Here is a 72,089-nt window from a genome sequence, read left to right as displayed (position 1 = left end):
ATGAATTTGCTCTATACCGAGGTTATATGTTAAACACATGTTTTTTTTTTTCCACAGACAAAAAAATATGGTGTCTGTAAAGTCTGTTTACGGACGATAGTTTAACGTGACGTCATAACAAAACATTGATGAAATGATTGCATTCTTTTAAGAATAAAATTGAATCATTTTTATTTTAATAATAAAAGAATAAATACTTGAAATTATACTAGTAATCAGATTTTTAAAATGCAAGAATAATTAACCTTTATTGCCGAAATTGTTGTTGTAATAAGAAATGAAAACCACATTAACTTTTCACTTCACTTTTTAAACAGTCGAAGAAACGCAGTTCACGTGTAGATGACTTGTAATTAATTTTAAAAACTGGCGTTTAGCTATAAAGTTTAAATATAATTATGAACAAGTTTTCATATAAATAACTGTAATCAAATATCTATCATCAATTATATGAAACACCATAATTTTTTAGTCAATTGTAACATAACCTATTATTACCTACTGCACTCGCCGACAGCGTAACGGAACAATGAGCGTAACGGGACACAGCGTAACGAAACAATGTGCGTAACGGGACATTTTTTCGTGCGTGCAGCCGGCGTTCATCGATTTATTAGACGTTGTCACGTCAAAAATTTCAAGCAGAATTTTTGTATTCCCAAACTGTAGCTGCGTGCAGTTCTTTCGGTGAAGTCGGATTAGCGAGAGAAGTTATTCATTCCAACGGAATGCAGAGCTGAACTGTTTTTTTTTCTACATATGCTGACTGGAAGGAGACATTCATTAATCTCTCTTTTTCAAAAAAGGAAAAAAAAAAAAAAGGAATCTCTTAAAGAAATGTACTGAACTTTTTACAGCACCTAGTACAGGCACAAACCAAGCCCATTATTTTTCACATCCTACATTCGCTTATCTGTTTCAAGCTTCTCGCCAAGTACGCAAATACCCCCCCCCCCCCCGGCTCTTCCGGTACGTTGAAGTGCCACTAGTGTCCCGTTATTAGCTTGCAGCTTGCACGTGCAGAACGGCAATAGCTTACTGTCGCAGCGGGCTGAGACAGTTTATATCTTAATGTATATTTCTACTTGCGTAACTGTGGAATGGAAACTATCCCGGCAATAAGTCCACATTGCATGTGAGCTTGCAGCAAACTTGTCTTGACTTCAGTTAGGCTGCGTTTATAAACTACACAAGGAACGCAACAGTCGTTCATAAAGCACGCGCGTCGCATGACGTCACAAACCATAAAACCTAAAATTGTCAACAGTAGAAAACATATTTTTACTCTGGGCTTTCTATGAAAAAAAAAATATATATCACTAAAAAATTGGTTTATTTTATTAAAGTTATTTTCTATCACTGTGAAAGTTTTACAAAAGTAAATATGGTATATATGATAAAAATGAAACCCATTGGGCTTATAGGCACATAACGTCTGCATATTTAAAAAAATTCCGTAACTCTTTTATTCAAAAATGGCCATCAAAAACGCAAGAAAGATGGAAGTTGATCAATGCTTGCGTTGTGCTATTGCGCCATACGTATTTTATGAACCGATACGCATGAATCGTTCTGTATCACAACTTTAGTCTAGGCCAGTGGTTCCCAAACTTTTTCAGCTGGCGACCCACCTTTCCTTATAGGAATACCCCCACGGTCTATCAGTCCATGGTGTAGTAAAAAACCTTATTTTTATCGTATCCCTTCGTGATGTATATATAATTTACCATCAAATATTGCAAATATATACATATATATAAACTTTTTTTAAGATATCGATTGATTATTGTTACACAATTTGTGTTTTGATTTGAAAATGGTTGACAAAATATAAGCACTTTGTAGCAAAGCATTTATTTAACAATAGATGTGTGTTTGCACACAATTCGATTTGTTTCGATCTTTTTTGATGGTTTATTCGATGGTTTCTGATAGTGTTAGGATCGGGTCGAGCGGCGGCGACGGCTCAGATCAGTTGCTAGTGCGGACAGCACAGTCAGCGGAACTGACACTCATCATTGCCGGTCCGCATGCCTGTCTGTGGCATCGATCCAGGGGGCTCGCAAAATAGTTCCAGGCCGCGTGTTGCCGCCCATTACCTCTTGTTTTGTGTCTGCGTGTACGCTTTTGTTGTGTTTGGGTGTGAATGATTCTGGAGTCTGTGGCAGGGGGTGGCTGTGGTGGAATGCCGGTGTGTGGTTGCGTGGATGAATGTGGTGGAGTGGGGGGTGATGCGCTCACGAGGTCGGCCAGGGCCCCCGCTGAGCGCTAGCCAGTCTGCGCCTGGGTGTTGTCTTGTAGTCATACTGGAGTGGTCTGTGTTAGCCGCCGGGGTCCACCTGGGGCCCTCTAGGCAGAGGAGTAGATTAGGAGGGGGTTAGGCCGTAGGCCGTCCCCGACTCGTGCCCAGACCCACCTGCAGGGCCGCAACTAGAATCTCTGGCACCCGGGGCATGAATGGATTCATGCGACCCCCCCCCCCCCTTTATTTTTTGCACATACCACACCAATAAAGCGGAGGGTCCGGGGCCCTCCAACGGAAAAATGGTGCTATTTAAGTATTTTCCATACCTACATGAAACAGTTTCTGTGCTACTGTAACTTCCATGCATGAACCCACTATGTCCATAAAGTAGTCCGTATAATCACTAGTCTTGTTCATTAAAATGTCGTCATAAATGTTTTTTAAAAATTCAAATTCAATTTGCGAGACCTTTTTGCAGCAAACATTTTGATGATATCATCATTCTTTTCATTGGAAATAATGCTCAAATTCGACAGTATGTCTTGCTTCATACTATTTCTTAAATAATTTTTTATAATATTTTCAATTTGCTGAAACTTCTTTCGCCTGAAGAAACTGTTACACGAAGAGTAAGAACAGTCTTAAGGGCTGTGGTCAGGTTTGGATATCCTTCTTCAAGTCTGTGTTCGTGAATGAGCTTCAAGAGGGTCGCTGCAAATGCTATTTTCATAGTGTCATCAACTGCCAAGGCGTGATGTTTAAAACTTCCCATTTTTTGAACTATTTCTTCTCCATTGATGTCATCTTTGTATGTTTCAGACAACCATTTGGCTGCAGTCTTCAAATCTTTAACTTCCATTTTGTAGATGTTATTCCCATTTTAAAAGCTAAACTTGTTATTAATTGCTTGAAGAGCCTGAAACCGGGATTTTAAGGCATTCACTATTCCATCAATGATCTCTTAACAAAGCTAACTTGAGTAACTTGAGTACCGCCTGCGGTGCGCCATTGCTTTCCTCACAGCCAGTGGTACCACCCTCTCTGACAACATTGTACTGTATTCATATAGAGGACGCATTAAAACTTTCTTATTTCTCCCTTTACAATTTTTTATGTTAATGATGAACTTAACATTTCTCTCAGAGTATTTTAAAATAAATATGTTGAGACGTTAAATTGTAAATCAGATTAGACATTCCTGGCATGCAAGTTAAAAAAACTTTTTACCAGTTACCAGTTGTAATAAGAATTACAATGCAAGCGATTTCGGGGCCCCCACAGCTTTGCGCCCGGGGCGTATGCCCCGCTTGCTCCCCCCTAGTTGCGGCCCTGCCCACCTGTAACCCTTCCGCGACCCACTAGTGGCTCGCGACCCACCGTTTGGGAACCGCTGGGCTAGGCTGATGCAAAACACTCGCACCACTTGCGTGGCTCGTTCCAGCTTTCAGGCGCGGCAGTCGATCTAATATTGAATGCCTGCAGTGCATGTACCTCTCTGCTTGAACCTAGACGTTTTATCGATGCCGCTTGAAACTTTAGCATGCGTTGTGTTGAGAAATGTTTTGTCCGTGGCAGTTGCAACAAGAGGGATGTTATTGAAGTGAGTAGGTAACTGGAGTTAATGTGTGTAACATATATAATGTATGAAACAAAAGGTGCTCGATGGCACTTGGTTTTAGCAAAAAATAATAAGTTTTGAATTAATACATCTTTTACAGATGGCAGCATCAGCGGATGATTTCACATTCTTTCCAATGTTTTTTTTGTAAACGTTTACATACTTTCTCATACTTTCGCAACTCGTATAATTCACCACTCTAACCCCCCCCCCCCTCTTCCCTCCCTGGATCTGTCCATTTTCATCACTATTAGTTTTTTTTTCTGTAAATTATTTCCGATAGCTCTCTTGCATTTATCATAGGGTCACAAATTTACTTGAAAGATATTTACTAAACATTACTTTCGAGTTGTAAAAGGTCGCACAAATCATCACAATAATGAGAATACTTTTGAGACTTTTTGCTGCTATAAGATAATATTTAGTTAGTATATAAGTATCTGTTAGGAAAATTTGAGATAAAACATAAAGTGCAAGAGCACTTATGAAAAAAATTTACTGGAAAGGCCCCTATATAACAGTACACCCACCCCTCAAAGTAACACTATTTTATTAGCGATTGATCCTATCTCATACCTGCCAACTTTATGAAACTCCCATCAGTAAAACTTTTAGAATTGATCAAATTTGGCGTAAATCATGTGCGGCAATTATTAAGTACTACTGGTAACCATTATCAATTTCTCGACTTTCCCATAAACTTATATTCGACCCAACAAAATCTTATGCATAACTACTCTAAAAATATAATTTCTAGTGCTGCTGTAATAATTTTTTTTAATTAGCACAACAATGTTAACAACTACACAAAAAAGTTACACTGAGAACAATAAACCAAACATGAAGGTGGTCTTATTATTAAAATAAATGTTGGACTGATGGATAGATGAATGATTCATGAATTTTATGTGAAAAAAAAATTAATCTGAAGTGATCTGCTTAGTTTGTAATAGTGATGAAGTGGCTTTCTTTGAAGCTTGCAGGAAAACACTGCTGAAGTTTTGTTGATAACATGGTCCAAACCTCTTACATTTGAGAACAGAGATTGACTGGAGGGTTTCTCTTGACATAGATAACCTGAATTCTGTTTTTTTTTTACCAAGCTAAAGATACATTTGCATTCGACATTACTTAAAATGGAAAGCATTACCCTTTATATTCTGTCACATTTTCAAACCCCTTCAACTCCTTGTGTATGTGATAACTCTGCCCATTTCACATCAATCGACACATCTTTGTCCACAACAGCCGAAATGTCATCAATCTGCACATTTGTAAATTGTTTATGAAGTTCATATATTGCCAAATCAATAGTTTCCTCTTTTTTCACAGGCAAGATAATGGGGAACAATTTCACAAAGTAATGCACAGAAGAAAATTGTGCAGTTTCAATTACCTTCAATCATGCCACTTCTGCATGTTTTAAAACTTAATTCTTAAAAGGAAACTTATTAATCATGTAATCACATGCAGTACTGAAATATTTCCTTACTGAGCTATATAACACATGTTTCTCTATGCTTTCGAGCACATATATTAAAATAATTGTTGTTCTTATATTTCTTGATGTGTCCTATACCATTTGTACTAAGTCTGTATAGTCAAATGGACAAAGATAAATAAAATAAATAGATGAAAAACGCAGCGTAACTAGTAAAATATTTTTAATTACTCGTCCATTTTCGTATTGGTGTTAGGTATATAGTAAATATAAAAGAACAGAACAATTAAAACATTTCGGAATACTTCTACACAATTATTTACCGCTTGCTACGTTCCACCATGTTTGGAAACTAAAGCTGAGTGGCGTTTGTTTTCCAAACGGACAAGTAAATATTTTTGATTCGTCGGAAAGAGCCAATGAGAACGACGATGTCAAGAACAAAGATGCTACTTTGTTTGGCATTCACGTCCATGTTTGTTGTTTCACTCATACAGACCTCGTCGTTACAAACTCAAAATTACCCGTTCTGCGAATTTCTAAATTTATTAAAAACTTTTTAAATCCGTAAAAAAATCCAGGCTCCGTAAAACCGTAAAGAAACGCCTCTATCCGTAAATTTTACGGACAATTCGTAAAAGTTGGCAGGTATGCTATCTAATATGACAGCCCAGAAAACTGTCATATGGCATTTTTCCCCCCAAATCCTTCAATAGACATTTGGCCTCGTTAAACGCTTTTGATTTCTGATTCTTTCTGAAAACTGCTGTAACCTTTTGACTAAGCCTTAGTCGCATCAAACCACATACACCATGGACACTCTTTCTAAAACCAATGACGAGTCTTGCTTATGTTCACCATCTTGTCCCTGTTCTTCAAGGTATTTAAGCATAATCCCCCAATGATGAGTTGAGGCCTAACAAAAGTTGTAGTGACTGTATGGATCCAAAAAAAGGAGATTTCTACAAAGACTGTGCTTTGTTGAAGTAATTGGACCTTACACTCAACCTCACTGTTCTCTGCATGGTCTGCACGCACTAACGTAACAGTCTCTTTGTGGACCTGGCTACGGCCAGACTGTTCCAAGGAATCCGTAGGAATCTCTTCCTTCTCTACCACCATGTTGCGCTGGCAGACGTACTCTTAAGTTAGAGTGGCACGAAGAGGTTCATTTCCCATCGATTCACGTGTAAACAAAACCAGAATTAAAAGTTTTGGTGTCTTTTTTAATTGTTCATTAAGTTTGCTTTTTTGTTCTTGCTTTTTTTTTCTCACAATTTTCTGATCCACTTTGATGTTTTTTTTTCTTTCTGGGTGCTGCCGACATTTTGCTCCTGAAATAAGAAGACTATAAAAGTTGTTGAACCATGATGCATAAAGTAAGTACACTCCCAAATATCCGGGTGTGGGTTATCCGGTCTGCGAGTTAACCGTGCTGTATTTTACTTCCATAAACCATAAACACAAAATTTTTTTGTATTATTTTTTATTTCCATGTGCGCACAATGGAGACGGTACTTGCATCGTATTAAATTCATCACAACGAATTAGTACTGCAACAAATTAATAATGTGATGAATCAACAAACAATATTCTGCTCTTTCCTTAACATCTCTATGCTTTCTCCATTGCATATTTATTTCCGAAGATACCCAACACTTGAATTTCGCCATCGCACAAGTCAGCAGCAGCTCTGAAGAGTAAAGCCAGAAGCTTTCAAAATGACTGAACAAAATTAAAAACACATTAGATTCAACGTATTCTAGCGAATCGCGGAATCCTACAGTATTCTGTTTCACGTGAAATTAACAGTAAATACTCCGTACTGCCAATCAGGACCAGGTTGTCGGTGCTGATAATTACCAACCTAATTAATGAAAGTGCGTGGAGATAATTTGGAATGTGTTGTGAAATTATATTTGAACAGTGCCTGGGTAGTGAAAGGATAGTTTTCTGTGTCTGTAAATGTCATTGTGTTTTATTTTATAGAAATTCAGTATCTACCGTTTAAGTTTATAGCAGTAATTTATGAAAAATTGTTTGTTCTCTTAAAAAAACTAAAAAATTTCCAAATGAAAAAGATGGCATAAAATTAAAACTGCTGACTAGTTTTTTCTCACATGCCACGGGGACCCCAGTTGGTGCGGGGCCCATAGGCACTTGCCTATATTGCCTATATTGCCTATATGGATAATCCGGTACTGACACGCTCTGATACAATTTTAATGTTGATGGTGAAATTTTAACCAGTTTGATTATTTTATTAATGATATAACAAGAAGGTAAAAAAATTATTTGTTTTAGAAGTGTATAAATCAATGTAGTTAACCACATACTTTTACTTGGATTGTAAATTTTACCTACATATGTAGTGTACCAACCTTGTTGTTTTATTACATTTGTATAGTCGTATCAAAGACAGTAAAATAATCATACGCAAAATTCAATGAGTATTGTATTAATGAGGTATCAGTGAAATTGGTAAGCACTGATTAAGAAAAATATTAAGAGAACAAGGTTGATTTTACAATGTTACTGATGGCATTATGATTTATTTACAAAGTTACAATTTCATGCCCAGCATATCATCATTTCAGTATACACACACAACGTTGCTACACATGCAACAAACCAGTAAGTACAATGCAACTTCATTTCTTATACAAAACAATCTTCAGGATTACATAAATATAGTTTCTCTTGGAATGGTCCATTGTACTCAAATTACAAAACATTTATACTAAAGAAAATTATTCAGTATGCTATAAAAATCAGTCAAGGAAAAACACAGCTTTCAAAAAGAGCATTAATAATCCTGGACATTGGTTTTACATACTGCCTAGATAATTTAAGGTGGAACATTATAATGGGTTGATTTTTTTCCCCTAATAAAAATCTATTTAAAAAGATAAGAACATTTGCAACAATTTCTGACCATCTAAATATTTAAAAACATAGCTTGGTTATTTAATACAACTTTCATATGTATTTATTTGCCAGTTTAACAACTTCAGTAGTACAGTAAAAACTAAACATAGTAAAGTTCTTCATAACAAAACCTTCCTAATAAATAATAATAAACTGTTAGTTATGTCCTGGTCAAAACTGCATCTTAAAACAAAATCGTCTCTATACAACATTATTTTTTTCTTTTGGATAAAAACTTTTTTTATAAAAAATATAAGTATCAATTCATACATACAGTTAAAATAAATAACTTTTTATTTAATTTCAAATACACTTTGAAATAATGAATATTGAATCTTATTTGAAATGTAATGAGTTTCTGCTTATCATCTGGTGTAAATAAAAACAATGAGGTTGAGTCATTGTTATACAGTAAAAATGTGCATTTACCCAGTTAAAATATATTAATGTGTTTGATATAATACTAACAAGTATACAACAAACACATAACAAAATTTTTACACTGAAACAGAAAGTCACAGGATCATTGTTTTCGCAACTATGTTCATTACCAGAAACCAAAACAAAAAAAGCAGTGTTTATAACCTCCACATTAAAATTATAAGTTAACATTTATTTGTTCACAGGTTGTGATCTGAAAACTTTTTTCTGTCTTGAACAAGTAGAGTACAATTTGGCCCTGCTCTTTTGATTTTCTTGTGCCCTAAAATATTGGTTATACATACAAAGACTCTCCTCCTGAAACTGTAAATATTTAGCCTGCCCATACATTAATCTGTGAATAATCCAAATCCAATAGCAACCTTCAACATAGTAACAACATCATGAGCAAAATTGCCCCATGTCCATCAAAGTTGGCGACATAATGCACCTGGATCCTTCGAAGTCATGCATGCCAGGATGTGGCGAGGAAAATACGAATGATGTTTGATTTCAACTGCCAGTACGACCAGGGAAGTAACTAGAATAGTTTCCATCTGGGGCAAAATCTCATTTTGGCACCCCCCCCATTTTTTTACAAACCGACCAAACCAAAACCTTTCCTGACATCACCTCATATTGCCGCCACATATTAATTAATTCCACTATTCCAAATATTTTTGATTCAACTTAGATGATAAATGAATAGATTTTTTTTTCAGTCATATAATTTTGAATACTTCGCAAGTACGACAGTATGCGAAAAACACCAGGTTTTAAATTTTTTTACGATAAACATGGAAGTATTGTTCAACACAGATAATTCAGTACATCTTCCCTTCCAACATATTTTTATGTTCTAACAATACAATATTCATGTAAATATTCATAGTAAAAATTACTCAGCCAGTTTAGCACCCCCCAATGCGACGCCCAGGGCACAAGGTCCATCTGCCCCTCTTTAGTTAGGTTCGTGAGCATGACTCAATTTATGAGATTGAGTCTACACCCATTATAATTTTATAGGTCCTGTCACCTAAAATCTTTCTGCATGTACCAATGTGACTTATAATCCAACTAAAAAACCATATTAGTACAGTATTGATTAACTAAATTGGGTGATAAAATTAGGTAGATAGGTACCTAAATATTAAATTAGTAATAAAATTAATTGCACACCGTTTTTCATTAATACAATTCACAGCTTTGTTATGTCAAGAAAAGTCCAACACAGTATCGTCAATAATTCCAAAATTTTATGCAACCTTGTTTGCCAAGCAAATAAAATATTAAATCAGTTTCATTATTCAATATGTATGATCATGATCAGTAAAAATTGTACTCTCAATGAATAAAGAATTTTATGATATCAAATTTCTTTAGGCAAGAATTTAGTTTGGGTAATCCCAGTAGTTCATATGTCAGCAGTATGGCAACAAACACAATTACGCACTTAAAATTCTAATAACACATTTAAAAAACTTTTCACACGTGTGAAAAAAGAGAATTGCAATGATAGCAAGTTTTATAAAAACACTATATGTAATTCTCACAGCTCAATATTTATAAAAACACTGTACATGCCAGGGTATCTACAAACACTTAATGAACAAATTTCAAGACTTCATCAGAATATTTTATTAAAATTTTTACTATTTTTTTTATTACAAGGTGATTTTCATTCACATGATAGAAAAAATTAAACATGGGTAAATTTATTACAAAATACATATACTATTCGCAGAAATGTGTAGATTTCTTTTTTAGTTAAAAAGCTAAAACCTTTTCAGAGATAATTTAATGATTTAACATGATTTAAGTGGACAGTCTTAAAAATTATGTTCATTTTATTTTCGACTATAAGCTGAAGCTAGTCATCAAATAACAAAAGTTAAGTAAGTAAAGTTACTGGAAATTAAATTTCATGACTTTCAGCAGTGTTACTGTTTATTCCAGAACATTTCCTTGACTTTTGTGACCTTTACACACCTAGACACCATAATTACAAAAGCAATAAATACTATTCAATGAGGTGCAACTTACAAGCTTCGAGGACACATTTGTAGATACTAGTAGTTTACACTATTTAAACAATATTCATATTAATTATCGCTAGGGACAACATTATATGGTGGATTGCGATAAAACTGAGATAACACCATAAAGCATGTCGTTACACCCTAAACCACCAAAATGCTAGTTAAACCACCACAAAGCACAAAAATGCAATTAAAATCATGAAACTAATCAGCATTTTCAATTGAAACTTTACTATAATGACAAATACGTAATCTTTCAAATATTAAATTCAATGAAAGTATTTTGTTTATACCACAATTTATTAAAAAAAAAAAAGATTGGAAAACATTCACTTTTTTTAATCTTGCAACTGTTATTCATTACCTACTAATTTTTACATGTTTATTACATATCATTATATTGAAAAAGTGCATTATGTATCAGTCAAAATGACGCTATTTTGGAGAAATTAGGTAATACCATGGAACATTAAATATCATATTTATTCAGTAATATTTTTTTAATAAACATATTTCATAAAAAATAAAAAACAAACAAACAATGAAATTTCCTGTTTTAAAACTGAAATTTATCTGAAAATAAAACTATAAAATCTTGTGTCTAATTATAGCAAACATTTTGTTTGAATATATTTTTTAATTATTTTAGCTGCTGATACTATATACACACACAAATATTCACAGAATCAACTTATTTTAGTTTATAAAAAACAGTTAACCAGTTTCCCATGATTTTAGAATTTGGAAGGCCACACATGTTTTGCATTTACTTGATTTCTGATTCCATTCCTACCCAAAATGACTTATGCTATTAGCTTGGTTTCATCGTTTCATGTACACTATATAAACAAATACAAAAGTAAAATTCCTGCGACAATTATGGGCAAATAATTTTCCTTTTAATTCTAATTCAAGTATTATTTCTAATAATATTAATCATATCGTTTATATGAGTAAGCACATCCCAACTTTCATCAGATTATAGTATACTATAAATGTATGGATTTTATGACAGAAATAAAAAAATAACCTATGAAAACTACATAATTTGTTTAAAATTCATGTCAAATAAAAAATTATCACTCACATGGAGTTTTGACTGAGAAAAATAGATTTTATCGGTACACAAAGAATATCCATGTGTTATGATTTTGGATGAATGTCATGGTAAAATTAAATCATGAACCTTAACAATATTATTGACAAATGTTACCCTCCCGATGATTAATTTCCACTCGTAACACTCCCTATTCACTACCTCTTATTCCATCATTCACTAGCAGAAAGTTAAAATGTTTCCCACACTATGTTTGTATTGGTTACTTTAACACAGTACAGGCATGAATGAGATCACAGCCATTCTGAATTAGTGAATTTGCTAGATAATCAAAAGTCAACATAGTTTTAACTAAAACATGATATGTAACTTTTTTTTAAACAATGCTCGTGTGTAGGTATATATTCTTTCGTTGGAGTAGCGTATTACAACTTGTTTTAAGTGTCATTTCACTGCTTTCACTTAAAACAAGTTGTAATACGCTACTCCAACGAAAGAAAAAATACACAAGAGCATTAATGTTCAAAAAAAAAGTATGACTTCATGTTGCAACAAGGTCAACAACACATGAATACACAAAAAAAAATTAAACAAGAGCAGCTCAATTGATACTGAATTACAGAATACGCCAAATCGATGAATGCTAGATTAAAGAGTAGCGACTGTACTGAGAACATGAATGTTAAAGTAAGGGCATAAGCTTAAGAGCCCTGTCTGCCCAGGCACACATAACGGTGTACAGAGCTTCAGAAGAAACGAGACAATCTAAAAACTGCTCAAGATATCAGAGTCTGTTTGTGATAAAAGCATTTAAGAATGCACAAAGGACAAAAGAGTGACTTTGTTTCCGTATTTAGTTTACAAACTGTATTTTCAGGAGAGTGAAATGGGCTAAAACGCATGTTTCAGAATAACTTTTAGATCCAATTAACCTGTACAGATTCTTGAGAGCTTTCAAGGGACTTGCATTACATATTTATTTTCATTTTTCTCTGCCATCTAATGTTATGTTTCCCATTCAAATCTCATAGTTGTCCTATGCACGACGAGAAGACTGAGGCCAAGATAAGAACAACTAAAACCATAATTAATCAGCATTTTTAATCACGATTTTACTGAAATCACACAACCATTGTCCTTAATATATTAAATTAAATGACTAATTTTAATTTATTTAGTACCTAGAAAGTGTGTAGCAAAATTTATGGAAAAAAGTTTTTTAGCTTGCATAATATGCTAACTTTATGAATAAAGAGAATTCATGATAAATAAAAACAGACACACCGAAATCTCCTGTTTTGATAACCACACTGGCCTAAAAAAAAACCTTGAAAATATTTTTCTCTCTATTCATTAGCTACAAAAATTTTGTAAAAAAAAAAAATATCTAGTACAATACAATCACCATTATAGATTTTCAATTTAAAATGCACAAGCTTCCTCAAACCTTCAATTTATCTTTTGGATCTCAAATACTGGAAAATACTTGAAGGAATTTGGAAAACAATGGTCGTTTTGTCCACTCAGGTTTTGCTTTTAATGAGGTAAAAATATTTCAAGGACAAAATTTTGGAGGGACTCAAAATCATATTTTTTGCACGGCTGAATGACACGTTATATGGGTACACAAAAGTTTCATAAACAGGGCCACATTACCTTGGAAAAGCTACAGAAACAAATGCTAGAGTAAATTCACCTAGTTAAAAATTAACATGAAATAAAATGATACTATTGGAAATAAACTGCGATAATAATTACTCAAGGTCGTATCCTCAAAACTCTTACACAAAAACACATGTACCTACAAACAAACCTTAGCTATGACATAAAAATGCAACACGTTCAAAAATTTAATATGAACTGTACAAAATATTGGTCTTATCAGATGCAAATCTAATGTAGCAAGTTGTATATTGGAAAACTACATACTAATGCAATACAGAGATATCGAGAGGAGTCGGTTAAAATGTACCGATAACTTGATAAGTGTCCGTCTTGCTTCTCGCAAACAAAACACCCTCACAAACACCGACACAAGGTGAATTTGGGTCACAACAGTGAGGTAAACTATTTACGTAGGTGATTAAATAATCCAACAGTTACTTGAATAAATTACATGGCACCTGAAGATTGCATGTAATCTTGATGCATGGTCACATATTTTACAGAGTTACTTTACATATTTCATGTTACTTAATTTGTATCTCTTGCAATGCATTCTTACGTTGCTGACTTATAATAAGACCGTACTTTTGGAAGACATAATAAAAAAGTGCTCAACATAAAGTTATATAAACTTCTTTAGTTTCAGAAATATCTCAGAAAAGAGTAGACAATAAATTACTACTTAAAATCACATAATAACATCACAGTTATAAACAGCAACAGCAAGCAAAAAAAATTCTAATAATGTAAGTAACATCAGATACCATCAAAAATATATTTAATGATAATAATATACAAAATGTTTTCTATGATAAAAGCAGACTTTACTTTACAGGTAAATTGTTACTAGTGAATATATACTTTGCAACAATTTGTGTTAATACACATTAAAAAGACTATGTTGTATTGCTGAATAAGTAATAAATAATTAGCAGTATGAGAGCTAATACTTTAACATACAATGTACATATTGCATAGCCACCATTCTGTTAAAAGCTCTAATGATATAACACTATCATGTGCTCACCAATGGTGTTAAAAGATGTTAATTGTTAAGTGACTACCTTTCAAAACATTCATATCTTTATACCATTAGTAGTTGTACAAAATATTACAGAGTCTTCTTCATCACAAAATAAACAATGTCCAAATAAATTCTATGTTTTAATAATGACTAGACTAAAATGAGTTAATTTAAGAAATTATTAAGAAAACATAAGGCTAATAATTTCCAGAAAATAAATTACTGGTACACAAGTACTAACAATTTTGCACGGATGCGCTGATCAGCAAAACATCACGGTAGTGCATCCACAAAAAAATAAGTGTTTTCTTTAAGTGTGTATGTATCTGCAAAACCCAGCCATAGAGTGCTTATAAGTTTCTCTGTTGAAATAAAATACCAAACCAACTTGCAACTAGAGCAGTTCTAATTATACTGCTGACCTACGAAACAAAACAAAACTGGCTGCCCTTCCAATCAGCAGAAATTTCTATTATGAGGACCAGTTAACAACTATTTAAATGGTTAACAAATTGTAACCACACACAATTAACTCATATCCCGCAAAAATAATAATAAATAATAATTATGTAATATTACATCACAACCATTAAGAGTTTTCACTCGGTAACATGCAGCTCCGATCTAGGGACATGAATCACACACACCACCTTTCTGCAGTGTGATGTGTAATAAACCTATATAACATGCTGTAATTATACATAATAACAGAGTAAAATATAACCAGATTGTATACTACTGCATTTTACACTACTTTCCTGTGGTCTCACCAGTGCAACATATTTTTTAATTTAATTGTTTACTTTATATATTTTTTTTTCTTACCTCTTCTCTGCATTTTTTTAAATTCATCCTGCTCCCGTGAAGTGTAGAAATAAATGAGGTTTCACTGTATACACATGAAATATTATTCGTAATTACACTATTTGAAACCACTGTTGCTCCTAAGTACTTTATACTCAACATTTACTAAATTTAACACATAATGAAGGGATATGAAATGTTACTTGTTTAAGTTATAAATTGTTTAAAGTGAAGTTCCAATATATTCCACAAAATTTACTCACCCAAGAATAATCTAAATAATAAGTCTCTGATAATGTAAAAATATCGCTTACTTTAGTCCGTGTTTCAAAATACCACAGCCTTACAAGAAAATTAAAATAGAATGTGAGAAAATGGCTAAAAAAAAAAGGCAAAAAAAAATTGCAAGGTACAATATTTATTTATTTCAGGGAAAAATAATAAATTTAAACTAGGTATGTATATTTCTACATTTTACTACCATCAAATCACTTATGACTTAGAAAAAGTAAAAATGCAATAATATACCAGTATTTTTTTTATAAACCAGTTTCAATGCAAATACATAATTTCAGTAGCTTTGTTAAATTTTCAAGCCTGATTACGAGTGCTCACGCTCAGTGACACAGGGTTTGGTCCATTACATTATCACTTTCAATATGCATCACTGCCGTTTGAGGTTTGTGATTCCAGGTGTCACTTGCAAAGCTTCAAATGATTTTTGTTTACAATCACTGACAAATAACATTCTGTCTTTACAGGGAGCATATTTTTAACTTCAGAGTGTGTAGATGGAAAAAGGGAGGGCAGGGGGGGTGTTTGGCAGCAACTACATCCACCGTTGCTCGCACTTTATTCCTTTCAACAGGTCTGCGTGTAGAAGAGCGTGGATGAGCTATGTCCCTATTGGTAAGAGTGTGGGCACTTGGCCACACTGTTCTAGTTTGTGGGTCACGATTGCAATTTTTACGTTAGTTGATGTTTTTCCCCTCCAAGCCCAGAAACTAAGACATCATTGTAGTGCACTCTTGTTCGGAGTATATGTTGTAATTAACCTGTACATGTCACATGTATCTTGTGTAAGTTTATTCGACTTAACCTACGCAGAATTATTATTTGCTTCTGCTCAAGGGTCTCTTCAGATGTGATGTTATACTAAACACAACTACAGTAGAACCTCATTTTTACATACCCGAGATATATGAACTCCCGTGATTAAATTATTTTCTTCCTTGCACCATCATTTTCCCTGTAGTATTAATGCATTACTATCCTGCTTTATGCTAAATAATTTCCCGCAATTTACGTTGCAACAGTGCTGCATTTAATAGCAAACCGTTATAAAATTTTAGAAGGAACAATGTAAGTAGAAAGCAAATAGTGTGAAGTTGAATTATTATACGTCACTGCAGTTTCGTTTGCCATTGTAAACAACTGAGATATTTTTTGTGCCACATGCTATACAACCATGAAACAAAAATTTGGTTAATTGAATGCAAAAATTGAGTTCAATTTTATCTCTCTCCCCTTTAAACTTTATTGTATTATGGATGAAAATAAAGATGTATAATGGAGTTTTTACATAAAAAGTGGATTACTGTTCCCTTATTAAAATAAGTTTTAAAGCATACTAACAAATGCCTGTAAATATGGCATCTTCGTGAATGTTTGGTGATGTTCATTTTATCACGTAAAATTATTTTGGAAAGACAATTGTCAGTACTAAATTTCCAAATAATTCATCGGAAACGTTAACTGGAATAACATAAACAATGAATTTGTAAGTATGTCTGTGTGTTTAATATAATTATTTCTGACAAAAATCTGAAATGAATTAAATGTAAACATGCAATTATACACAAAATCTCACAATAAAAAGTGGGCATTTTTAGATGCTTCAACATTCACATCTCTTACTCAAGAAATAAAATTTTGTGTTCAAACTTTAAACAGTTGCAAATTACTGCAAAATTGGATGGATTTATTGTTTTCACCATGTGAGACTTAAGTTCTAATTAATATATAAAAAAGTAAGCTTCTCTGACATTTTATTTAGTATAGTGTATATATGTTTATAGTTTCTATTAAAGTAAGACTAAATTTTTTTAGCACTTCCCTTTTTTTATGTTTTACCGGTTTTTATATATTTTTTTCCTGGTCCCTTTAAATATGTAAAAATGAGGTGCTACTGTATCAAGAATGCAGTTAGATTTATCTCGTTACTACTATGAAAATTTTTGAATTGTATGCAAGAAATACAACATACAATGTTTCAACTTTGGTTTGTAAACTAGAAGAACAACAAGCTATGTATTTAAAAACACCTAGTATGGTCAACATCCCATCATAAACTTTTCACTGTTTTATAAAATGCAAAAACCAGTTTTGTTTTATAAAACTTAAATCTACATACTTATGTACATATGTTCAGGAATTCAGAACCTAAATTTAAAAAAAAAAAAATTATTAATGTTTTGCTACATAAACTAAATTCTACACGGTACTAAACAAACTTCAACAAGCTCAACATTTTTCAACATCATGACTTTATAACCAACACATCCTACACTTTTCAGTATCAAACACAATATTTCTTTCCGCTTCTCATTAGCAAGACTGAAGGCTATGAATTGCATAAAAATTAGATTCATTGGCACGTTTTATGTTGATTCGGAAATAAATAAAAAACGACGACATGGCTTGCGCAGCCTACAGGGGGGTGGTAAAGGAACTACGTGACTGGGTGGATGGGACGATCAGTGACGCCAGCACGACAGCAGGAAGAACCCTCCCCGGAGCAGGACGACGCGGCGGCGTCGGCACGGGGCCCTGCTTCACGTGGGCCTGTCGATGACGCAGACGCCCGCGTAGCTGCGGCCGATGCCCATCGACGAGGGCAGCACGGCCCACGAATCGGTCTTGGGGCTGTACACCTCGACCGAGGCCAGGTTGGACGAGCCGTCGTCCCCGCCGACAACGTACAGCACGCTGTTCAGGGCCACCACGCCTGCCACAGTTCCGCCACACATGAGCTACACTCACGAGTACTCCACCCTAAATACTCGCATAGCATCCTATGTATAGTTTCCCTTTATTAGTAAAAATTGACGTACATTTGCATAATATTTGGGGAAAATAACACCATTTTCAGCTAAATATTACACCACTTTTTTCCATTAAAAAAAAAAATGCTCTGCCCATTACTTATTTTAATCACAACCAATTTTACATGTTGAACCATAACGACATTCACCTTACAAGGTAATAATAACTTCCTGCACGTCTCACCTGCGTTTCTCCGACAGAAGGCCATGTCCGCAACTGGGGTCCAAGTTTTTGTGTCTGGATTATACGACTCCACGCTTTTCCGGACGAGTGGACCGTCATGGCCCCCCACAGCATACAAAATTCCTTCCAGAACACCAACTCCTGAAGAAGTAGGGGCAAGCACATGTATCCCAATAAGAACAAAAAAGAAAAATTACAAAAAAAAATAGCATGCACTTTGATAGATTCACTGTCAAGTTCGCACAGTCGGAGAAGCATTTTAACTAGGGATGAGCGAGTAACTGATATTTTCGGGTACGGTTCGAATCCACAATTACCCGTACCCGGATTTGTTGTACTTACATGGATTTGAAAAGTATTACGAATATTCACAAAAGTTATAAATTAATTTAATACGGCTCAAATATACTAGCAGTCAAAAATAAAATTAGGCTACTATTACGTAAGTATTTATAATATGATGTATCAACGAAAGATATGTAAATTAAATAATTAACACAGTGACATTAAAAGAATTTCGAGATTTCAAGAGCTTAAACTATAATTACGAATTTCATCGTATAGCAAACTATAAACTAAAAACAATTACATACCTACAAGAAAAAAAGTCTTGGCTATTTATTGGAGAAAAAATGGTTAAGTTTGCTGAAACATTTATAAAACTGAGATTTTCCTGTGGCGTGCAGTTTATTACGATTGAGTTGGAGAATCATATATGTTTTGGTTTTCATATTTTAAAGTGTTTATTATTAATTAAGTTTACATAATTATAATTATAAACATTTAAATTTCAATGCAATAAATAATTGTCAGTAGTTACAGTTAGAAAAAAGAGAACACACATTATTTTTAAATTAATCAGTTATTTTTAATTATTCTGTGTTTAATAATCGGAATCGGATTCATATCTCAAATATTGCCAGGGATTCGAATCGGATTCGAACCGAAATGAAAATCAAGGATTCGCACATTCCTAATTTTAACATCTTATTATAAGAGAAGTTTAAAGCGAGTAGTCACTGAGATTTGTTAGCTACTAATGTACTTTCAGGGAAGGATACGTGAGATCTAAAACTTACCAATTTTAATTCCTTAAAATTTAAAAGTTTGCACAATATGTTCACAAACGGATTACGATTAATTTTACAGACTGAAGTAGGAATAAATAAATATAAAGTAAATAGTCATAGCTTGCAATAGAACTTCCAAAACTATACAAAAACACATCAATTCGAGAAGTTGTTCAATTTCACTTATTATGACTTATAAGACTTCATTAGAAAACTGCATCATATAAGGATATAAGTAATATTAAAAGTCACAGTTAAAATTCAGAGCAATGTAGTACTAAAAGACTCACACAAACTTTCTATAGTTTTGTACTACTGCCAATGAAGTAAAGGTTCGATTAAATTTATGTATGTATATTAATCTTGGACCAACAGTGAAATGTACTTTTTGGTAATTGCTATTTAAAAAATTTCTCTTCTCAAAATCTATGACATAACATGGTGAATGGCTCTAAAATTAATATCAGTATTTAAGCTCTGTGAATGTATCTAGTCCAAGACTTAAAAGCTATAAGCTATTATTCAGTGTAGTGTGCATTGATGCCGTTGTGTAGCAGTACCTGACATTTTCACAAATAGTGGTTCCATGACTTTTGCAGTGATAACAACTTATTCGTGATAAATGTTAAAATAGCAGGGAATTTAACTAAACATCATTTTTACAGCAGAAAATGTTCCATTTAAGAAAAACCCGGATGTTTATTGACACCTTGTCCAACATCAACTATAAAGATGTATTTAAGTAGCCTATAGGGAGTGATCTCATGTATTGTTATTTTTGATCATTGTGTAACAAAAATGATTTTTTTTTAAAACATTGGTTTGGTTATTATTAAGTGCTGAAATATTTCTTATACCCACTGTCCTAGGGGTTTTCTTTTGTTCATTAGTGGTGATTTAGGATCAGAGTTTCTGTTGGTTGTGGACTTGCATGAGTGTTGAACCATGCTAAAAAAGTAGTAACTAAGAGTAATAACTGAGATGTCTTGCGACTCCATGTGTATTACCTGCACCACTACGCCTGGCAGACATCTCCGACACGGGGCTCCAAGTATCTGTGTCCGGGTTGTAGCATTCCACCGAGCTCAAGCACTGTCTGGAAGCCCCATCGTAGCCCCCGACCTGTCGGAAGTCACCAGTCAGCCACACGACAAACAACCAAAACCATCTCGGCACAAGCACACAGGTGCGCAAACACTCACCGCGTACAATAGGCCGTTGACCACACCAACCCCTACGCTACTTCTCCTCGTGGACATTGGTGCTATCATGCGCCACTCGTGGGTGCGGGGATCATACATCTCGGCCGAGTTCAAACCTGTCGACCCGTCAAAACCCCCCACCTGTGGAGAAATTTCAAACACCATAAACTACTTTTTGTAAATAAAATCTTGATATCAATTAGCCTAGGACATACAGTAAAACTCTGTTAAAATTATCTAAAGCGGCTTATTTTTTAGACTAGATTTAGACTTAAGATTTAGACTGCAAATTTTTGGGTCGAGTCGAACCGAGTTCAGTAACAGTACCTTTGAATCGAGCCAAGTTGAGTCCACACTTGATAATTTTTTAGTCAAGTAGAGTCGAGTTCTTAAAAATCGAGTTGAGTTAGAGTGATTGCAGAAATTTTAGACAAGATTATAGTAATGTGTTTCTTGTGCTTATGTTAATAGCAGTTTACTAAATTTAGTATGTCTTCAATGAGTCTTTGACGAGTTGGACATTTCTGACAAGTGAATGAGAAAAAATACTATCAAGTGTACCTAGTTATGATTTCTTTTAGAATTGAGTATTTTATTCCTACTGGATTCTGGGAAACTCAGTTATGAAAGCTTTTGAAGCAAAAAGAAAATTGTGTGGTTTAGTGAATTACAAATGAGATTATATTATTAATAATATTAACTATGTTTTTATTGCTTTAAATTATTTTAACCTTTCAATTTCCCAAGATGGTAATTCTGAGAGACTATTTTATAGATAAAAAAATAATATAAATTATTTTTAGAAACTTCCTGACATGTTGTATAAATGTTTCCCAAGAAAGCATTGTGATACATCAAGTAGTTGACAGTTTTAACAAGTGGTTAGATTTGGTTAGCTACATAACAAATGGTGAAAATGGTAGGCTGGGTTAGTTTAGCTACAATTCAAATACATACATACATACTTTATAATTGTGTGGACTGTGGATTAGGTAAGGTTAGCTACATTAAAAACACCATAAAAGGGGATAGTTGGTTAGATGAACATAGCTACGTTATAACTCCATAGTTTCTAACTTGATTTCAGTTTTTATGTAGCTATTTAACATGATTTTCAATGTAGGTAAACAACTTGTTAACACTTTAAATACTAGTAAACTACTGTAAGTACCACAATACCCTATTAAATTACTAAAAAACATGTCAAGCAGCAATAATTTATATATTTGTAAAATTTTTAATGGTTCAAGGTTTTCCTTCAGAATTACCTCCCTAGACTTCGTAGCTTTTTAGACTATAGTGTTTCTTTATAAACAAGTCAAATTAAAAAAAAAAAACTTTGCAGCAAAATCTGGTGATAAAGGTAGTAGCTAGTAGGTACTCAAAATACATACTTGGAATTTTTAAATATTTTTCCCTCGAAAAACCACTATCTTCTTCAAGTACCTTTTTAAATCCTAACATACCAAAATCATGTACATAAACTATAACCTTAAAAAATATATATAAACAACAGAAAATTAATTTGTATTATTTTTCCTTTCATTTTGCCTTTTTATGGTTACAAACAAATGTTCTGACTTCAAAAATGCCATACTTAGGAATTTTTAAACGTGAAATTAAAAAAAATTAAATTACATGTAAAATATGAAATAACTTTCGTTGGAGACATACATAAAGCCGTCCACCATTTTGACTTTATGGTCAAAGATATGACAATACATACCGTATCATTTTCATGTTCATGCCAAACAGTGATAGTACTATCAATTGCTGATTTTGTACAAAAAATGTTAACATTAAAATATTTTCTTTTCATAGATTGTTAGTGTGTTGCAAACCTATGACGCTATGACGTATACCAGGTTATTCCAAAATTACATCTTTCCAGTATTTTGAAACGTAAATAGAGGAATACGTATACAGTTTATGTTTTTTGACAGTGTAATTATGTAAAATTAATCCATTTCTTAAGAAAACTGCAAGAATGTAAATATGAAATTACACTGTGAAGTGTTTTGTATTGGATCTTAACATTGGTGTAAAATAGAATATAGAAATTATAACACCTAAATGTTAAGATTAGAGTATGCACAAGATATCTGAATATCTGGTGACAGTTGAATTAATTACTGAATAAATACAGTATCTGTTATTCCAAGTTAGTATTTTCTGCTTAGCAACAAAGAAATTACAAGTATATTAATAATATTAATTTTATTATAATTTTTCACATTAAAAACCTAAAAATTCATGTTTTACAACAAAGTAACAAAAAAATTCACTGAAAAACAGCCTGGGTAACTAATTAAGAGCGGTAGTCTTGAGCAAAAAAAATTATAAAATAGACAATGTTCATGCTCTAAACTTATAGTTCTTATTGTCCACTGATGCTTTTTTTTTTGCGGTTAGATGTTGGATGATACCGAATGTCGGATAAACATAACACTTAATCCTTATTCCAGGGTGAATTCATACTTTGCTAAGTTTACAGATGCACAATGCCTATTGCACTGTTTCTCTTATTCCAGAACTCAATGTACAGTGAAATTGCTTACTTGAAATACACACTGTACATCCAATTATACAACAATACTATGTAGTATGTACGGTATTTACCTGAATATAATGCAATCATTTTTACCAAATCTGTGGAAACTAAAAGAGGAGATGGCATTATATTCGCAAACTTGTATCTTACCATTGGGAACAGTTGAAAAACTATACGCTCTGTCCAGTGGCGTGCCCAGGATTTTGCTCTGGGGGGGTGGGGTGGGGTGGGTGGGGGGGGGGGGGGGTCAGACAGAAACCTAGGGCCTTTCCGGGGGGCCTGGGGGGTATGGAAGGGGGTCCGGGGGTCCTCCCCCGGGAAAATTTGGAATACGTTTTCAATATTGCTGATTTAGGCTATCTAAAATGGAAAGTGAACTAAGTTTAATAAAACATTTATGCTTGTGTCATTGAATTTATTTTAATATCACACAAAATATTTATTTTTTTCATTTTATGAATTTAATATTGAAATATTTTTAGCCCTGGGGGGGGGGGGGGGTCCGGTCCCGCTCGTCCCACCCCCCCTCCCAGGCACGCCCCTGGCTCTGTCTATAAAATGCATCACTTATGCAACTTTAGTCCGGGGTAGGGGTGTGCGAATAGTGTATTTTGAGGGTCGAATATTTTTTAATCAAATAGTAAATTTTTTGAATAGAATGCGAATAGTTTCGAAGTCGAATAGTTGTAATATATATATTTTTTTATATGTTACCACACTGAACAATGGCGAGTTTTCATATATTTAGTTTATATAAGATATTTTCTGTGAATGAAACTACAAAAAAAAATTCATTTAGTATTTTTAACTATATTCCTTTGGAAATGGCGTCGTGTTTCGTGTTTACGTTTAACGTCTGGCTTTTGAAACAAGTTGGTTTAATGTAGGATGATTTTGGTTTGGTTTATTTCTTGAAATGAACCTTTTAAAAATACATTGCGGTTATGTTAGTAAGAATGTATAAATACTTTGGAAATTACATTAGAATCTGGTGAAAACTGAAACTCTTGGAACCACCACGAGAAATAAAACACAGCCATGTAAATACCGTATTGGTCCGAATATAAGGCGACCATTTTTATTTATTTTATTTTTTTTACCACAAACGAGAGATAAGAAATTGCCTTATTTTCGCACACAAGACGTCAGCACCGCAAACATTAGTTCCAAGCTGAAAGCTACAGTAGAAACATTGTTAAATAAAATGTTCACGCCTTTTTATATTAACTAAAACTTTGTTACCTCACACGAGGAAAACAATTAATCCACCTAATATTGCAGTAATTCACAATTGTTTAAAGTTCAAAATTAAAATATTTGTTCTTGAGTAAAAATGTGAATGTTGAAGCATCTCAAAATGGCAACCTTTTATTACACAATTCATATTTGTACTTTGTGTACAATTGCGTGTTAACATTTACGGTAATTTAATTTCAGATTTTTAACGGAAATATTTGTACTAAAATATCACAGCTATTTTCTGAACGATTGTTTACGTTTACAAACAGAAAATGTTAAGAACATTTTGGATGTAATGTTTGGAAATTCACGGTTGCCAACTGTCTTTCCACAATATTTCTTTGTTGTAAAACGAACATTGCCGAACACGCACGAAGACGCCATATTTACAGGAATTTGGTATGTTGCTTCAAAAGCTATTTTAATAATTTCACCGTAATCCACTCTTTATTTATGTAAAAACCTTTCAAACAACATAATTATCATAGATTATTCTTTAAAATTCATAGGACAGAGACTCTCTGTCAGAGAGTAATATGGACAAATATTCGCGGTCACGTCACCGAAGTTATTCATGGCCGTATGCTTCACCATGGCAGCTAGCCACTTGTTTTGTTCCGGCAAGCTGCATTCTTTGTTTGCTTTTTTAAGTTTAACACACTACTAAATAGTAATACGTAGCTTAAGTGAAACGGAAAGTATACATAAATGCAATTAATTTCTACCAAAAATTATTTTTACATTTGTTTGGCCTCCTGAAACTGCAGGTCGCCTTATATTCGGGCCAATACGGTATTCACAATTTTAATTTTAAATTCTGCTATTCGACTTACGAATGCGAATAGTAACTGACAAACGAATAGTTCATCAGTTACTATTCGCAACTATTCGTGTTTACGAATATTCGCACACCCCTAGTCTGGGGCTTCCTGAACCTGTGCACAGGCACACAGAGGAGAGATGCAGGATGAAGGGCTGTTGGGGAAGGAACCTTTTCCCCTCCTCTTTCACCCTCCCAGGCGACTACCTATATCGCTTTCTGAACAGCCAATGATTTGGAAATACGTACAGTCATAATTTTTTTTTCTTCTAACTGCAGCTTGGTTTTCCAAAAGAGACCAACTCAATCACTCTACTCTACGTGTGCCAGAAAGTGTCTAATAAATATGGAATAAATTTAATAATGTAAACAATTGTCAAGCGCTACATTTTTGAATTATGATTTCTAGGGATGGTTAATTTTCATTTTCGCGAAATAGATGCGAAAATATGCTAAATTATATTTTTTCCGCTATAAAATGCTAAATCTAGGCTATTCCGAGATAAATGCGAAATCAAGGTAAAAAACATAGATACGTTTTCACTCTACACAATTTATTTACCGATTGTATTTCGTTTCAGTTCAGTACCGTAAAACGGGGTGAATAGAAACAGTGGGTGAATAGAAACAGTCTGCTAAGAAGGTATTTATGAATAAAACCATTAATTTTTAATCCTTATATTTTTAAAGTAATTTGCCAACATTGTTAAGAATGATTTTTCATTGAAGATTTAGTTTTTCTGAATCTCTAAATGGACCGTTTCTATTCACCCCGCTGTTTCTATTCGCCCCGTTTTACGGTATCAAAAGAAACCCTCTTTTTATGGCGTATTCAGCACAAGTATCTTATTGTCACGTCATTCACAACACTATTGTTCGTAAATATTGAATGAAGAATGGCCATCCGTGCCTCGCGATTGTAAACAAAGCAACGAACAACTAGCTGGAAGAGTGTCCGTCATCTTGCAGAGTACAAGTTTTTAGGCCACCATATTGCGTCATCTCTGCTTCGCCGCGCTAACAATATTGTAGGGCCTAGGTCCCATTTTCTGGCTGTGTTTCATGTGAAAGCCACGTTCTTGTGTAGTCTGTGGAAGGTAGTGTGTTTACAAATATGTGCATACTCGTGAATGTGTTGGGTGCCGTTATTTCTCGTGGTAAAAATGGGACGAAACGTACTTTCCATTCGTGATCGCATAAATGAATACAAAAGTGAACAGTTCTACGAAAGAGATACAAATATTTTAGTGTGCAATTTATGTAATCGCCGTCTGGAGTGGAAAAAATAAAAGGTGTACTTGAAAAGCACATTAAAATCTGAGGGACATCAGGCTGCAAAAAAAAAGATTCACCGAGAAATCGGATGAAGGAAAAAAGTTGGTAAAACGGCAAGCAACGGTTTCTGGTATGATCGGAAACCAAAAGAAGGCTAAAATTAAAAAAATAAAAAAAAAACTAAAAAAAAAAGTTTCAATAACATTATTTGTGCACGCTACATCAACTATGGCCATGAACACGGCTAAAAAATATTTATTGTAATTTTAAGTATTCAATTTATTGCACTCATAAGTGCTAAAAAGTTGTTTGGAAACCTGCCAAGATAGGCTATCTTTGTAAATGTGCTAGATCTTTATTTCTGTGGTTGTTAATAATTAATATGTGTATTATTTAATGCTTTTTAAAAATATACTTTTCGTCAGTAATGTAAAATGAGAGAATTGGCTAAATCTTGTTTTTAAAAATGCTACAAAATGCTAAATTTCAAATTCAAAATGCTAAATGTTATTATTTTAAATGCTATAAATCACCATCTCTAATGATTTCCAATCCATGGTCTTTTTCATAAACTCATAATCAAAACGTTTGGGGGTCACGTTATATTCAGTTGCATTGTTTTTGGGGATATACTGTTGGATTTGTAAATAGTGCTTACCCTAGATTTATGTTAACTAATTCAAGTGTTGGACGCTTCAAAATTCAAATATGGCGCCATTTCGCTGCCATTAACTCAAGCGATCCTGGTGGCCATCAGGAAAGACTCAGTGGTTCGTCTGGTACCGGCGTCATCGGACGTCCGGCTATCGTTTTTGACTTTCATGTTATCTGGTAACAGTTTCAGTACGAAACATTTGGTCCTCCGGGCCGGATCAATCCGCTAACCGCGATTACTGAGCTATCGGGCTCAGTTCTAGCATTGAATATATATAACTTATAGAAGTCGCGAGGGGATAGGATTTATTATTCCAATTTTCGGATCCAAAACTGTGGTAGTTGTTAGCTCCGCCGCTAGACAGCTCTTCTTTCCACAAGAGGGTACTCGTAGTTACCAGCTTCCACGCCAGAGCGCTGTAGCGTCGTTTTTTTCAAGGTCGTGCGCGTAATTCTCTGTCTCACTCTATCGAGAGGCGGTGCCTTTTGTTGAAATCCGAGTGCTTAGATACGGGCGGGCGCAACTGAATTGGAGGAGTACGGCCACCGAAAAAAAAAGTGCGGTTAAAAGATTCCAACATCAAAAATTAAGTTTTAATTATAAGAAAACTACAGAAATTTCTTAAACGTAATAACGTAAAAAAAAAAAAAAAATACTGACATTCGTAGTTCAGAATTTATAAAATGTGTTAACGGAGTGGCGCATTGAGTAAAATGGCAAAACATAATTTGGAATAATTCTTGACAACGTTGAATGATTTTGGTAGCTATGAAACAACTATGGCTGCGATGACTGTTCAAACGCGTGCACGTGTTGTTATTAGTAACTGAAACTAATGGTATGATGTCATACTTTGTGGCTATGCAGTTTATAATTTTTTTAACATAAGATGAAGCATTTTTACATAATTTTTTGGTTGTTTCGTAATTCAAAATAAATAATCTTAAACGTTATATGGTGAATATTCCCAGTAACGAATGACCACAAAAAAAATCAATTTTGCCAACATAGATCTAAAAAGTTAACGATTTACTATGTTAAGTTGCTTATAAATAACGCACATTTCCCGGATCTCCAAAGAAAATAAGAGTTTGTGTTAGAGCATTGAGTTGCCACTCTTTGGCTGTGTTCCAAATAGGTAAAAATGCGTGCTCACGTACTCGCTCTCGGAAGTGACGTCACGAGAGTGTTGTTCCATATAGTCGAGTGCGAGAACGAGAACGAGTGCGCATATCGAGTGTTTTTGAATGCATGCTCGTTGCATACTCTGGTAACCATTGTTTGTCTACGTTTACGTCTGGACTATTGATCTAAACAATGGTAAATGAACAATGCACGTTTCATTTAAGTAGCTGTTCGTAATTAAACAACACGCGATGTCATGTTATCTGTAAGACGTGGAACAAATATGCAACAAAGATTAACAAGTATGATACCGGTAATAGCACGGAAATTGACCCGGAGGTACAGGTTAGGTTAGTTAATTTTAACATGATGAAACATAAACATATACATACATGAATTTAGGTGATGGATTAACCAACTTACATGTCTTAATGAAGCAGTTTGCATTAGACATTGTTGTAGGAAACCTCATACGCAAATAATACCCTAACCTACTAGTAGTATAGGAATGGGGCTTCTGGGACATGGCTTCTGGCTGTGGTGCCTGTGGTGCCGACCGCCATCTTGGATTGTGACGTCACGGCGGCCATCTTGGATGACCTTGACCTTGACCTTTGACCTTGACCTTTAATTTGATCCTCAAAAATCGCCAAAATCCGCCAAAATTGGGCAAAATTTGCCCAAAATTCGCCAAAATTTCCATTTCTGTGGAAACAAATTCCGCCAAAAAATCTCAAAAAATTCCACAAATTAAAAATTTCTCTTTTCGAGGGAAAAATTTCCCGTTTCGAGGGAAAAATTCCCGTTTTTAGTCCTTAAAAATCCCAGCGGCTGAAAATTCCTAAAACTGGCTTAAGCATCCTTAACTCAAGCCTCAGTTAAGCCATTTATAGGATTATGACGTCACCGTTGCATTTTCCGTTACGCCCGCCATCTTTAACTTTTTTATTTATTATTCGATTTTAATGAAATTTTTTTTAAATTATAAAAAAATTAAATTAATAAAATTTTAATATATTTTTTTTTAAAAATTGTACTTTTTAGACACGGAGTTCGGAGTCCTCGGTTCGAACCCGACGAGGGCAAAAAAAATTAAAAATGGCGACCGATCCTTCCTCACAGTGGCTGCAGGCAGACTGACTCCCAACACTTTTTTTTTCAAAGCATATATAACGTCACCTAGTATGACGTCATGTCCGCCATCTTGTCTTCATTGCTGGAGACCACCATCTTGTTTTCATCGGCGAGAGTGCGCTGATGCCATGTTAGTTTAGTTCTTATCCGCCAGAGTGCAGTAATCATTTATTATTGCTGTGACACCCGCCATCTTGTCATTTGGCCGCCATCTTGTAAATCCGTAATTATTTAGCTATAAATTTGGGAAAAATTCCAAAATTCATTAAATAAATCACTCATCATTTTACAGATTGATTCGTTCAGTTTCAGTCCTTGGTTCGATACCCGATCGATACAATAATGTTTAATTTTATGTAAAAAAATAATAATTTCAATAAACCATGTTCATCATTCTTAAAGAGACTTTAAAACCTCTACTACCATCATCCTATAAGCCATCAACACCACCATCTTGGAAAATTCGTAATTATATTGCTAGAGATTCGGTAAAACGTTCAGAAATCATTAAATAAATTTCCAATCAATGTACCGATTAATTAGATCGACTTAGGTCCTTGGTACGATTCTGAACGATGAAAAAAATATTAAATATAATAGTGGCAGGTCCGAGAAATAAAGCAACACAAGTTCTTTTACAAACATAATATTTATTACATAATTTCTATTCTACTACAGGATCACTTACGAAAGCCAGCAACTTTATAATCAATCATTTAGTTCCGCATCGGTGTGAAATGACTAATTCTTAGCTCCAATCGGTTTATACTAGACAGAGTCCAACCAGAACCTTTACTGACATAGTTCTCCTCTTCTTGACAGAGTTTCTGGATACCGTTTTTAACAGTTTGCTTCACATCGTTAGAACTGTAAATTACTGCAGCCGATGTCTTGAATGCACACTTCTTCACTTTGTCATCTAACGGATATGGCTTTCCATATAAACAGTCCAACCACAAGTTATATTTTAATGGTCCGTTTGTTGCTACGTCATCAGTAAGCTGATTGATTATGTCCTGTCTGATATCATCAAGAAAATTACAAATGTCCTTCGACTCACCGAACGTATTTAGATAATAATAGTCTTTCAACGTTCCACGAAATGCAGACTGCGCCAAGTAGAACCCATTATCGTTTACTTGTAATGCACCGAACACAGTCTTAGGTTTATTTTCATGTTCAGACGTCATAGCAATCGGTTTCTGCACATCTGTTGTTTTGGTTGTACGCTTTCGTGTCTCCAATCTAAAGCGAGGAGTCGAAATGTCGGCAGGTAGTTCAGCAGTAGGAGCACAGACTCCACCTTTACATTTCTTCGCATGATGTCGCAAACTGTCAATTCGAGTAAACCATTTAAGGCACTCATCACAGCGAAACTTCATGCGAGAAGGATTCTTCATGCATTTGCTCCGCTCATGTCTTCGTGCGCCATGGGAAAATGCGAACGACGTATCACAGTAGCTGCAAGGATACCGTGGAGATATAGACGAGCCTTTCAGACCTAATCCAGATACAGATGTTGCAACAGTAGTACCATTTCCAGGCATACTCTTATGCACATCGATGCATCGTTGTTGCGCCGAAACCTTTACTTTCTGCCGCACGGCAGGACCTTTGCATGCCTTCATGTGCGTTTTCATATTATCTTTTCTAGCAAACTGCTTATGACATTTCTCACAAACAAACATTTTGCGATATAGGTTCTTGGCACATTCGCTCCTCTCGTGGCGTCGAGCATTGCTGTTGTTTGAGAAAATCTTGTCGCAGTAACAGCACCGATGTTCGTTAGTTGTCAAATCAGCATCCATTGAAGTCTCCATCGAGTTCGAATCGTTGTTCGTCGTGGTTTCCTGCACAGCCAGCTCTGTAGTCATTAAGCTCTCTTCTGCTGGTGGTACCACGACTGATGAAGTCTCCTCCAATGTTGTCGTCCTCGTTGCCAACGGGATCTGCACCTTCTTAGTCGTCGCTGACGTCAAGGTTCCCGTAGACGATGGTACAACGTCCATCATATTCGTCGTTTAAGTCGGTAAAGATGCCATCGAGTTCGCAAGATCAAGTAATTACGCGACTTATGCACCAGATGAATCAAATTAGGTGATCCTTACAACGTCGTCAGTAACAAACTGAGCGTCCCGATGTCTAGGACTCGCTTATATACATGCACCGGATGGAATAATACGCTAGTCAAATCAAGATCAATTTACTATAATACTAGAGTCAAATCATCATTAAAAATAGAAGCACCATCAAAAAGGCAGCACATTTTGGACGCGCCGTCAATAAAAAGGAAGCACATTCTACAAAACGAAAGCTCATTTAACGAAAAGGAGGTACATTCACACTTACATTAAACTCGATAGGATGCGATCGTCAGTGTTAAGCTAGGATATAATGTCTACATAAGTTTATGAATCCACCAGTTAGTAGTTCCATAAGTAATTGACTTCAACAGTCTTTTGGCTCTAATAATCGTTGGCTACAATTTTCGTAGGCTCCAATATTCGTTGACTCCAATATTCGTTGGCTACAATTTTCGTAGGCTCCAATATTCGTTGGCTCCAATAATCATTGGCTCCAATATTCATTGGCTCCAATATTCATGGGCTCCATTATCAATTGGCTCCAATTGCTCCAAATACTCCAACAGGCTCCAAAAGGCTCCATCTGTCTTTTGGCTCCAACAGTCTTTTGGCTCCAACAGTCTTTTGGCTCCAATATTCGTTGGCACCAATATTCATTGGCTCCAATATTCATTGGCTCCAATATTCATTGGCTCCAATTTTCATTGGCTCCAATATTCATTGGCTCCAATTTTCATTGGCTCCAATATTCATTGTCTCCAATATTCATTGACTCCAATATTCATTGACTCCAATATTCATTGACTCCAATATTCATTGACTCCAATAGGCATTGACTCCAATAGGCATTGACTCCAATAGGCATTGACTCCAATAGTCATTGGCTCCAATAGACATTGACTCCAATAGTCATTGGCTCCAATATTCATTGTCTCCAACAGTCTATTGGCTCCAAAATTCTTTTGGCTCCAATATTCGTTGTCACCAATATTCATTGGCTCCAATATTCATCGGCTCCAATAGACATCGGCTCCAATAGACATTGACGCGAATAGTCATTGGCTCCAATATTCATTGTCTCCAACAGTCTTTTGGGTCCAAAAGTCATTGACTCCAACAGTATTTTGGCTCCAAAAGTCATTAGCTTCTAAAGTCATAGGATCCAACTGCTTTTTGTCTCGTCAGCGTCAAATATATTTGGCTAGAATGCTACGAGTCTAAGAGACTATGAGCCGCAAGACTACAAGTCTAAAAGGATCTAGCTGGTTAGGAGTTATTCATGCCTGCGAGGCTACAGAGCTACGAAGCTTCTAGAACTCAAGTTTAAGTGACTGCGAGGATACAGGACTACAAGTCTGCATGAGTACTTGACTACGAAGCTACTCATCTACAAGGCTCCAATTGACGCATCTGTCTTCGTCGGAATTTTCTCTTTTGATCCATCTGCTCCAACAGCATTATGTTATAAGAATTACAAGGCTACTTGATTACGTAGCATCAAGTCTACGAGGCTCCATTGCATCATTACTACGAGAATACAAGCCATGAGGTTACGAGACTATGCGATTGCAAGTCTTAAAGGTTACGTGATCGCGAGGCTATAGGGCTACGAAGCTTCCAGAACGCATGGTCACGCGACTGCATGACTAATTGGCCGCGTGGCTACGAAACGTCATGTCTCTAACTGACTTCAATAGCAATATTCAGTGGTGAGAGTTAATTTATCTCATGCAAAGGTACTTGGTGCAAGTAGTTCCGCTTTTCAACATCAGATGACGTCACGTGTTGCTTGCAGGTAATTAATATTTCCTTTATGCGGAATGCGGGATGCTCACTATCGATCGCATAAGAAGGATGGCTTCAAGGAAAAGGAAGTTCATCCTTCCTGCTAGTGCTTCTCAGATTTCTCACGGTCCGCCATCTTGGAATGCAACGTCACGGCGGACATCTTGGATAGGTGTGACCTTGACCTTTGACCGAAACCGCAGGATTGATCGCAAGCACACGGAGAAAACCACCAAAATATTGACAAGAATAATCATAAGCACACGGAGAAAAACGACACTCGTTTTCTTTGAAATCATAAAATTACAGGGAAAAAAATTTAATAAATAACAAATAAATTAATAAAAAATTTAAAATGGCAAAATAATACAAAAAATACATAAAATTCTGGCTTGTACTAGAACTATATCTTTGCTAAACAATGAGAAGTTCACAAGCTAGCAGAATCTGTTTATGTATTTTTTGTATTTTTTTGCCATTTTAAATTTTTTATTAATTTATTTGTTATTTATTAAATTTTTTTCCCTGTAATTTTATGATTTCAAAGAAAACGAGTGTCGTTTTTCTCCGTGTGCTTATGATTATTCTTGTCAATATTTTGGTGGTTTTCTCCGTGTGCTTGCGATCAATCCTGCGGTTTCGGTCAAAGGTCAAGGTCACACCTATCCAAGATGTCCGCCGTGACGTTGCATTCCAAGATGGCGGACCGTGAGAAATCTGAGAAGCACTAGCAGGAAGGATGAACTTCCTTTTCCTTGAAGCCATCCTTCTTATGCGATCGATAGTGAGCATCCCGCATTCCGCATAAAGGAAATATTAATCACCTGCAAGCAACACGTGACGTCATCTGATGTTGAAAAGCGGAACTACTTGCACCAAGTACCTTTGCATGAGATAAATTAACTCTCACCACTGAATATTGCTATTGAAGTCAGTTAGAGACATGACGTTTCGTAGCCACGCGGCCAATTAGTCATGCAGTCGCGTGACCATGCGTTCTGGAAGCTTCGTAGCCCTATAGCCTCGCGATCACGTAACCTTTAAGACTTGCAATCGCATAGTCTCGTAACCTCATGGCTTGTATTCTCGTAGTAATGATGCAATGGAGCCTCGTAGACTTGATGCTACGTAATCAAGTAGCCTTGTAATTCTTATAACATAATGCTGTTGGAGCAGATGGATCAAAAGAGAAAATTCCGACGAAGACAGATGCGTCAATTGGAGCCTTGTAGATGAGTAGCTTCGTAGTCAAGTACTCATGCAGACTTGTAGTCCTGTATCCTCGCAGTCACTTAAACTTGAGTTCTAGAAGCTTCGTAGCTCTGTAGCCTCGCAGGCATGAATAACTCCTAACCAGCTAGATCCTTTTAGACTTGTAGTCTTGCGGCTCATAGTCTCTTAGACTCGTAGCATTCTAGCCAAATATATTTGACGCTGACGAGACAAAAAGCAGTTGGATCCTATGACTTTAGAAGCTAATGACTTTTGGAGCCAAAATACTGTTGGAGTCAATGACTTTTGGAGCCAAAAGACTGTTGGAGACAATGAATATTGGAGCCAATGACTATTCGCGTCAATGTCTATTGGAGCCAATGTCTATTGGAGCCGATGAATATTGGAGCCAATGAATATTGGTGACAACGAATATTGGAGCCAAAAGAATTTTGGAGCCAATAGACTGTTGGAGACAATGAATATTGGAGCCAATGTCTATTGGAGCCAATGACTATTGGAGTCAATGCCTATTGGAGTCAATGAATATTGGAGACAATGAATATTGGAGCCAATGAAAATTGGAGCCAATAAATATTGGAGCCAATGAATATTGGAGCCAATGAAAATTGGAGCCAATGAAAATTGGAGCCAATGAATATTGGAGCCAATGAATATTGGAGCCAATGAATATTGGTGCCAACGAATATTGGAGCCAAAAGACTGTTGGAGCCAAAAGACAGATGGAGCCTTTTGGAGCCTGTTGGAGTATTTGGAGCAATTGGAGCCAATTGATAATGGAGCCCATGAATATTGGAGCCAATGAATATTGGAGCCAATGATTATTGGAGCCAACGAATATTGGAGCCTACGAAAATTGTAGCCAACGAATATTGGAGTCAACGAATATTGGAGCCTACGAAAATTGTAGCCAACGATTATTAGAGCCAAAAGACTGTTGAAGTCAATTACTTATGGAACTACTAACTGGTGGATTCATAAACTTATGTAGACATTATATCCTAGCTTAACACTGACGATCGCATCCTATCGAGTTTAATGTAAGTGTGAATGTACCTCCTTTTCGTTAAATGAGCTTTCGTTTTGTAGAATGTGCTTCCTTTTTATTGACGGCGCGTCCAAAATGTGCTGCCTTTTTGATGGTGCTTCTATTTTTAATGATGATTTGACTCTAGTATTATAGTAAATTGATCTTGATTTGACTAGCGTATTATTCCATCCGGTGCATGTATATAAGCGAGTCCTAGACATCGGGACGCTCAGTTTGTTACTGACGACGTTGTAAGGATCACCTAATTTGATTCATCTGGTGCATAAGTCGCGTAATTACTTGATCTTGCGAACTCGATGGCATCTTTACCGACTTTAACGACGAATATGATGGACGTTGTACCATCGTCTACGGGAACCTTGACGTCAGCGACGACTAAGAAGGTGCAGATCCCGTTGGCAACGAGGACGACAACATTGGAGGAGACTTCATCAGTCGTGGTACCACCAGCAGAAGAGAGCTTAATGACTACAGAGCTGGCTGTGCAGGAAACCACGACGAACAACGATTCGAACTCGATGGAGACTTCAATGGATGCTGATTTGACAACTAACGAACATCGGTGCTGTTACTGCGACAAGATTTTCTCAAACAACAGCAATGCTCGACGCCACGAGAGGAGCGAATGTGCCAAGAACCTATATCGCAAAATGTTTGTTTGTGAGAAATGTCATAAGCAGTTTGCTAGAAAAGATAATATGAAAACGCACATGAAGGCATGCAAAGGTCCTGCCGTGCGGCAGAAAGTAAAGGTTTCGGCGCAACAACGATGCATCGATGTGCATAAGAGTATGCCTGGAAATGGTACTACTGTTGCAACATCTGTATCTGGATTAGGTCTGAAAGGCTCGTCTATATCTCCACGGTATCCTTGCAGCTACTGTGATACGTCGTTCGCATTTTCCCATGGCGCACGAAGACATGAGCGGAGCAAATGCATGAAGAATCCTTCTCGCATGAAGTTTCGCTGTGATGAGTGCCTTAAATGGTTTACTCGAATTGACAGTTTGCGACATCATGCGAAGAAATGTAAAGGTGGAGTCTGTGCTCCTACTGCTGAACTACCTGCCGACATTTCGACTCCTCGCTTTAGATTGGAGACACGAAAGCGTACAACCAAAACAACAGATGTGCAGAAACCGATTGCTATGACGTCTGAACATGAAAATAAACCTAAGACTGTGTTCGGTGCATTACAAGTAAACGATAATGGGTTCTACTTGGCGCAGTCTGCATTTCGTGGAACGTTGAAAGACTATTATTATCTAAATACGTTCGGTGAGTCGAAGGACATTTGTAATTTTCTTGATGATATCAGACAGGACATAATCAATCAGCTTACTGATGACGTAGCAACAAACGGACCATTAAAATATAACTTGTGGTTGGACTGTTTATATGGAAAGCCATATCCGTTAGATGACAAAGTGAAGAAGTGTGCATTCAAGACATCGGCTGCAGTAATTTACAGTTCTAACGATGTGAAGCAAACTGTTAAAAACGGTATCCAGAAACTCTGTCAAGAAGAGGAGAACTATGTCAGTAAAGGTTCTGGTTGGACTCTGTCTAGTATAAACCGATTGGAGCTAAGAATTAGTCATTTCACACCGATGCGGAACTAAATGATTGATTATAAAGTTGCTGGCTTTCGTAAGTGATCCTGTAGTAGAATAGAAATTATGTAATAAATATTATGTTTGTAAAAGAACTTGTGTTGCTTTATTTCTCGGACCTGCCACTATTATATTTAATATTTTTTTCATCGTTCAGAATCGTACCAAGGACCTAAGTCGATCTAATTAATCGGTACATTGATTGGAAATTTATTTAATGATTTCTGAACGTTTTACCGAATCTCTAGCAATATAATTACGAATTTTCCAAGATGGTGGTGTTGATGGCTTATAGGATGATGGTAGTAGAGGTTTTAAAGTCTCTTTAAGAATGATGAACATGGTTTATTGAAATTATTATTTTTTTACATAAAATTAAACATTATTGTATCGATCGGGTATCGAACCAAGGACTGAAACTGAACGAATCAATCTGTAAAATGATGAGTGATTTATTTAATGAATTTTGGAATTTTTCCCAAATTTATAGCTAAATAATTACGGATTTACAAGATGGCGGCCAAATGACAAGATGGCGGGTGTCACAGCAATAATAAATGATTACTGCACTCTGGCGGATAAGAACTAAACTAACATGGCATCAGCGCACTCTCGCCGATGAAAACAAGATGGTGGTCTCCAGCAATGAAGACAAGATGGCGGACATGACGTCATACTAGGTGACGTTATATATGCTTTGAAAAAAAAAAGTGTTGGGAGTCAGTCTGCCTGCAGCCACTGTGAGGAAGGATCGGTCGCCATTTTTAATTTTTTTTGCCCTCGTCGGGTTCGAACCGAGGACTCCGAACTCCGTGTCTAAAAAGTACAATTTTAAAAAAAAAATATATTAAAATTTTATTAATTTAATTTTTTTATAATTTAAAAAAAATTTCATTAAAATCGAATAATAAATAAAAAAGTTAAAGATGGCGGGCGTAACGGAAAATGCAACGGTGACGTCATAATCCTATAAATGGCTTAACTGAGGCTTGAGTTAAGGATGCTTAAGCCAGTTTTAGGAATTTTCAGCCGCTGGGATCTTTAAGGACTAAAAACGGGAATTTTTCCCTCGAAACGGGAAATTTTTCCCTCGAAAAGAGAAATTTTTAATTTGTGGAATTTTTTGAGATTTTTTGGCGGAATTTTTTTCCACAGAAATGGAAATTTTGGCGAATTTTGGGCAAATTTTGCCCAATTTTGGCGGATTTTGGCGATTTTTGAGGATCAAATTAAAGGTCAAGGTCAAAGTCAAGGTCATCCAAGATGGCCGCCGTGACGTCACAATCCAAGATGGCGGTCGGCACCACAGGCACCACAGCCAGAAGCCATGTCCCAGAAGCCCCATTCCTATAATACTCCTACTACATGGGTGTGTTTACTTTGGAGTATGGTTGTGTTCCAAATGGCGAGTATGCATGGAGCATGCATTTTGCACGCAAGGAATTGTGGGTGTGAGTATGAGCACGAGAGCAAGTGCGAGTGCAAGTGCGAGTGCGAATTATTTGGAACACAGCCTTTATATTCCTTGCTTTGAGGTTAGATACACAAGTTATGCTCGTAAAAACGATGCGCAAGTATTTTGAATACAAATATATGTTCTTTTAATAACCGAAAGGTAAATATTATTTCCATGAAATATAATACAATACTTTAAACACAGACAACATATAAGAGCTATTTTTTGTTTATTATTCCATCTGGCGTGATAAATATTATATTTTAAAAACAGTTTGTGGATTTTTAATATAAAATAAATATTTATTTATGACATCAATTTAAGTTGTTCAAAAAATTCACTTTGGTATGAATTCAACCAAATTCATGTTATTCAGGGCAGAAAATTAGAAACTACCAAAAAAGATTATCTACGTTGCTGTTTTGTGTAAATCTGTGCACGGACTTTGTAAGTGATATATTTATAATTCCTCATTTTAGCAACCCATTTTAACACAAGAGAAAAAGGATTTTATACTAAAAATTATTATGTTAAACCATTAATTAGCAGGAAACATGTATGAATAATCTATTTAAATTTGCATTTGAACAGTGAATATTATTTTGCAATATAAATATATTTTATCATCGTATATTACGGATGAAAAGTTTGTATTTCCATCTAATCAGAAGTATTATGACACAGTTAATTGAATTGCTTTACAAGTTTTTATTCACATGAAAATCATTAAAAATTGGTTGGGAAGTTATATAAATATACAAAAACAAATCATTATACATACAATTTTATTATCTTAGTGGATTTAAATTAATGGTGTCCCAGTGACTACTGCGAAGAAAAAAGTCTTGCGAAAGGTTTCCTCGTAATTGAAATTCGTCAAAAAAAATATATCTCTCATTTTTGGTGACATTTCTGACAAGTGGTACGATGAAATTTGAGACTGGCAAATGAATGTTGTGAAGCAATAAACAAAATATCACATTCGTGAACTACAAATGTATAGTTGTTTTTATTTTATAGTAAAAGTGTATCTAATAACCCGTGGCTTTGCTCACGTAATTTACGGGTATTGCTGATGTTCTACCATTTTAAGAAAAGTATGTATTAAATTCCAAAGATTATTGAAGAATTATACACAAAGAACTGTCAAGTATAGAACATATTTAATAAATAAAAATATTTTTACGGCTTATTTTTAATTGGTTTAGTGTAAGCCTATTTTAACTTTTATTTAAAATTAAGAACCTACATTATTTTCTATCTCCCGGTTTAGTGACTTTGAGAATATATTTTTCCTTGATGAAATCTTAACTCTTTTCCATCTGACGAAGAAGCCAATTAAAAAATAAACTAAGACTCGCGCACTTATTGTATGTTAAGACTGCCATCGTTTTAAATTACTGTAATTTTTTTCATTATAGTCATGCTTAGGATAATAACATAATATGCCTTATTACGCATACATTTCAATATTCATGAAACCAATGCATTTTTATTTTAAATGTAGAGCAGTTACTAAATTTTTGAATTTTCACTGATGTACTCTTTTCACTTTTCTATGTGATTTAGAAAATATAGCAATATACGTAAACCAATTAAACCAAAATCATCCTGAATTTTTATTACCGAAAAAAGTTAAATACAAAAAATTTTAATATGCGTATTTTAATATTGTATATATATATATAGCCAATACTGATTTAGTGGGTTCCATTTTATTTATTTTTAAAAATAATATCTACCCCTTTTACTACTTAATAGATAACATTAAATAAGAGAAGGTTGTTTAAGGTATGTTGATTTTCCTTGCCAATATCTAAAAGTAAATTTGTACAAACGCGAAATATAGTTTAAATAAGAATTTACTTTTAAAATAAAACCATATTTTGAACGGAACACTGACTATTGGCTCAATACAAAGTTTTAATAGCTAATTTTCACTTCACTCGGGTACAGAATCCCATCATTCAGTGATTTCCGTGGCTAGCTTCTTTTGGGATTTCATCATTCTCAAACGACGGTAAGGGAAGCTCCTCTTCAAGGTCGCCTAACGAGCTGATAAGACCTGCCGGGTAATTTGAATCGTCGGTCTGGTATTTTCGAAGAGGGGGGGGGGGGGGGGTGAAGGATGTCGCGACTGGGCTGGTTAACCTAGTTCTGCCAAATACCGCCAGGGGCGTATACGGCCGATACACAGCGATGAAAGCGATCGCAGCGGCGGAGCTTGGAACTACAACAATTCTTCTGAGAAACCGGACAGAAAATTTAACCTGGGCTCGCGACTTCTATACATTATATATATTCAATGGTTCTAGTTACGTGGAGAGATTCGGAGTGTTTGTTTGCGTCGTTCATTGTACCGAGTCTCCTTTGTCCGTCGTTGCCCCGCCATAAAAACGTGAACGGGTTATCATCTTAATGTGCTATTAGCTTCCAGTGGAAGGGAAGATAACAACTGAGTGCGTAAGGGAAGATAAGAACTGAGTGCGTAAGGGAAGATAAAAATTGCCTTTATCACACTGACGGTGTTGGTGCTGACGAAGCCTTTTGTGTCGTGCCGCACTATTATTTCTTATCTTTCCACGGTAACCAGATACTGATAATGACCGGTCTGCTATAAGATTGCGTGTTTTCTAAGACTGGCGGTGAAAATGACTTTGAATTATTAAGTAGACCGTTAACATAGATTTTGCCAAGTCTTTGTTCGGCATTACTACACATATCGATACAAAATCGATTCGCAGGACATTGAAAATCGATTATTTAAACACTACTCGGTTTAGAATCGATTTTAGTTATAAAATCGATTTTATAAACACCACTCGGTTCAGAATCGATTTTTTGCTGAAAAATCGTTTACATTTAAATTTTTAGTTGGTGCTTCCATTTTTGACTGAGTGTACTTAAGTAGAATAAACACAACCATGACTGACAGTGTTTCAGCTCTGGAGCGACGTCTGGAGCGTGCCGAAAACCGATTACAGCGTGCCGCGGATCTGGCCAAAAGGGTTACGACAGACACTTCCAAGCAGTCATTATTCTTTGCAACCTGTCGGGACTTATCTCAGCTTCGTAATGGGTTTGAAGATGACCATTTGGCTTATGAATTGGCATGCAAGGAGCAAGTTGATTTTGATGACACAAGGCATACAAGTAGGCTAAATCACTTCGACGATCTTTATTATGAAGTTAATGCAATCTGGGACACATTAGTGCAGGATTCTAAGAACCGGAACAAAGAAACACGTAATCAATGTGCAGCTGGGTCGTCACCCCGTCTGCCAGCTATTGATTTACCCCACTTTCAGGGTAATCCAACAGAATGGCTCAGCTTCTCAAACCTGTTTGAGGCTCTAGTTGTAGACAACAGAAGTCTCACCAATGTAGAGAGACTATCTTACCTAAAGTCATCTTTGTCTGGTGACGCGTTGGCAGTAATTCAGGCATTACCCTTGACTGATTCGAACTATAGTATTGCTTGGGAACTACTGTCTAAGAGGTACAGTAACAAGCGCTTGATTGTTTCATTGCACATTGAAGCAATTATGCAAATACCATCTGTGTCATTAGAGGCCCCAGCATCAGTGAATAAGATGATGTCTCTTCTGGCAGAGCACATTGCGGCATTACGAGTGCTGGATGTCAATGTTGAAAAATGGGACCCGCTGTTGCTGCATATCATTGAAGCTAAGCTGGATAAGGTTTTGCGTAACCAGTGGGAGCTGTTTATTAATGACAAGGGAGCAGAGTTACCCAAGCTTACCGAGTTTTTGTTATTTTTAGAGGGTTATCGCCGTGCAGCTGAGTCACAGCTAGTGACGTCTGGGAAAACCTTTAAGAGCAAGTCGTCTATTTATTCTAAGCCAGCTTCTAGATATGTGCAACATCAGTCATTCGCAGGAAACACTGTTTCCAAGTCAGTGAAGTGTGTCATATGCAGTGGACCTCACGAAATCTACCAGTGCCCCAAGTTCCTTGAGTCATCCCCAAAGGAAAGGTATCAGATGGTGAGGTCAGGAAACCTCTGTTTGAACTGCTTGCGAACGTCTCATCATGCAAGTGCATGCCTTTCGTCTTCTCATTGTCGGTCTTGTGACTCTCGACATCACACACTACTTCATTTTAGTGACATGCGACCACAGTCACCAGACCATGATGGTGTGAATGCGTTGTGTGCTTCATCTCCTGGACAATATTTGGCTGCATCCGAACTGCATAATCAAGATAGTCCATCTACGATTTTGCTGTCCACTGCACTCATAGAAATTCCAGTCAGCTCTGGCAGGACTCACACAGTTCGAGCACTCTTGGACTCTGCCAGCCAATCCAGCTTCATGACAGAAGGTTGTGTGAAGAGGCTAGGCTTAATACGTCGAAAGGCAGCTCTGCCAGTCTACGGTGTTTCCCAGGTACCAGTGCATGTCGCTAGGGGAGTAGTTGACTGTTTAGTGAAACCAGTTGGTCAGGAGGGTCCGCGATTGTCACTCACTGCCTTCATTTTGCCTAAGATCACTGGCTCACTGCCTACAACACAACTGAACCCTCATTCATGGGATCATCTTTCCCATTTGCAACTAGCTGACCCTCACTATGCACAGCCTGGGCCTATTGATGTGCTAATTGGGGCAGATCTGTTTCCCTATGTGCTGAGCGGACGCACACTAAGTCTCAGTACCCAGGTCCCTGTAGCGATTGACACTGTCTTTGGATGGGTAGTGATGGGGAGAGTACCCACATCTACAGTATCGCTCAGTTGTGTATCACTTCATTCTATTACACCAACACTTGACGACACAGTTCGGCAGTTTTGGGAGGTGGAAGAGGTTATTGTACCCCCAAAGCCTTCCTCTGAGGACATTCGATGTGAACAGATCTTTCTCGAGACTTGCAGAAGAGATGAGAATGGTAGATATAGTGTGGCCTTACCTTTCAAGGAGCCTTCACCTCATTTTGAGGAATCACGTGTTCAAGCACTAAAACGTTTTTACTACCTTGAACGCAAGATGAACAAAAACCCTCATTTTAAGGCATCCTATGTAGAATTTATGTCAGATTACATTGACCAGGGTCATATGTCAATGGTTCAAGAACCCCAGTTGACTACACCGTCGTTTTATATTCCGCATCACGGAGTTTTGAAACCAGACAGTAGTACAACAAAGTTACGTGTGGTCTTTGATGCATCGGCCAAGGACAGCAAAGGAACTTCTCTGAATGATCAATTACTTACGGGACCCAAACTGCAGAGAGACATAGCTGACATTCTTCTCTCATTTCGAGATCATGCAGTTGCATTTACTGCTGACATACGACAGATGTACCGTCAGATTCTAGTTCAAGAGGAATTCCGCGACTGTCAACGAATTCTGTGGCGACCATCTGATGATGATCCAGTTTGTGAGTACAGGCTCAACACTGTTACCTATGGCGTGTCATCTGCACCCTACCTTGCTATCCGCACACTCCATCAACTGGCTGCAGATGAGAAAGATAGATTCCCTCGGGCATCATCAGTCCTCCTAAAAGACACGTATGTTGATGATGTTGTAACTGGAGCACCCAATGCACGTGATGCTATCTCATTGCAAAGAGAGTTAATTGACCTCCTCAAGGCTGGTGGTTTTCAGTTGCGAAAATTTGCCAGTAATGATTTATCTCTGCTCTCTTGGCTTTCCGAAGACTTGGTGCAGGGCAGCAAGGCTCTCCCCTTGGACAACACTTGTGGACTTCCCACCGTCAAAATATTGGGTCTGCAGTGGCAATCTGAAGTGGATGCATTCGCTTACAATGTTCAACCTACTTCCTCGACAGCTACGAAGCGGAGCATACTGTCCGACTTGGCGCGAATATTTGACCCTCTAGGTTGGCTGTCACCTGTGGTCCTGCTTGCAAAATGCCTCATTCAGCACTTGTGGATTCGATGCATAGATTGGGATGACCCTCCTCCTGCCGACATCCTTGCAACGTGGCAGCGGTTCCAGCGAGAGCTTCCTAGTCTGGCTAGCATCACTATTTCAAGATTTGTCCCAGTGACCCAAAGAGAACTCTTACTAGAGATCCATGGATTCTCTGATAGTTCGGAGCAAGGTTATGCGGCAGTTGTTTATCTCAGAGCCACTTCACCTGATGGCTCAGTATCTGTATACCTTCTGGTTGGAAGGTCAAAGGTAGCCCCAATTAAAAGAGTGTCATTGCCTCGCCTGGAACTCTGTGGTGCTTTGCTGCTTGCTCGCACAATGCATAGAATCTTGCAAAATTATGGACCTCATGTGAACCTAGACCAAATATTTGCCTGGACAGACTCTACAGTTGTCCTCCACTGGATCCGTGGATCACCTCATAAATGGAAAACTTTTGTTGCAAATCGTGTCGGCCAAATCCATGACCTTGTCCCAGCAAAGCACTGGAATCATGTGTTGTCAGACAGCAACCCGGCTGATTGTGCCTCTAGGGGCTTGTTTCCAAGTGAGATAGCTGACCACTCGCTGTGGTGGACCGGTCCATCATGGCTGTATAAGCCACCAGAGGAATGGCCACAACTCACCGGCTTGATGGACAGCATGGACGAAACAGTGATGGAACAACGGATCTTTACCTTGCATAGTGTCAACCCTCTGGCAGACACTACGCTGCTGGAAAGGTTCTCATCTTTAAGCAAGGTCAAACGCATTACGGCCTATTGTCTCCGCTTTGTGCAACGTTTGCGCTTCAAGAAACTTCCCCCCCGTAGTCCACCAGATGCTAATGAGCTTAAGGATGCCGTGATGGTATGGGTTCGTTTAGCCCAGGCTTCAGCATTCGCATCTGATATCAAAGCTCTGCAAGCTAACCAACCATATCGGGGTCCACTCTTCAAGCTGTCTCCCTTCTTGGATCCTGCTGGCATTCTCAGGGTGGGCGGACGTTTGGAACTATCAGACTTGGCTTACAACCAACGACATCCAATTCTACTGCCCAAACACCACAGATTGACAGACCTTGTAATTGACCACCTTCACATCCATCTGATGCACTGTGGTCCCACCATACTACAGTCTGCTGTGCAACGTGACTTCTGGATTGTAGGTGCTCGGGGCCTCATTCGTCAACGGCTGAAGAAGTGTACTTTATGCTTTCGAGTTCGCCCTGTGCCTCGAAACCCACCCATGGGTAATCTTCCAGTCGATCGTGTCACACAAGCCAAGCCATTTCTCAAGACAGGAGTCTACTATGCTGGACCCTTTAAAATCACCATGTCCCGACTGCGGAAGGCCTGTATCCAGGATGCCTACTTGTGCCTGTTTGTATGCTTTGCCACCAAGGCAATCCACTTGGAGCTGGCCTCTGATCTGACGACAGATGCTTTCATAGCTGCCTTTCGCCGTTTCTTGTCTCGTCGGGGGCGATGCTCTGACCTTCACAGCGATTGCGGGACTAACTTTGTCGGTGCCAGTCGCTTGTTGACTGGACTAAGAGCCTTCATGTCAAGCAAGGATACACATGACTCCTTTGCTCAGTCGCTGGTTGAACACCAAGTTACCTGGCATTTCAATCCCCCATCAGCACCACATTTTGGAGGCCTGTGGGAGGCAGGTGTAAAGTCTGTGAAGTCTCTCCTCATAAAGAGTGTAGGTGCTCAGGTACTCACTTATGAAGAATTATACACTCTCATGACACAAGTGGAGGCCATTCTCAACTCACGGCCTCTGTGTGCTCTCTCAAATAATCCAAACGACATGGCTGCTCTGACACCCAGTCATTTTCTAGTCTTGGGGCCTCCTGCACTAGTGCCCGAACCAGATTTGTCCCACCTCAAGCTAAATCGTTTGTCTCGATGGCAACTCATCCAGCAAGCGCATCAGTCATTCTGGAAGCGCTGGCACCAGGATTATCTACAACAGCTGCAGCAACGACCCAAGAGCCTAACTGACCAAGACATCCTCAGTGTTGGCACCTTGGTTCTCATCAAAGATCCGAATCTACCACCATTGTGCTGGAAGTTAGGCCGTATTGTGAAGACTTTTCCTGGCTCAGATGGTGTCGTGAGAGTGGCTGAGGTGAAGACCCAACAAGGCACCTTTCTACGGCCTGTGGTGAAGCTGTGCCCGTTGCCCGCCCAATAAATGTTTAAAATATGCATTTTGGTGGGCGGTATGTTGGATTTGTAAATAGTGCTTACCCTAGATTTATGTTAACTAATTCAAGTGTTGGACGCTTCAAAATTCAAATATGGCGCCATTTCGCTGCCATTAACTCAAGCGATCCTGGTGGCCATCAGGAAAGACTCAGTGGTTCGTCTGGTACCGGCGTCATCGGACGTCCGGCTATCGTTTTTGACTTTCATGTTATCTGGTAACAGTTTCAGTACGAAACATATACATTATTAGGCTACCGTAAATCTGTTTTCAAAATAAATTTAAAATTAAAACATACAGTGAAACTATAGTTTTCACCAGTGGCGTAGCCAGGATTTGTGTATGGGGGGGGGTGTTAAGCATGGCCCCCCGTATTAAAGCGGGAGGTCCCAGGAAAATTTGGATTTTAAGTAGTGGTGCACCAATATGGCTTTACCGATTACCGATTCGATTACCGATTATGAGAGCAATAATCGGCAGATACCTATTCAGTTACTGATTATAATGAAATAATTTTGTTAAGTGTAATAATGCACACAAAATTTTTATTCCCATGTGAATTTAATTACAAGAGTAGGTAAAATTGAGAATACAGTTATAATAACAGTATAAAAATATATAAAATATACTATTATGTCATTGCAAAGAGTAAATTAAATTAACTTCTATTTATATTTGTTATTGTAAACAACTTGAACTACAGTCTAATAATTGTAATTTACAATGGGTAAGTTTTTGTTGCGGAAAACTATCATTATTATCGACTATCACATAACGTTGCATCGAGAAATTACCGTTTAACAATGTAAACATGTTGCTATATTTTGTTCACTTGAGTTTATATAAAAATGTTTCCGCACTTCACTTTTTTTCTCCCTAGTCGCCATCTCACTATAATTATATAAAAATGACTCAAAACCAATTCTAGCACATGTGATTTTATTAATGTTGACTGAATGTATAAAATTATAAATACTTTTTCACTTTTCACGTCACATACAAATAACATAACGGATAAAGATCGATTCTCATAGAATACACTGCAACTGCTTGTGGTATTTTGATTGCGTGCCATCTATTTTACGTCTCTGGCTATAGGTAATGTACAAGGCCACTAAACAAAAGACGAAACGTAAATAAACGTGTTGGAAAAATGTATTTTTTATTGTTAGAGGCAATGAGATTAATTAAACTTAACGAAATATCTGTAATCTTGATATGATGGAGTTAGATGAATTTTTTAATATATACAAATATTACCGTATTTCGTCCTAAACTGTGTAACAAAATATTACACGGTAAAAACCTACTTAATTACTTAATTACGGGACATAGATAATCGGCAAAGTAATCGTCAAGATAATAGCCGATTACGATTAATTGGTAAGTACCCATAATCGCCGATTACGATTCATCGGTATCCGCATCGGTGCACCACTAATTTTAAGGTGTAAAAGAGTGCTGTTTTAGCAGTTTTCGGTTCTTAAATTTAAATAATGTAATGGTAAAAATTTTATTAATTTTAATATGAAATTTGTTTGAGTGATGAATAAGAAATTAATTAATGATTTGGTGCTAAGGGGGGAGGTGGGTTGAACCCCTAACCCCCCCCCCCCCCCCCTGGCTACGCCATTGGTTTTCACACTTCAGGAATACAATATATAAAAATCATCTTGGCTTTACACGTGTCACATTTTAATAATTCATTCAAATCCATTTGCTGTAACAATCAGCAACAATGTAATTTCAAAAATTATTTAATTTTGAATGTTGAATCAAATACCAAATTAATCAATTAGAATTATAAAATGTCAAATGCTTGCAGACCCCTACATGGTTCCCACTCCTTTTATCTAAAAAAAATTCAAGCACTTTTCAAGCACATTCAAGGACTTTTTCAAAAATTTCAAGGACCCAAATATTATGAAATAATTTTAGTACGTATATTTTGAACACGTGCAGAATTGTTTTTTTTTTCTTCTGTCTATTACTTACAAACAGAAAGATAAAAGCTTATCGGAGGAACAGTAACATTACAAACTGGCTGAGTTTTAACATTATACCGAACTTTTATCAGAACAAAAACATGGATGACACCATAAGTGCTGATAAAAATAGTACATAGAAGATATCTTAATCAAATGCCGTCGAAAAACGGGGCATTAATCTGTGTAAAATTAATTCGAACACACGTACCATAAATATCGTAAAATTAAATTGCTGTGCCCCGCTTTTAACTTGCTCTAAATAAATACAACGTAATTATAACTCTTACAAAAACAGTGTAGAATTTTATCAAGCACTTTTAAGCACTTAAATGTTTTTTTCAAGCACTTTTAAGGGCCCTTGATTACTTCAAACCATTTCAAGCACTTTTCAAGGACTTTCAAGGAGCGCGGGAACCCTGCCCTGCTACGTCATCTACCGTCCGAGCAGCGAGACTCACGGCGTAGATGCAGTTCCCCAGCACGGCCACGCCCAGCGTGGACCTGCGGGCCTCCATGCTCGCGCACGACGACCACTGGTCCGTGCCCGGGTCGTACATGTCCACCGTGCGCACGCGCAGAGAGCCGTTGAAGCCCCCCACCGCGTACACGCGCCCGCCGATCATGGACAGCCCCGCCCTGGAAGAACACAACGAGTTTCGTGTTTCCGTCGGCTCTAGGGAGAACGTCCCGTGTAGAAGGGCCGACAGCACGCGTGATCCAACGTCTTAAGGGGGTGCCTCCCATTTCAAGTCAAGATTATATATATTTATATTAATCACTGATCAACTCTTAAGACTTTATCAGTTGTTATATTTCACGAAATGAATAATTATATACAGCGCATACTTTTTGCATAATTAGCTGCCAAAGTTACATTTCTAACGTTTTTTCGGTTGCACAAATAAGGAGAATTTAATTTATTGCAGAACTGAATTTTTTTTTAGGTTTAACCGCAATGCCACTGGTTACTTCATGATACGGTTTGAATTTCTATCACAAAAACTCACTTTATGTTTCTTGGCCGTCAAAACAGTAAAAAAATTTGATAATTTTGAATGGCCAGGTAAAACTAGTTAATATTTTCTGAAAGAAATTCAAAACATTTCTTGAAGTAGCCAGTGACATTGCAGTTAAACCTAAAAAGTTTCAGTTCTGCAATAAATTAAATTCTCCTTATTTGTACAACCCAAAAACGTTAAAAATGTAACTTTGGCAGCTAATGATGCAAAACGTATGCGCTGTATATATTTTTCATTTCGTGAAAGTTAAACAACTGAAAAAGTCTATAAGTTTATCTGTAATTACTGTAAATATAAAATCTTGACTTGAAATGGGAGGCTCCCCCTTAAGCATATACACAAGTAAGAATCAAAGGAATAGCAGAGAAAGTACAAAAAATTATAACCTCATAATAAAGAAATCAATACATCCTACATACACTACGCCTTAAACTGAACTGTTTAATTTACCGGTGGATTCTCATTACAAAGTACTTAACTTTAAAAAATTTCTCAGGCTCAGTATGAAGAACTTTCATTTTTAAGTATATCAAAATATCCGATTCTCTCCGGGATGTTACGAGATTTCTCTGTAATTGGTATTTCAATTTTGTTTTTTATTCATAATGTGAAATTATTAAAAGTGTACATTTTAATAAGACTGCATTTAAATGGTGTTAAAAACCTAAAGATTTAATCCCAGGCATCACTTTACAAATAGTACATTTCTGCTACAAGAATCATGTTAGTAAAATCAATCAGTCAATTTGCTCAAGGGATAAGGAATATGTATTCCAATCAACCAGAGAACTAATGGTGAATGAGTGGTCAGATCACTCAGTTGCCATCATAGCAATCCAGGTTCAATTGCCAATGGGGTAAAAACTGGATATTTTTTTTTTTATTTTGCAAGTGGGAAACATGGCAGGCGTTGCAGTGAACCAGTGGGTTTTCTCAGGGGACTCCCACTTCAACCCCCCCATGCATTCCCTAACTGCTTTATCCAAATTTCTTCACCCCTCATTATGTTAAGCATTTATTCATTCAAATATTCAATCATACATTCATTCACATTTATTCAAAATTTGCCCATTCATTCATTCATTCATTCATTCATCCATTCTTTCATTCACTCACTAATTAATTCAAGAGAGCTAAACTCATTAAACTATTTTTTTTTCCCTTACTTAACAAGCAACAAGTTTTAACATCTGTGCACCGTGAACTGTTTGTCACCTGCAACGTCTTGTGGGCATCTCAGCAACTTGGAACCAGCGCTCTTCCTTGAAGTCATAACACTCTACGCTGCGAATTGCTTTTGGTGCTTGACCCCCTACTACTAAAAGCACCTAAAACACACACCAACACTAACTGCATGCATTTCTAAAGCTACATATAAAATGACTACATTTTAAAATCAAAATTTACTATCCATATAAAAAAAAATAAACTGTTCACTGTGGCTAGGATACAAACCAATGTTTCAGATTTCTTTTTACGCAAACATAAACTAAATTTACCACTAAAGGAAATGTTATAAAATAAAGTTGTGATGAATCCAAGTTCAAATTTACTCCAATATCCATGTTTTGATTCCTAAAACTCAACTTAACTCAATCTTACATAAATTAATATTTTATCACACAACTAGAGCTGAATAGCAGAACAGAACCTGTATAAAAGTTATTGTAAATAGTAATACCCTTAACTTATGTGATGTGTAAGTTTAATACGCGTAATTTGGAGTACAAGTTTGCATACAAATATATACATATAAATTATATTTATTTGAGACTGTTATCTAAAGAAAACAATAATTTAGAAAAAAAAAATGTGTAGTAAAATCTTAGATAGTACAACAAATTATATTATTATGAAATGAAAAAAACATAAACCGACATTTTTATGTAGAAGGCTTCATAAAATCTATCAAATTTGTCTGATGGATTAGATATTTTTTTCTTACACACAATTTCCTCCACTGGAAACATGTACAAACATCATGCAAGTTGAACAAGAGTATGAACGAAGTGGAGAGTCAAGAGTCATAAAACAAAACGAACGAACGAATTGATGCAAAGATTTAAAAATCGCGTAACTCCGGATTCGTGTTAAGTCAAGGTATTACTGTATATTAATTATATTATTTTTTGAATAAGCTGTGAAGAAATTTTTCATAAATAAGCAATGCAGCATTATCAAGTGTGTTAATTTGACACTCAATTTATAATAATGTGTCATGAAAAATTTTACTTAGACTGTGAATTAACTAAAAAAAAATAACTTTTGAGATGAGGAAATACCAATATACATAATATACTCAATATACATGATAAAAAAAACTAGTTCAGAAAATAAAATACAAAAGGTTACACACAAGTCACCACACAAAATACCAAAATACTAAAAGCAACAAAACAACAGCAAATTTTAAAAAGTGTCTGTAGTATGAATTTGTTTACTCCTGATGGCTATGATGCTGCCAAATAATTTGGTATTCTGTGTGTGTTCTTCTGTGTTGTATGTGTGTTCATGTATGTGTGTGTTCATGTTTGTGTGTGTGTTCTTTTTTCCATTTCCTGTTTCTTTTGATGCATGGACTAGTGTTATTGTAAATAAATTATTACAAAATAAGTTACCAACCAACTTAAAACTATAAAATAGTATGATTATATTTATATGGCTAGAATCATTTACTGACCTTCGGCAAGCCAACTGGCTGCCTAGGTTTCGTCCTGGGAGTTTTGAAAAGTATTTTCTGTTCCCCTTTCAACAGATGGTACTTGAGTGCCTCAATGAGAAAGTCCTTGCCTGGAAAGAATAAAAATTAAATTAGCAAAAATGAATTACCTAATGTGACAAAGTTCACACAAGTTGTGTTGTTCCAGGATATTCTGCGTTTGGTTCCACGTGAAGTCTGTTCAGTTTTGAACATGCTGGAAAATTATTTTTAATGTGTAAGTAGGGCAAGGTAAGGAAGATGGTGTGTCTGTGATACCAAGACATGATTTTTATAACTAAAATAAAGGCTGATATTAAACCCAGCACATTCGATACCGTAGAAAAATTTGTATAAAGTAAAATGATGTCTAAACAATTAGTGTTAGACTGCACTATGACAGGAAAAATTACAGGAGTGTTACTGTTTGCAAGTTCCTCCGGATACGTCCGTCAACAAATGCCTGAATGCACCCTGATCAAAGGGGCTCAAACAGTGCCGGATTAGGTATTGCAGAATAGGCCTGTGCGAAGCTCCAATTATGCGAATCAATTGAAGATCTTTTTAACATTTCATTTTACTTCCCACGAAATTTGCTATTCGTTTCATTTGAAGCTTTGGTTGTGACGCAAAACTATGGATATGATATGCATTTTTTTTTGCAAAGCTTTAAAACATTGGTACACTGGAACTGGGCTCAAGAATTTTTTTTTTTTTTTTTGTGTATATGTTTTGCTTGACTAAAGTATTTGCCTATTAGTGTTTTTGCAATAATTATTATTGTTGTTGATTACTAATGTTATAATTTATGTCTTAAAATTTTTTGTTCTTATATTTAGTGTTGGGCCGATTCCTAAAATATACCGATTCCGATTCTATTTTCGATTCTTTAATTAAAGGGTCGATTCTTCGAATCCGATTCCGATTCCTTAATTTTTATCTGACAATGTTCAACAGAGTAAACTCAGAAAAAAAAAGTTGTTTATGATTTTAAAAATGTAATTGCGTTGTGTTTCATTTACTGTGCAGAAATTAACATTATATACAGCTTATATAATGTTAAAAAGTATGTTCATTACCATCAAGTTACGCTACCTTGAATCTCTAGCACAATTTGGCCTTTTAACCTTGCATAAAGTTAGACGAAACACGTGTTCAAACACTGCTAATAATCAAAGATGTCTTATGACGTAAATTGTAAATAATGTTATAACTTAACCAACTTTAGATACCTTACATTATCAACTCAATAAATGAATTGTAAAAAAAGAGGTTTTTACGGTTAGGTTAAGAATTTTATTTTCAAGCACAACTAAATAATGATCCAAATAAAATGACAATATAACCTCGTTTATACATATTTCAAGGGACCAGGGCGAAAAAAAATAAAAAGAGGGAAATGTAAAAATAAAACTTTATTATCTCATTATGATGGAAATGACAAGAAACAAATATGCACCACACTAAAATGTCAGAGATGCTTACATTTTAATATATTACCTAGAACTTAATTATCTCACTTGGTGAAAAGAATAAATCCATCCAGTCTTGCAGTTCTTCACAACCGTAAAGAGAAAATAAATTTTTGGTTCTTGAGTAAGAAAGTTCTGTGCATGTTTTAGCATCTCAAAATTTCCACATTTTGTGGTGAGATTTTCTTACACAAAATATTTAAACTCTTCAAATAATCGCGTGTTAACATTTTATTCATTTCAGAAATTTATCGGAAACAATTCTGTTAAACTAACACAACTACTTTCAAAAGATTGTTTATGTTTGGTATTAAAAATTTACGAACGTTTCAGCAGCAATGTTTGAAATTCAGATTAGCCAACTGCCTTTCCAAAATATATCTAATGTAAAACGAGCATCCATAGAGTAAGTAAAGGCGAGCATCGCTGAACACACACAATAACGCTGATTTACAGCAATTTGGTTATGTTGCTTTTAAACTTATTTTAATATGGTCGCAGTAATCCACTGTGAATTTTAGTAAAATCTCTTTAAAAATTATTTTATTTATAATTCTTTAAAGTTTAAAGTGCAGAGATGTTAAACATCTTAATTTTCACGTTCACGTCACCAAAGATTTGGTTCATGGCCGTATGGTTTACCATGGCAGGTAGTACAAACAAAAAATTAGGTTGTTTACAATGGCAAATGTAGCTGCCATGATCAATTAGTTAACGTTTACATTATTTTACTTGCCGTTTACATTTACATAATTTTCTTTAAACATTTGTGGTTTTGTCTAATTATTTTTGAAGGTTTATTATTAAATACAGTGCTGCTGCAACGTAATTTCCGAAAAATGCCTTCGCTTAAAGCGGGAAAGTAGATACTGCATTTGTACTGTAGGGAAAATGGCGGTGCAAGTAAATACGTTAATCACCGTAATTCGTAAATCAGTTCCGTAAAAAAAGATTGTATTATGTAGTTTAAAATTTATATTTGCATGCATTTTAATATTTTACGTTGCGTAGATGTATTTTGCAAACTTAAAAGCAATGCAGGAATCGGTCATGGTCGATTCCAAAACTATTGTATTCTGAATCCCACGATTATACTAGTGATGTGCGAGTCTCGGCATCATCGAGAACGAATCGAGACAGAAATTTTCTCGATCTCGTCTCGAGATAATTTTTTTGGCTCGGAATTTTCGAGAATTTTGTAAACAAGAAATAGGTTAGGTAATATAATATATTGAGGCAGCATTTTGTGTTGCGTGTTGAAATAATTAACATATCTTCAACGTAACGTAGATCGAATAAATTAAAATATACTTGTTACGAGAGTATACACGATAAATTATTAAAAAGTTAAAAACGAACAACTTCCGTTCACAAGTCACTACATGAAACGGTAAACGTAAACAATGAATTGTGCTGTGGTTATCACATTAAATTACAGAAGAAAATGATTATTTTCCGTTAATAAAACCAACATTAAAGTTAAAAATAAATCATTTTCGGTATCAATATCAAGTATCAACGTAAAACGGTACGGTAAAAAATAAAAATATAAACATGAACATGACTGCAGAATTCTTCCGCGATTGCATTTTGTTTTATGGCCTTAGGTTATACACACGGCCAGCAGTATATAACAAGCAACATGATGTTTAAATTGCGGTCCGTATCGATAGTGACATATCGATAGTGGCGAATGTTCAGACTTTCATGATCAAGTACCGTCCATGGCTCAAGGAAACTGTATAGACTATGGAGTCAATAACGTATGTTTACATACGACAATAGGCAAATAAACTTGAGTGTAAAGGTAAAGTTGTAATTGCAATTGTGGATACTTGATAAAATTATTGAATAATTATGTATATTTGTCAGATTATTGAGTTTTACTTTTTTGGATCATATTATCCTGTTAACTAAAGTACAGATTTCTCGATCTCGACTCGATTCTCGAGAATTTTTAAATTGCTTTCTCGATCTCGTCTCGAATTCAAAAAAGTCTTTCTCGCACATGCCTAGATTATACTGGAATCAGTGGAACCGACAGATTCCGAAATCGGAATCAACCCATCACTACTTATATTTTATTGTGCATTTGTCATGTTTCTTTTGTACTGGTCTTTTTTTTTGTTTCAGTCTTTTTAATTTGGGGTTCTTAAAGTTTTACATTAAATTTTAGGGAGGGGTCTGACAAAAAATTATCTGCCCCCGGGACTTTGGGTTGTCTTGACGGCCCTGATCATGGCAATAATAATTTGGATAAAAATAATATATTTGCGCCACGGACTCTGCAGCAATGCTAGGAGGAACGGGTTAGCAAAGAGCAATGAAAAATGTTACATTGAAAATGCATGAAAACATAATTAATTACGCCACGGACTCCGTCGCAATGCTAGGAGGGTCAGGTTAGCAAAGGGCAATATAAAAAGAGTGTAACGGGACACAGCGAAATGGGGACAATGTGCGTAACGGGACACTTTTTCGGCGTTCATCGATTTATTAGACGTCGTCATGTCAAAAAAAAACCCTCAAAATACGGGAAGAACAACTGTACTCTTATAATCGAAGGTGCGGAAGAGGCGGGGACGCGACGCACTCACACTGCAGGTTGGCCTTGAGCAAGGGCTCCTCCTCGACGCGCTGCACGAGGTACTCCTGCGACAGCAGCGGCAGCCTCACGTGCTCCATGAGGCCCGCCAGCTGGCCCTGCCTCGCCTCCAGGTCGTGGTGCACCCACGCGATCACGCACTCAAACACCTGCAAGCACGGGACAGCCACGCCACGCCTCGCCTCGCCTCGGCAACCGGGTTCTCTGGGGCCGGGCGCTCGCAGCAGCATCAGACAGACATCTCGCGACAGCTTAACACCGCGTGTTTGCCACGTTGTTTCTTCCCACGTTATTAAAATCAAATTCTGTTTATAATACTCCTTCAAAGATCGATTATACAAAAAAGATGTCTTCCGTGTACTGAACATACTAATCAATCTGCATCGATCTCCATTATTAGCAAAAATCAATTTAAATACGTATTTACAAGTGAATATATAATCAAAGTAAAGTAACAATGAAAAACAGTTATTAATTAGTCAGCCATAAACACTCTAAAGTATTCCTTTGTTGACAAATATTTTTTTCAGTCGCACATGCGTAGAACACTGCAGCAATCAGTCTGCTCATGACGAAGTTGGGGCATCATTCAAAGTTTTCTCCTAATGTCTGATCGAGTGATCGCGACATATTTGTGGCATCATGCCGCGTCTGATTCTGTGTCTCTTGCTTTTATATACACACATGTGTCATGTCGTGTCGTGACGTGACCTTCCTCATGTTTCAAAGCGCAAGTGTGCAAAGTTCCAATCCAATTATATGAATGGTTTAGTAACGGAAAACAAACAAACAAGTGTGGACTTGACTCAACTCAAAGGTATTGCATATTACTGAGCTTGGCTCAGCACATGACTAGACCCAAAAATTTGCAAACTCTGCCATCTCTAATAATTATTGTGACAGAGTTACATCAATGAAGTAATCATGAATCGTTTTCTCCCAGCAGTTATAGACTGTATTCTGTTAGTAAATATTAGATTGTAATGAAGTATAAAATGCTTGGGAAGATATTAATTAAGTATTGTCATGCCAAACATTTGTATAAATATCTCATTTTGAAATTACAGCAAAAAAATTTTAAATCCCAGATAGCTGTGATTAATTCCCATTGAAACAAATGAATACTTCTTCTTCTTCAGTATATCCGTATTCTATTGTTACACTACACATAAAATCAAGACTTGCATGGACAGTTAATTTTGATTCCATAATTAAAATGTTCAATGATATAAAATAATAACAAATTTCATATGACTGACTTTTTAAGATGTTCAGTTAAGTAAATTTTTCAGCTTTTAAAAATAAATTCTTCTATTTCTTTACAACTTGTAATTGCATTAAAATTATTTTTACTTGAGAAAACGATGTGAAAAATATTATTAAAATGTTAAATACTACATATATAGTTTTATCATCCTATTTACACATTTATATGTATAGTCACTTGAAATTTTACAACCTTTGGGTTATTTTTATTGTGAGGGATTTGAACATACATTAATAAGAGGTGGGAAGGTGGGTGGCAACAAAATTAATTGCTCCCAGTCCCTGAGTTTCTTTTGATAGCTCAGTGTCAAATTTCTCTAAAAAAAAATAATTGCATAATTGTATACATTAAATGTTACAAAATATGTAGCTGAACCATAAATTTTGTCAGGGGAACTTTGTTGGAATATAATCATGAATACAAGTCAATATTTGAGAATACATTAAACACATTAAGTACCTTCTCTTCTGATGGTACTGTGAGCCGATCGCTGCAAATTAGCCTGGAAACCTGATGGTGGGATAACGTTAGGAACTCCTCACACTCCACGACTTCACTAAAACAGAGTGACATGCGCGCTTACATAACGGATGCAACAGAAGGAGACCTGTAAAGAGTAGATACAGTAAAAGGTTCTACAGTTCAGCACACTCTGTAACCCAGCTGCTCACATTCAGATATTTTTTTTTTTTGGTGGATTCCGGTTGTAAACCTTTGCAGTCGGGTTGCATTACTGCGCTGCCAGCGGTTTTTTTTTTTTTTTTTTTTTTTTAAGTTCCCTCAGAGTTTAACGTTACTGTCAACTCTTATTTCCATACAGTATTTCCTGGAAAGATCAGAGCAATAGGAATTACATTTACTAGGAGTATGTTGGCAGTTATGGGAACAGAAATTACACTCAATAAAATTTAACATAATGAAAGAAAATTTTTATGACTTGAGTTGTTTTATGTTAAAATAATGTTTTTAGCTGCAAATCAGTGGTACATGATGTGTCATCTTATATTTTGGTGTTACATGGTATGTCATGTCGAAAAGCTTTTCGACGTTATTTCATGCTTTATCGCAACTAACCGTTAACTCTTGTCCCTAACTGTTGTCTGTAATGACCGTGCTGTAGATGAGACGTGAAACAAAATTTAAAAAAAAAAAAGAGCGCGTACGGGAAGTGCTGCTCAATGTAGGTCTCGGCATGAGTCAGCAGCTCGATGCAGCCGTGCAGGTCTGCGAACGCCCGGATGCCGAGGCAGTTGGTCGGGTGCAGCTGGGCCTGCAGGAAGTCGCAACAGGCGTCCCGCACGTCCGTCAGCTGCAGCAGGTTGGCTGCGGGCAGCAGCACCTGGGAGCAAGCGGCACAGCGCCGTTCACCACATCCGAACACTCGCAAAAATAAACGAGCGAGATGGCCTTAAGTTAGAGTTGTAAGTGCGAAGATTTCCTTTTTTTTCCAATACCAAAATAATTTGAACAATTTATAATAGGTTGATATACTAACATACTAAATTAAAAGTTGATAGCACAATCTTTCTATGCTGTAATCTGTATGAGTGTTCAGTATTTATCCTCTATTACAATCAATGATACCACTTTCTAATGTTACCATTATTTTACAGTACAGGTAAAAACTTTGAAGTTAAAAAGTAAGTTTAGAACTGTGGAAATTAATACTCAAGCTGATTATTTTAGAAAATAATAAATTGTATACATGTAGATAAATACAGGTATTGCTAGAGCAAAGAATCGCAACCACTAAAAGGTTTTCAGAGCATTCTGATAAAAACTTACACAAGATCACTTGTAGATAATTTAGTTGCTGTAACAGTACTGCCATGACTTCATATTTTAATGAATATGCATAGACACAACACACACATGCATGTGGTTTAGCTAAATAAATCTGTGTTAAGTTTATAAAATTCATTTTTACATCTTCACAACTTTAACATTATCCCCTTCAATATACTCCCCACCCTGATGCTTACCCTGCTCCATGCGAATTTTCTAAGGGTCAAAGCAGTGTTTGAAGTTATCTTCTGAAAACATGTTCATGGTCTCCATCGATTTTTTTTTTCACGGCTTCAACTGTTCAAATTTTGTTCCTTTCAGTGCAGATTTCATTTTTGGAAACAGAAAAAAATTCACATGAAGCAAGATCTGGCAATTAGGGTGGATTTTCCAAAACAGGGATCCCATACTTAGCCAAAAACAACTTGCCAACCAATGCAGTATGGGCCGGGGCATTGACCTGATGAAGAATTCGTGTCTTGTTTTCCCACATCTCTAGTCACTTTTTATCTTATTCATGGGGTGAATAGGACTTCAAGATAATATTCCTTATTCACAGTTCGACCTTCAGACAGCCAACATACACAATTCCACGGATGTAAAAAAAAAATACAATCATCTTTGCTTTGAGTTTTAATTTTGACATTTGAGCCTTCTACAGTCTCAATGAATTGGCGCTCTTCCAATGCCTTAATTGAAGCTTAGTTTCCGGCTCATAAGTGAAAAACCATGATATATCACATGGTATTACCAGAGAAAAGATTTTATAGTTTTAGTCCAATTTCATTTTTAAAACAGAATATTTCAGTTTCATTGTTTTTATTTTTATAATAGCTGTTTTTTAATACTTACTACACCAAAAATGTAGTATTCATTTTTATGATAAAATAATTTGTAATCAATTGGCCTACAACAGATACATTCAGAACAATAAAAATTAATTACCAAGCTTTGTGTTGAAATTGATTCAATAAGAGATGTTCAATCAAACAAATAAAATGAATTTTTCTTATCCATGCACTTTAGGATGATTTCTTTTCCGGAAATGACATTCCTTGAATATCAAACATAAACTTTTTTTTTATGGTTTGAATTAAGTTTCAGTAAAATGCTACTTAATTCCATGATATTACTAGCGTTTTGGTCTACTATATGGTGTACTAACTTGCATTTCAGTGTTATGTTATTTCGGTTTTATTGCAAATCACCACTTAATCTTGTCTCTAGTATTACTTTTTCAAGAAATCTAAAGTCATTTTTGGTGGTTTTCGGAGTGTCAGCAAGAATATTCCTTTGAGACTCTTTTTGTTCAGGCGTAAGGTTCTTGGGCACCATTTTGATTTCATGTGAAAATTTTCGTGTAGAATTAACCAAACTGTTTTTTTTTGTTGATTCTTACTATCTCAACAACCACACGAATACTCAACCGACTGTCTTCATGGATTAAATCTCCAATTTCCTTTAAGTTTTAGTCCATGGTTGACGTTGAGGGTAGCCCTGGATGTGGAACATCTTCAATCTCTTTACGTTCTTCTTTGAAACATGAAAGTGTGACAGACATTCATCACCGTACATACTTTCTAACAAAGAATGGACCTCTGAAGTGAATTTTCCAATTTTCACTTAAAATTTTACATTAAACCATTTCTCTTCCCAAATGCTACACATTTTTTCGACAAAGTGACAATACATGGCCTGACACAAAAAAAGGCCACGACCCGACTGAGAATGGAATGTAACATTATTTATCAACTTGAATGTTTACATACCAATTTGCAAACATACAACTAAACCTTCATCCATACAGTCAAACCTCATTAATACGAATCCTCTTAGTATGAAATTCCCATTTATGCGAAGTACTTTCACAGTCCCAGAAAATAAAGTATGCTTTCCTATGTTATTCAGTACTTTTAATACGAAATACGGTTAATATGAATTACGAAGTTGTTTTGATCCCTCAAGTAGCTGTTAACGTGTATAAGTGAACGGTTAATACGAATTTCACCGCCGAAGTCTAAAGTAAATCACGTCTTCATAACCATCATGTAAACAAACGTTTCTCCAAAGATATATGTATGTATCATACAGCGCAAAATGGTCGATAAACAAGATGAAAAGTTCAACTCTAGTGGCGATGTTAGTAACTAAACTAGAAAAGATGCCATGTTGTAAACGGAAAAAGAAAAAGGAAAGTACTTTATACCTTATTAATATTAGTCGTCGGAAGTGTACATACGTAGAAGTTTAAAAAATCTATGGAAAAAAAGTTCTGATATTTTCCATTGCTCACACACGTGTGTCTTAACCTCAATTTTGAGTGTGAGTTGTTTTGTAATATGACTGTGAAACGCAAATGCAACGACCTTACATTGCAAGTTAAAGTTAAAATTATTGAAGAAGTAGACAATGGAGAGAGAACGAAAACTGAAATTGAAGTTTGTATTATGATTTATTCTGTAAGTGTTGCATTGTGTTTGTTTTCTTCAGTGTTTACAATTTGTTATGCATTGTTTTCTTCAGTGTTTACAAATTGTTATGCATGTAGTGAAGCCAGCTTATGCTACCAACAGTGTATATAATTTTCTTTATGGTTGTAAATATAGGCATTTAAAGTTCAATCAAATTTTTTTGTCATGATATCCCAATAGTTTGGTTAATACAAACCCTCGTTATTACAAAGTGCTAAAATTATGGTCCCTTCAGGTTTGTAATAATGAGGTTTGACTACAAATTTTACATACATATATTCACAACTGGTGTTACATAATTTATGAACTTGAATGCTTTCAATTACAAAATAAATAAACTCATACATATATAAACAAAACTACATACATAAACATGTTGACACATTGACTCATGTAAATTAATTTTTAAACTTGGATGTTTATGCTGATACTAATATGCAGACACATTAACAAACTAACATATAAAATTGAATGTTTACATTGCATACATGAAAATCCAAATTCATTCACACTTATGTAACATAACAACATAACCTATTTCATTCTTTACTTGATTGTAAAAATTTCACTAAAAACCTAATAAGAAATTAGTTACAGATATGTAATAGTTAAATATATTATGACTTGTAATGTCTAACCTTTTTTTATAATATTTTTGTTGTGTTGTATAGCAATTGCTCTGTGTCTTTGTAACTGCCCATGTTAAAATTGTATTGTGTCTATGTATGAATATATGAAAGAAAATATATATATATTATATGTTTTGCAAAAGAATTTTTTTTTTTATGTATGGTGCCTACTACCTATGACTTGTCAACTTTTAATGTTGCAACTTGAAAATAAATAAATGATTGATAAACTTGGGCATTTAGATACTAACTTGCATTTGCATATAAGCACAGATCGACATAACCAATACATAAAGTTCATGTTGGCATGGTACATATTCACACACGAGATAGGTATGGCCAGGGCCTGACTTTTTCTTGTTGGCATCTCATTTTTGCCAAGATAACGAATTATAAATAAAATGTGGTTTTGAAAACATCAGCAAATTTTGTTGTTGCAAAATCTTACTGATCAGAAATGACTGGGTCCAAGAAACTGGAACGATATTTAAATAAATGTGCACTTATTGTATCTGTTGCCTACAACACAACATGAGCTCGTAGATAAATATAATACTTTGTATACATCGGTCATCATTATCCCCCATGGCTGACTCACTCACTGCGAATGCAGCACCCATGTAACCCAAACACTCCGCAAAATCGCATATTTACAACTAGACAACAGTGGAAAATCAGGTCATCCACAAAAATCTGCAATAATATTAACCTGACTTTTCCTTGACTTTACATCACCAAAATTTAAAAATTTCATGACTACTATTTTTTTTTAAAATAATTAACTTACTTGGAGATTTTTGAAAGAAATAACAAAAATACAGATAGTAAAATCCCCTAGCTGGCCTGGAATTATATAAAACAAACATTAAAATTGAAAGAGAACACTGTATGTGCCATTTTATGGTGAGTATGACTGCACTAAAACAACATCTGGGCAGTCTGGGTGATGGTGACTTGAGCATGAAAATTTCTCCTCAAGACAAATTACCACCACTGCTGGATTTCCATGACTTTTCCAGAATCTCAAGTGAATTCCCTGACTTTCCATAACCAATTCCAACTTCACTGTCTTTTCCCTGACTTTCCATAAGGTGGAATCCTTGAACCTGAGAACAGACGAGCGTGGCAGGCGTGGGACTGCATTGGCACGTTGCACCATTCAATACTTTTAATGTTAAGGGGCCCGCCTCGTCTGGGATGTACGAGTGCTAGTGAGGCGGGATGATAAGCGCGATGCTCGCCGGTGCTTCTAGCGCGGTGTCGCCTCTTAAGCACAAGGCTCTGAACTGACGCGCAGTCGTCTCGTCGTCACAGGATAACCGTGAAATCTGAGCGGTGACCGTAACGTTACACGACGGAGAAATGAAGATGAAGGTGTGATGCAAGTCCCTCAAGTGCTTTTCAATGATCCGTACCGGTTGTTTCACGCCAAAAAAAAATTACTCTGAAAACATGCGCTTTAGCCATTTTAACTCTTCTAAAAATTACGGTTTGAAAACTTAATCCGAAATCAAAAGTACTTTTCGGCCCTAGGCGAACTCTTAAATGCTTTTCGTGAGCAGACCCCACTCGGATATCTTGAGTAGTTTTGAAATCGCGTTGTTTTTTCCTGAAGCTCTGCGCACCGTATGTGTGCCCGGGTAGGCGGGGCCCTTAAAATAAGATCTAAAACTACAACTGGCTCCCAGAGTTTCAGAGGGGGTTCAGCGGGGGGCGAGGGTACGACAGAGCAGCACCTGGACGTTCTCCTCGGTGACGTGCACCTCCGAGGAGTACACGTACTCCACCAGCAGCTGCAGCGCCTGCGGGTCGACGCCCTGCAGCGTGATGCGGTCCTGCCGGCTCTCCTCGAAGCTCGTGAACATGGCGTAGAAGTAGGGGCTGCATGCCGCCAGCACCATCTTGTGGGCGGGCACCTCGGCGCAGTCGGCGACCAGCGTCACGTCGCACAGCAGGTGCTGCCTGCCGGGACCACCGCCCACCCCCGCGGGACGTTAGCAGCTTCGCCAGAACAAGTACTATTAGAACACTCTCCCTTCCCACACTCCACCGGCCCCGCCTGAAGAATCTTCCAACAAATAAAACAACATCAGATAAACTGTCATTTGTTACCAGTAGCGGATCCAGAGGGTGGGGGGGGCTAAGGGGCTCAAGCCCCCTCCAAAAGCATCTGGGTCCACTATTGTTTTAGTGTTTGCCTTGATAAAGCCTAGCCTCAGCTGGGTCAAGACCCTCCCAAACCAAAATCCTGGATCCTCCACTGTTTATTACCGTCTTTGTTTGCACATACGTAGAATCAGTTACTTATCAGGAAACACTGTTCAGAAGCCGCTTATATTCTCACAGAAATGTTGAAAACATATTATGTACTTCATTTTTGCAATCGTTTCACGCCACTTATTATATTCATCATCGGTTATTGTACAGAATAATACAACATTAATAAACTGTTGTTAGAAATCCAATATTATTTAATACCATATGTGTAAGGCCCTTGGATTAGTTTCAAAAATACCTGGCCCTCTAAAAGAGTGAAGCTGGCCATTACTGCTTTAACCTGAAATAAATTATAAAGTTACACTGTGATTAAACTGACCTCATTTTTCTTCAATGAAGATAATTATTAGAATTAATTGCTATGTACTAAATATTATTTAATAGTAAAAAGACTTATATAAACCATTATTAACAACACATTGGTTCATGTACCTAATGTATTTTGCATTTTACTTTATTTTAATAATTTAGACAATATTTTTTCTAAACTTGTATTTTAATTTATGTTAATATAAATAAATGTACATGTATATATTGACATGTTACAATGTGCTGCCAGAACAGTCAAAAATCAGTTGCATTGAAAGTTCTACATACAAAGTGATACAAGATTTATAACTGTTAACACAACAGCTGTGTCCGCCATGTCACACAATTTTGACTGTTTCAACGGCAGACAAGCCATTCAATGCTGGCCCCGAAATTTCTATACTACATAGCTTGATTGTGCAGTGTATAACTGTCATTAGTCTTTGAGCCAACCCATGAAACTACCCACAGTGTCTATTAATAGCTAAGAGGTGCAGTTAGTTCATGCACTTAAAATTCCCCTTCAAAATGTTTTGGTGAACTGCCTTTTCTCAATCAAACTGGATGTAAGGCAGGAATCCTTTACCACTGATTAATCAAGATGTAGAGAATAAAGGTATGTTCTATCAAACCCCACTTTTGAGACATATCACAAGAGTATTATCATAACTATACATACGATAATGATTTCAGTTTTCCATGGTTCCGCCAAATCACTCTAGGCAAATTCTGGGATATGGAACAATAATTTATACCCTTGCCAATTCCTTCTCAAGTTTATCTGAATTGTAATGTTGTGTCTCTTATGACTAATGACCTTGTGTGGCGCGAGTAGAAACATTTTACTGGGCTTGCCTCTTGTTTCGTCCACAAGAAATGTGTTATATGGTTTTGGAGCTGCACAGTGGTTTAGGACTTCACGAGTGCATGAAAGTTTATGGTGCCAGCGGCTAATCACGAGGTGGCGCGCGTATTTCTCTCCTGCATTAGAGGGAGGGCCAAGTTGAGAATCATAAAACTGTCAGCATAGTGTAGGACTGTATGAATCTTACTATTTTTTGCGAGAAACTTCTTTTGCTGGCAAGGTTAATGTCTCGTTTTAACTTTGCAGAATTTAAACTGCTGTTTTTTTTTTTTTTTTCATGATACAACAATAAATTATGATAGTACGTAAGTGAAATGCAAAATACCTAACATAATTTGTTTGTATTGTAATAGTAGTGTCTTTGTTTGGTCAGGATCTTTCTAGGAACTAAATTGAAACAGCAAGCATTAGGTGCTACAGATTCAATTAATACAACCATCAGTATCGAGAGATAAACTTTGATACCTGATACGGAACTTTCACCCGTTCACGAATTTTGGATATTTTTATAATACTACCAGACCCCAACGCGACAGCAAATTCCCATCTATACTGGGATGATGACAATTAAATTTAGCTCACTTCCGCATGACATTCATGACGTCAAACGCTCGGTGTGTGTGGTGATGGTTGCGATACGGGGGCTTCTCCCTTGTGCCCGGTCGAGGCACGTGCTTCTGCGAACTCTCGTCCAGGGAATTCTGACTCGCATAACGCAGCAGCAGGCAACTGCAAAAGAAATATCATGCTAGTCAAACCCACTATCATAAAAAAAGTTGTTATTTTAATATCTCTTGAACTCAGTTCCATCCATAAGTTTTCTTGGAAGGTCTTTGAATCACCAAGTCAATTTTGTATACAAGCAAAATTAAACATAGGTAATACGCAACGTATTTACTTTTCGCAGGAACAAGCCAATTTTTGTTTCAGAAAGCTAAACCCTATTTAGAGAATATTTCCACATGATTTAAGTGACAATATATAACTATTTATATTTAATGAACTAATATAAACAGAAGTTAGGCAAAAAAAAAAAGCAATCTAGCTTAAGGCTATGTTTGTGTTTTTCAGCACCATTATATGACAACGCTAAGGGTGCAAAGCAATGGACACAAATTTTATTCTAACCAATCACATTAAACACATCCTTGATATCAGTGCAACATAATATTTCTGTTTTTATCGCATCATAGGGGAGACCTCGTTACTGAAATGAATGTCAGAATTTTAATTTCTAAAGATGGTTAAAATGGTGCATTGATTGTTATTTGTGTAATTTTTAAGGGTTTGTTTACTGAATTTATATGTGAAATCTCGGAAATTTTATACACATGGTAATTTTTCCAATTCAAATTATTTTTTTAACTAACCACATTTCTATCAATCATGTCAATTAAAAACAAAAACAGGCATACATAATGGTTGTTGTATGTTTGTTGTGTATGTAATGGTAAGAAACATTTAATAATAAATTATCTATTTTTGTTCGTTACATCAGGCGAGAACCATATGTTCACGCCAAAACGATATTTTGCAGTTGCATTACTGTGATTTCCGCACACTTTTCCTTTTGGGACATTTTCCTAACTTTCGTGACATGCCTTTCAGTTTCATTACTTTTCAGTGACTCGTGATTTTTGTGACCCTTTACACTTTGATCTATGCCAATTTAATTACATTTAATATTACTCTGTTAGTTTATCATGATTAAATATAATAATAAATGCTAGTCTACTATCAATCTAAATTATAATAAAATTACTTAAAACTCTTCCAGCACAGTGCCAGAGGCCATACTATTTGAAATGATGGACAAATGAGTGGAAGAAAAGGGTGGATTCGATTTATGGTGAATGTTTCTAGAAATATTTGAATAGAGCTATTCAAGGATAAATTTCGGAAGTTGATAATCCATAACTATGCTTTGAACATGTATTTTAAACATTATGTTTCGACACACAGTGATCTGCAGCTTTTGATGTCCATGTTCTTTATTAAATAAAACTGCCATAGTCATTAGATCAGCATGCTTATTGATGAGGGATACTTGTTTATTATTATTTATGTATATTTTGACTTTATTAAAATAATGTGTTTTTTTTATATATATTTTTTTTTACAGTGATACATTGTTTTGTCTAATACATTTAATGTTTTATTAATAATATTCACAGGCATGACCTTATTTATCTTATTTCACATGCATCAATCAGCATTACTTAAATGGAAGAACAATTTTTACTGGGCCAACCCATAGCAATTTCGTACGTAAATAGCACAAGGTTAAACCTAGGCCGTCGATAGCAAAGTGTGGACGTCGTTATTTACCTTCCTTGTTTTTCTAGCCCACTATCACCTAACGGTGTTGTACCAACAGCATCCATTTCAATATTATTTCGCAAAAATCAATTAAATAGTGTATCTTAAAGTCATAACATAAACAATTTAATTACAAAATTAAAGCTAAGATTGCGCCCATCTTGTCTTTGATCAGGTTTCCCAATATACGCAGAAAATAAATATTTCCTCTAAATAATACTATTTTATACAAAAATATTATAAACATGCATAAATAAATTATGTTACACTAACTTTTATTTATAATTTAGAACGAATCAAATATTAATTAGTGTGGTTACTTATTTTTTCATATATTTTTACTTTTATTTTCTATCATGCAATAATGCCTGAATTTGAACAGTGAACATAATGTGGGGCGATGGAAAAGTACCATACTGGAAAAGTACCATACTGGTATGGTACTTTTCCGTATGGCACAATTCCGCCTCTCTTCTTCGAAAAAGACGGAAAAGTACCATACTGGAAAAGTACCATACTTGGAAAAGGACGAGACGGAATTGTGCCATATTTTTTTACACACTCCATGGAATGACTACAACGCCTCTTTTCTCAGAATAGTGTGGAGAATTCGTCTGTAGACAGCGCTGTCAACTCCAACAGTTTCTTAGGTTAACTCAAATGATGCCAGATAGCAGCACGTGTCCTTTTTAAGTATGGCACTTTTCCGGTATGGTACTTTTCCGTCTGTTTCAAAGAGGCGAGGCGGAATTGTGCCATACGGAAAACTACCATATTTTACTACAAGATTCAAAAACATTTGTGGCAGCTATAAATTATATATTTAAGTATGGTACTTTTCCGTCTGTTTCGAAGAGGCGAGGCGGAATTGTGCCATACGGAAAACTACCATATTTTACTACAAGATTCAAAAACATTCGTGGCAGCTATAAATTATATATTTAAGTATGGTACTTTTCCAGGATGGTACTTTTCCGTCTGTTTCGAAGAGGCGAGGCGGAATTGTGCCATACGGAAAACTACCATATTTTACTACTAGATTCAATAACATTCGTGCCATAGATAAATGAGATTTTAAAGTATGGCACCTTACCGGTATGGTACTTTTCCGCCTGTTTCGAAGAGGCGAGGCGGAATTGTGCCATACGGAAAACTACCATATTTTAATACCAGATTCTTTAACTTTCGTGCCAGCGATAAATGAGATTTAAGTTTACAATATTTTTAAATGATTTCAATTATTAACTTTTTTTAAAAATACAATAAACCAATAATAACTAAAGTAAACAAAAGCAATGTTTCAGTGTTCCTTAAATACAATACCTCCTAAGACATACTTACTACCTTCTTAAAATATTACTACTCCCGAAAAAAATCCATTTTAAATAACTCACTGTAATCAAATAATTTATTAGTCCAATCTTACAACTCAAGCAGCGATTGCTGTATGCTTTCTTAACAAAACGCACTATCCAATTTTTCTATATGGGATGACAGATTGTTAGAATAGGCCTATGTGTTTGGCAATAATATTGTGTATCGAAAACTTGCATTTACCCGCGAGGGATCGGCTATAATTTACACTTATTTTTCAAAATTCTGTTATTTATTTTAATGAAAAATTATAAACCAATATTAATTAATGTATTTCATAAAACAAATATTTTTGCAAACATGCTTCAGGATAGATGCTATAAAAGTTAAATTATTTTTATATAATAATATTTAATATAAGAATTAAATATTTTTTATAAGTTTTAGAGTGATATTTTTGATACTCACAATTTGATAATGATTGTATTTTATAAAAAATAGTAAGGTAATGTTTTGTGGATCATTGTTCTTATTTATAACTTTGTACTAAATAAATAAAATATAGCATAGCCTACCATTGGCATGAGTTAAATTCTGAGTAAATCTTCATTTTATATTATTAAATAAAGTCTTTATTAAATAAATGTAGTTAATATTAATTATCTGAAAGAATTTTAAATACTTTCACAATTCTTGTAACGCTTATTGATACATACAAATAAAAATCCAAAGGTCTTAAAGAGTTTTATATATTGAAACTCGAAACAATAATAATCGTGGATGCGAGCATACCTACAAAGGTTTGTTTTAGATTTTTTCCTCCGAAATATTTTGTTGTTACTTACTAAATATCTATATTACGTCAGCCAGTAAGCAATAAGTTTGTACTGGCACCGCAAATTCCAGAAATTTCCAAGACATCGAATTCAGCTGTTGCAGCTTTTAAATTTAAGTTCTTAGATTTTTTGAACATACTTTTTAAAGATTCATGTTGATATTGTCTTTACAAAAAAAAGCCTATAGATATCTGTTATTTGTTGGAAATGAGAGATGGTGAATGTGTAGTGAGATCATTTGTTTCTTTTATGGCAAAACTGTGTCCTTCTCGTCCATAAACCTGATATCATCACGTATCATACTGACAGTTGTAGTTTAAAACATTGAATAATATTTGTTTATGTATTAAAAATAAATTTGAAACATGTCAAATAAAGAAGGTGTTAATTCGTTCAATAATTGTAATAATTATTTTCTTGCTACATCGAATTAAATTTTATTGTTTTTGCTTTAAATTTGATTAACTGTTAAACGATAACAATTACTTTCAAATAAATGTGTGAATTTCAATATAAAAATGCTACTATGGTCTTAAGTAATGAAATGCTTATCACATAGTTCGAATACTCGAAAGACATGGGTAAATTATGGCTGGTATCTGAAGAAGCTCTAGAACTAAGCAGCAATCAAATGCTTGCGATTTTATTTCAAATGTTAACTCCAGGTCACTAGTTGAAATGCAATCCATTGTATTGATCTTAGTCACGTGACCGAAAATCATAACTCCCTGACAACCCATAAAAAATAAATTAAATATTGCAAGATTTAAATTATGTTTGAAATGACATGACCTATTGTCATCCTTGAGGTATCAGTTCAATTAAGTTTTGTTTTTGAATAATAAACTAAGTTACATAAAAAGTACGATAAAGTGAAACTCAGCGGATCATTTTACAAAACAAAATATATATTACTACTTTATTTAACCTTCTTTATGTATCTGATGGGTTGTCGGGATTCACAGTCAGTTTTCTTGGTCTGAAATCTGGCGTGGTTCTGTTTTGGTCGTGTTGGGGCTGTTTTCAGCCATGTACCGTGAAAAATACCAGAAGATTATTTTTACGTACTGGTGTATGAAATGTAAATATGCATACAGTTTCCTCGCCTGAGGCAGGGTCTATGTGGATGAGGCTGACATTTGTTACGTTTGTGAGTGTTGGAAAATAAGTTTAAATTATATATCAATGCTAACCTTTTATCATACACTGCTGTAACGGTGATTCTTTTAGTTTCAAAAAGTAAAAAAAAAAAAAAAGAAACGAGGTGTGATTTCGTCTAGATATAAGTATCTATATGTT

General features: G+C 35.8%; 1 protein-coding gene across 1 annotated transcript; it reads right to left on the bottom strand.

The window, feature by feature from the left end:
• Positions 1-17,770: 17,770 nt before the first annotated feature.
• On the bottom strand, positions 17,771-68,829 carry LOC134543186 (ring canal kelch homolog). The gene is made up of 13 exons (XM_063388080.1): positions 68,650-68,829; positions 66,904-67,050; positions 64,607-64,832; positions 59,149-59,324; positions 58,445-58,541; positions 56,711-56,867; positions 52,624-52,733; positions 51,159-51,271; positions 49,383-49,560; positions 20,802-20,942; positions 20,607-20,721; positions 18,530-18,670; positions 17,771-18,248 (listed from the first exon to the last, which is right to left on the bottom strand). Exons 1-13 carry the CDS (start codon positions 68,703-68,705, stop codon positions 18,076-18,078), a joined length of 1,830 nt encoding a protein of 609 aa, XP_063244150.1. The 5' UTR covers positions 68,706-68,829; the 3' UTR covers positions 17,771-18,075.
• Between the last annotated feature and the right edge of the window lie 3,260 nt (positions 68,830-72,089).

Source organism: Bacillus rossius, assembly GCF_032445375.1.
Source record: "Bacillus rossius redtenbacheri isolate Brsri chromosome 9 unlocalized genomic scaffold, Brsri_v3 Brsri_v3_scf9_2, whole genome shotgun sequence".
Taxonomy (NCBI): Eukaryota; Metazoa; Arthropoda; class Insecta; order Phasmatodea; family Bacillidae; genus Bacillus; species Bacillus rossius.
This window is presented reverse-complemented; position numbering and strand designations above follow the sequence as displayed.

Excerpts from the sequence above, each read along its gene's own strand:
- LOC134543186 (XM_063388080.1), bottom strand. The coding sequence starts at position 68,705 with ATGGATGCTGTTGGTACAACACCGTTAGGTGATAGTGGGCTAGAAAAA. Across the intron at positions 56,868-58,444 it reads CAGTACCATCAGAAGAGAAG|GTGTTTGAGTGCGTGATCGC; the intron begins GTACTTAATGTG and ends CCGTGCTTGCAG. Across the intron at positions 51,272-52,623 it reads AGCCAGTTGGCTTGCCGAAG|GTGCTTTTAGTAGTAGGGGG; the intron begins GTCAGTAAATGA and ends TGTGTGTTTTAG.